Raw genomic sequence first — 72,089 nt, forward strand, 5'->3', positions numbered from 1 at the left:
CACTAGTGTGAGAATGTTACAGTTGGTGCACTTGTTGTAAGGGTACCTGCCAGGCACTCCAGCACCAGGTCACTCCAACAGCAATCAGAATGGATCCACGATCCAGCGACCTTTTCTCCAGCTTCGTGGTCTCCACATGGAAAGCTGTCCTCTGAGGTGAACCCACCTTGGGGCAGTCTGTCTGGATTGAGGGGGGGCTGGTCCCAGACACCTCTTCAGGGTATGCAGCATCCGCTGTGTCCCTCACTCTTGCTACAACACTAATGGGACAGGATCCCTATCCTAGGGCCTGTCCCTAAAGCAGCCACAAGCTCAACATATATCTCAGAGCCTATCTGGGGCCTACGGGGAATTCCTGGCCTAGTGCAGCGGTTACTTGCCCTCTGCACCTGCACCTCCTTCCCCTAACCTCTCCTGACACCGACTGCCTAGCGTGCTCCCCTGTCAGGCTCCTACTTCCCTTCCCAGGAGAATCCTAGCACCCTATTGGTTCCCTGCCGTCAGGTGGTACGTTCCTAAGGCTCATGGGACTTGTAGTCCCTGCCAAGAGCCTTCCCTGATTGGTCGTGGCTTAGCACGCGTTATCACTGCGCATGCGCGAGCTGGCTGAGGGCCTCCGCAACTCCCGCCCTCACTGCGCATGCGCAAGCCCAAGGAAAATGGCGGCGCCCTGCTAAGGGAGTTGCAGGCGACGCAATCGTCCTAGCGGCAGCCTCTCCTCCCCCGTAGTTGCACGAACGTGGAGGAGGGGCAGGGGGATAGGGAAGGGGAGAGGAACCCTTGCTACTGCTATAGTATGTAGTGATGGTGCTACAATCAGGGGTAATAGCAGAATAGAACAACAAAGAAAGAAAGAACCACCAGGAGAGCACTCGTCACCTCTGGATCACAGGGACACTAGTGGATAAATGTATGTAGTGGGTGAATAAATGATAAATTTGAAACACACTTTATTAATGAGTACATAACTCTAATGTAATAAAATAAGAGCGCTCAAGAATCAAAATGATGTGATTCAAGTAAGGCCAGTGAAACAGCGCATTAAAACGATATGGATGCAGCAAGATATGTGGCCGGTACCCTATCTAAATAGAAAAGAGGATAGTGTAAGTGCAATGACTGCGGTACTATAGCGATGCTATGTATATCCTCTTGCCCACCTGTAGAGCCTGTGTAAAAGCCACTATGTAGGATATAATCAATACACTCCTTGATCCGTGAATGTATGGGGCTAATCTTAACCTTAGTGCAATAGGCTATATAGGTAGGGACAGCATAGTAGTTGTATATATGCTTTGCCTTGCAACACCACAATGATAGGTGCAGGCTTTATTCTGCCTGTAAAAGGTTAATGCTGAGTAGGAATAAAATACTCAGCCTGGACAGGATAGCATACAGGTGGGTAGGAACCGGAGCTACTCAGACAGTGCACACGTAGTGCCTGTTGAAACATGAAACTCTTGGCTTTCAGTCTGCATCCAATCTTGTGCAGCAGCCTCAATAGTGAAGCATAATAGCATAAACCATATAGTCTCTGGTCACTGTGAGGCAGCTGTCTAGGAAGTTAAAATTGCATTATTACTGCAAGCACATAGCTGCTAATGCAGAGCTACGAAAAGCAGGTGCGTTTCAATTTCGAACACATGTCCCGCCCCTTAGACGTGATGACGTCACTTGCCGACGTACGTTTCGTTGTACACTTTCTCAAGGCTGGAGAAAGTGTACAACGAAACGTACGTCGGCAATTAACCTTTTACAGGCAGAATAAAGCCTGCACCTGTTGCCTACTGTTCCCAGATCTTAATAATGCGCTTATTTTCTTTTAATACTTTTGGCAAACGTGCAGGGTATATATGTATATATATATATATATATATATATATATATATATATATATATATATATATATATATGTGTGTGTGAAACCCCTTTATGTAATATAAGAGTGATTGACATATATCCTACGTATGTGTTTAGTAAAGGTCATAAGGTTACAATTATATGTTGTGTGGTACTATTATTTGTTCCTGCATGGGGTCATCCCAAACACTAGGGATCCCGTACAGGTGGAGGTGCTGTCCCCTAGTAGCTCAGGTGTACCCCAGGCTCTCAGTGGCGGAGGCTCAGGTCTCTGTGAGCCAACAGGTAATATCAGCACCCGTAGACTCTTCCCATAAAGGGCTAAGAGGGCTACATATATGTAGCCATGTGCAAAAGTGGTGTACATATCTCTTTCTGATGCTGGCAGTAAACCTGGTAAGTATGCAGGATTGCCAGCAACAATCATGGAGGTTTGCCCTCAAACCCTGGTGAGGTGTCATATGTCCCAAAGAAAGTGACAACATGCTTTATGTCCACCCTTAGTGACACAGAGCCTGTCTGTTTTTCTGGAGGTGATATAAGACACAGCACTGCCTAAAGTTAGTAGGTCATTTCCTGTTGTTGTTCTGATTCTGTTGAGTGAGAGGCACGTGGAGGTCTGCAACAGTGTTGCAGTGGTCTCATGCTAGCTGTGAGTCAGTGCAGAAGACAGAAAGAGCTGAGAGTCTGTGCAACACAGCAGCAGACAGAGACAAGTTGGTGAATCTCTTTGAGGGAGAGGTGGAGATAGAGGAGAAGGGACCTTCCTAATGGAGTGCAGCAAAGAGATGAGCAGCTGAGCTGCTAGCTGTGAGGGGCAGCTTGCCCATACCATCATGCAAATAAAGATGCCCTGGTTCACAACAACCCCCATGTGTGAGTGTGAAGTTACTCCACAGAGGAAGGCACCACAGAGGAGTTCCTCATCAGAGCCATCTTCCTGCGGACGCAGAGATCCTGATGAGGTGGAGGCGCTGCACTGGATGTAAGTAAGACTCGCACACACTACCTCAGCTACCTGTCTTGATTGACATCCCCCAATACCATCAAGCGGGAGACTCAGGAGTCCTGTTGCCTACAGGTGCACCACCATACGCAGACATGTAACGGGGCTGGATAGACCACAGGGGCCAATGTAAGATTGGGTGGGTCAGACCAGACACGAACAGGCGTTACAGTTGCAGGCGCTGCTGAGATACCTGTCAACAGGACAGGCTTTTGCTAGGCACACCAGGAACGGGAAGAGTGTCTGCTGCCACTTTGTGCTGCGCAGGAAGGAGCCAGGGGTAGTCATGGGAGGCCGCGGAAGACGTGGAACGCATAGACGCCCTGGGATTCTTAGGTCTGGAGCCGGGCTATAGCTGTCCGAGTCCCTTGAGGTAGTGCTAGTGATATGACGCCTAAAGGGATAAACTGGTAACTTAGAGCAGGAATCCTGGAGAGGGTCTGCGCTAGACAAGCCAACAGTAGGTAGACGCCAAAGTATTGTATGGACGAACCAGAGTACTCTAGTCCATTCCAGACCACTCACCGCAGGGAGCACAGACTGGGAGGATGGAGATACAGCAGACATAGAAAGAAAGAGCCTAGCCTGAGGTAGTGCAAACACGAGTCAGATCTACAGTAGGTACACAAGGTGGTGCACAAGGCATTTTAATTGCATCGGTGTGGCAGCTGCCCCGCAGAGAGGAGCTCCATGTGCGATAACAGAAATTATTACAGAGAAAAGAATGGCGACCGCAAGAATGGAGGATCCGCGCCGTGCGGAAGTTCCAAGATGGCCGAGTGCAGAAATTGCTGCAATTGAAGTAGAAAGGGAGGAATGGTCACTACTTCCTAGTACCGACTCAAGCTTGATAAATAAAAATATATTTTATTACAAAAAAAGGCTGGACATCATTGTAAAAGCCACTCTGACGCGTTTCATCCCTACATGAGACTTTATCAACTGCAAATGCTAAAATTGCAGAAAGTTCCACCATGGTTGTAAAGTCCGGACACGAGGTCCTCGCCTGGGCCTTGAAGATAAAAGTTAACCCCCGCCGTGTGGTGGCCGTAGAAGGCCTTCCCGCCAATATAACAGATAAGGAGGTCTGTGATCAATTGCATAAAATCCCCGAGTGGCAGTACGCCCTTATTCTAGATGTAGATGAAGACCCCCCGTCCACGTGGAGCTCGATGCTTTTTGTGGTGACATACACATGGAATATATGCCTGGCAGATGCCCCGTCCACGTTGTTTATGCCCGGGTGCCCCCCGGAGGGATACCCTTTAGTCTACTCCGACCCAGCGCCATGGCAACTTTCCCCAAGTTGGCAGCGTGCCCGTGCTGCTGCGCTCGAGGAGGAAATGTATCCCTTGATAGAAAGTGTCCCTCCTCTAGAGTCCACCAGGGGGAGAGAGCGCCTTGAGCCACAATCTGCCACTTCTGTTCACCATAAGAGAATTAATGGATGCAGCGACATACACCCTCGGCTGTATATAGTCATACGGGACCCAAAATTAGGCTCGCCCCTGGTAGTGTGCCCATGTGTAGTAGAAGACTGTAATGTGACTGATGGCTGGGCTGATGAGTTATCTACGTTACCATTAGTGATCACGACAACAGTGGTAAATGGGGAGGGATACCTGCACTGCCGCCTGAGCGGTTGTGATTGCCACGTCGGTGAATTGACCCGAGGGCCCAAGTGTGCAGGATGCGATATACAGTTCCTGAAGCCCGGGCTGCTGCAGCCTACAGAACTTCCAGAAGAGGAGGAGGAGCCTGACCTCTATATTACCATGAGTTATGCTGAGGTTCGTTCTGTTCTAATTCCAGAGGCTACAGGGGAACCATGTGTCCAAACCCCTGTTGCAGAGACAGAGAATTTTTCTCCTGGGAAGGAAATAGACTGTGAGAGGTTGCACTGTAATGGAATAGATGCATTTGTGCTAAGGTGTGACATGAGGTATGAAGAAGATGATACGTGGCAGGATGACCTAGAGCGGTGGAAGACTCGCAGCAGAAGTGCTGCACAGGATCTGATAAAGAAAGACACACTTATCCCATCTGCTACGGATCCTGATATGGGCCCGTGTGCCCTACAATGGCCAGTCCGGCCTACCACAGAGGTACCATCGGTCCCAGGCTTGGGATCAGTACCTGCTAACGACGACAAGGGCGAGTTGACTGCCCCAGGGGTGTTGGGTGTGAGCCTCCAGGTGACCGTGGAGCACGATAGCTCCTTAAGTCTGGCCACCAGGGCGAATGGCTCCACTCAGCATCGCGTCCTGGCGGAGGTGTCCTCCTTAGAAGGTAGCTGTCCAGTGGTGCGAGTGGACCTGTACCTACCTGACCATGTCCCAGATGAAGAGGAACCCATCGCAAGCCAGTGGAGTGGTGAGGAACCTCCTAGTTCCCCACAGGCGCCGGTGGTGGCAACGGCGGATGTCATTTTGGAGGAAGAGGTTCCGGTTGGGAACCCAACGCTAGAAGCAGAACCATCACTTCCGGCGGCGGATGTCGTTCTGGAGGAAGAGGTTCCGGTTGGGAACCCAACGAAAGATGGCGGCGAATCACGCGAGATCCATGACATCATTTCCGGTGGGCACCGCGGAAACGGATGGAAGATGGCCGGGTCCTCGCGGCCAAGCAGCTGTACCAGGTCGCCTGGGTCCGGGAAGAGCTGGCAGGCCCTGCGGAAGCCTGGGAATAAGGAGGCGAGTGATCCGGAGTGCCAGTCCGATGGTACCGGGCAAGGAAGCGAGAAGTTGCGGGTCGTAGCCCCGCGTATGCCGGCAGTGTTTGCCTATGGCCAACCCCCGGCCATAGTTAAAGCCCTTGCTCCTGTCACTTTTTCCTATGGGTTCCAGTCTAGCCAAGGGTTGTCTGGGGAGTCCCGAGCCACTTCTGAAGAATGGACTGGGGGAAATCTGGACTGGGCGGACTGTTTTACCTCCGATGAGGGATCGGGGAGGGAAATGGCTATGCCAAGAATGTCATCCAGCACTAATGATACTGTTGGGGTAAGGTGTAAGCCTACGAGCCTTGGGTCAAATCCTAAGCCAGGGATTGTGGGTTCCTTTGATGAGGATAGGGGATATGGCACTGATGAGGAGGAAGGATCAAGAGAAGAAGATTGGGATCCTGGCGGGTTAGACGAGAAGTGGTGTAGTCAAGAGGGGATAGTCTACATCTCCAGGAGATGCCTTGGGGAAGTGTATGGGCATGATCCTCTCAGTCCACTAGCATCCAGGCAGGAATTGTGGGCTGATTGTGGGTGTTCAGTATGGCACCCAGAGTGTTATCGCATTGTTGCTCTAAACCCAGTGGACCATGCTGTGCGCAGGCCACCTTAAGAGGGTAGAGTAGTACCAGTAATGGATACTCCAGCAGGGAGTAATCCTAGTTGTTACACATCTACGGTAGGATGTATCTGTTATTGTGTTATGAAAAGATATGTACTGTAATAATGTGTTGTTATGTTTTGCAGTGCTACCTGAAGGAAGGTTCCGCAAATTTAGATCCCAAGCGAGGCCGTTGGGGTTTCCACCAGGGGGAGAATGTAGCCATGTTCAAAAGTGGTGTACATATCTCTTTCTCATGCTGGCAGTAAACCTGGTAAGTATGCAGGATTGCCAGCAACAATCATGGAGGTTTGCCCTCAAACCCTGGTGAGGTGTCATATGTCCCAAAGGAAGTGACAACATGCTTTATGTCCACCCTTAGTGACACAGAGCCTGTCTGTTTTTCTGGAGGTGATATAAGACACAGCACTGCCTAAAGTTAGTAGGTCATTTCCTGTTGTTGTTCTTATTCTGTTGAGTGAGAGGCACATTGAGGTCTGCAACAGTGTTGCAGTGGTCTCATGCTAGCTGTGAGTCAGTGCAGCAGACAGAAAGAGCTGAGAGTCTGTGCAACACAGCAGCAGACAGAGACAAACTGGTGAATCTCTTTGAGGGAGAGGTGGAGAGCAACTCTATTAGAGGAGAAGGGACCTTCCTAATGGAGTGCAGCAAAGAGATGAGCAGCTGAGCTGCTAGCTGTGAGGGGCAGCTTGCCCATACCATCATGCAAATAAAGATGCCCTGGTTCACAACAACCCCCATGTGTGAGTGTGAAGTTACTCCACAGAGGAAGGCACCACAGAGGAGTTCCTCATCAGAGCCATCTTCCTGCGGACACAGAGATCCTGATGAGGTGGAGGTGCTGCACTGGATGTAAGTAGGACTCGCACACACTACCTCAGCTACCTGTCTTGATTGACATCCCCCAATACCATTAAGCGGGAGACTCAGGAGTCCTGTTGCCTACAGGTGCACCACCATACGCAGACATGTAACGGGGCTGGATAGACCACAGGGGCCAATGTAAGATTGGGTGGGTCAGACCAGACACGAACAGGCGTTACATATATTAGGGGTAATTTGTGGGGTTCCTTAGAGCTTGCTGGATAGCTGTGTGTCGATTATGTACTATCTTTATTGTGAGTGTAATACTTACCTGCATACTTTTATGCTCTGTTTATAAACAGTTTTACACTATGAGGCAATTTGCACTTATTTCTTTTTGTTTGTTACATGTTTCCCTGAAGACTGGAGATTCTTCTAGGAGCAGCTGCATGAGCCTTGAAGCAGTATTTAGCTACAACTTTGTTTAGTTTGGAACACTTGGCTAAAGGAATATTTCCTTGGGATATTTCCTTCAACACACTGAATAAGCTTAATATAACTTTCTTTCATATTGGATTATTTTGTGAATATTTGATTTATATTGATTTACATTGTAACTGCACAAGTTTATACAGATATTTATTACTTTGATATATAGATATATATCTATATATCAATCAATTTTTTAAATTTCAAAATTCAAATCAAGGCACTAAGGGGGGGCAACCCAGGCGGTCAAATACAGAAGTTGAGCCCCTCCGCCATGGGCCTGTCACAGATGTCTCTGTGCTCTCCCCGTTGGCCCTGACCGCAAGGAATCGGACCAAGTCTCTACAGGCATTTGTCTGAGGGACCCTTCACCGCAACCGCTGGACACTTAGCCGCCGGCCGTTTCACCAATAAGGTAAGTTAATATAAGGGGTTGTAGCAGTTAAAGTAGGGGGTTAAGCATATGGCTTTTAGTTCATGGGGTTAGTTAAGGTTTTTAGGGTAGTGGCTTATCTTGGCGGCAAAGCAGCCGGCGGAGAGATGTCAAGGCAGCGAGATGAGTGGCGACTAAACGCCGGCAGCAATTTGGCCGCAGCGAAACGGCTGCGACTAAATGTCCTAGACCGTGACCACAGGACCTGTAACACTATTGAGGAGACCTTCGTCCAGCAGTGGCTCGACAACGGGTGCTGCCTATAATGTCAAATAAGTACATTTGAAAGATAAAATGCTATTTTTGGGGCCAGATTTCCCAAATCTTACTGAATCTTATCCTTTGAAGTTGCCATCTCTAGAACACCACAAAAGTTGAAAAAGTTTTTTTTTACATTTCAATTTATTTTCATCATAAAAAAAAGTTATATATACATCTACACAGACACACAGGAGCTCAGTCAGTTGTCCTGGATGAGATGCACATGCTTAACAGCCCAGACACTTTGGCTGCACACATGCCATTGTATTCCATTGTTTGGTTTGTCGCATCTCAATAAAGTATATTTAATAAAAAAAAAAAAGGACTGTTGTTGCTATGTGGGGGAAAACGTCACGGGCACCGAAAGCTGACCGTGCCACCGACGTCACAGGCGCGGCCTCGCTTCTCTGATTGGCTGCCTGGGCGAACAACACAAAAAGAGGAAAAAAAAAAAAAAAAAGAATCTCGCGCGGCCTGGGAGCGCGAGATGTGCCACACTCTACAGACACAGAGACAGCCGCGTCGCGTCTTGCTCCGTCTTTCCCCTCCTCACAGATAACCCGCGAACGCGTTGACGTCAGAGCGGGGACAGAGTGCCAGCGTCGGCCGTTACCGGGCGGTTGTGAGCAGCGCGAGGAGGAGGGGGGACTCGCGGCCCCCGCGCACCGACCGAGTACGGCGGCGTCACCGACGTGACGTCACAAGCACGACGCCATAATACCGCCCAGCCACTGCTTGCACCCTGAGGGGGGAGGTTATAACGTGTTATATATCACACGGGGCCGGGGCGCCTCTGTGACTGCGGCGGCCGCCTGCCCGGGTCTGTCTGAGGTGAGTGCGTCACCAGGGCCTGGAGCGTACACTATGTGTGGATATATAAACCATGACATACACTTGTATGTATACATCACCCTCACATAGAACATGGCTGTGTGCCTCTATCTACACATTGATATGCTCATATGTAATATCTGTACGTGGATACAAACACAAGTCTATGTATATGGGGGAGTCTGTTTATTTTTATATCTGCGAGCAGTGCTGTGTTTGTAGAGAGAAAATGCTGGGGTCCGAAGTAATGAAGTAAATAAACTAAAATCAATATTTATGACGTGATAGGAAAGGACATTTACTTCTCTCTCCCAAGTTTATATTTCATCCCCATTACTAATAATCTCAATCACAGTATGTGGTCACTTTTTATTCCCATTTGTCGTGTCTCCTGCCCCCCCTCCCCCCCCCCGCCTTAGCGGTGTTTTTCATATACATGCTCTGCGTATATGTAGCCCAGGCTGACTGATTGGCTGAAGGTTTGAGCTGTGACCAGCAGTCTGCGGGCAGTGGGACCCTCATCTGTGTTTCATCCAACTAGAGCAGGATTCCAGTCATAAAGTACACGGGACCCCCGCAACGTCAGCGGGATGTATATCTATGTATGGCTTTGTAACACTTTACTCTTCTCACCCCCTGACCTGCAGTTCTTGACTGCTATTGTGTCTAGGACCCCATAATGCCGCAGTACTGTTTATATAGTGTTTACGTTCTGTGTGTAAATAGATGTGTGTGATATTTTTTTTAAAAATTTTATTTGGACTAATTTGTCATAGGACAAGCTTTCGCGAGTTCTCACCTCTTCTTCAGGTCTACAATACTGGTTGACAAAGCAATCTATGGCTAAAACAGAGGTTAGGAAAGCAGCAAAAGAAACAGATATGTAGATAAGGTAGGGTGAGAAAGTGATGTTTACAGACATTGGAAGGGTAATAAACGGTGAAAAGGAACAGCATGGAGGGGGAAGGGGATGCTGTGGATAAGAACATTGGCAGAGAGGCAGGCAGGATCATTACAAACAATTGTGATAGTGTGTAAGAAACCCCATATCATACATTAAGTCCTCTTGTTTTGGTGTCAGTCTTATCATTCTGAGCTTAAATGTTTTCCGTTCTTGGTGCGTTTAAACATTCCATTGAGGATTTTGATTTTTAAATCATTTATGGAATGATCTGGTTGTGAGCAAACTTCTTTTTTTTTTTTTTTGTGCTTGCCCCCCCCCCCCCCCCCTGCCATAACGCCGCGGGGGTCATGTGACGTCACGTGACCCGCAGCGTCATTTGACACGTGCTGTCATGTCACATGACCCCGCAGCGTCATTTGATGCCGCATTGCCATGGACAGGAGTAACGCCGGCAGAGTCGAGGTAAGTTTTAGAGTTGCAGAGGCCTCGCGCGATCCGGCATTTAATTTAAATGCCTTGGAAGAGTGTGGAGCCTCTGCAATCGCCCCCAGCCCCCCCCCCCCCCCCCCGAGAAATCCAGCACCTCCCGCTTTGGGTACCGCTGTTGTATATTGTCTGTGCATATTCATTCTGCGTGACGTTTTTGGCTGGTTTCCCCAATGTATTATCCTTGGTCACATTTGTTACATTGAATCATAAATACTACATTCCTGGATGTACAGTAGTATGATCCTTTAACATTTAGTGTTCCATGGTTGTGACTGGCTGTGGGATCTTGGCATATGTTTGCAGCGTTTGCAACATTTGTTGCACGGTTTTGTGCCATTATCGGTGTCTTTAAGTTCGTTATTAAGTTTTCTGTTGACTAATTTCTGTTTGAGGTTTGGTGGTTGCCGGAACGCAAGAATGGGAGGTTTGGTAAAGATTTATTTTAATGTCACATTCTCTGCCAGCATGGGTTGCAGATATTTTGATTATTTTTCTTATTCTCTCTAGTGTAGGGTTGTATGTGGCCACTAATGGTATGCGTGTGGTAGATTCTTTGTCTGTATTGTAGCAGGTGTTCTCGTGGGGCTTTTAGTGCAGATGTAATAGTTCATATAATACTTTAGTTTATAATGCAATATCGCAACTGGACTAACACGGCTATTTCTGTTTTTTTTATAGACACGCATACACATTTCCCCTAGCAAGCACTCTGATATCAAAAAAGTATACAGCAGATGTATGTGTCCAAAATAATACAAAATAATACAAAATAATTTTAATCAAACACATCTAACATAAAAACTAAAATGACACACACATGGAACCAGACCAAAATACCTCCAAAGTACAATATAAATACGCGGACAATTACAAAAAGGTACTGCAAAAAGCAGCTAGCTAGAAAATTGCACCTAAATTAAAGATAACATTGGGGACAAAGTACCCAATGGAATCACGACCGGACGGTCATATACACAAATAGTTTAAAAAAAAAAAAAAAAAAAAAAGTGCACAAATCACAGGTAGTGCAACTACTGGCTGACCATATATAAATGTAGTACAGGCAGTAAAAAAAACATGTGCATAAATGAACAACATGGTGAAAACAAAAAGACGAATGTCTAAATATAAGTATACCCTATAGCAGGGGAGCGCAAACTTTTCCAGCTGCGCTTCCCTGCCTCGGTGCTGGCGCCCCCTTCCCTACCATAGAGCTGCGTCAACTGACGCTCACGTGACCCACTGTCATTTGACGCATGTGACGTCACATGGCATGATGCCGCGTTGCCATGGCGATGCGTCAGAGCATCTAAATCAAGGTGAGTATACCGTTGCAGAGGCCTCACGCGATCCTTCGGCATCTAATTAAAATGCCTCAGGGCCTCTGCAACCACTGTGCCCCCCCCCCCCCCAGCAAAATCTCCCGCCCCTCAGTTTGCGCACTGCTGCCCTACAGGTCTATGAGTTGCAACCACATGAGTTCAAGGAGCATGTGAATGGGGGCTCACAGGGAAATGAGTATACAGATCACTTGATGTAAAACCCCAAGATGGGGAAATGGGATGTAGTGTCCTGTATAAAATGTCAATATATAACCATGATGGCTATATAGGTAGAACAATACTCAGCCAAAGGAGCATTGGGTATCCCTGGTGCAGGTGAAATCACTTCCTTGATAGGGTGTTAGGGCTGGTCCAGCACAGAAATACGTCCTTAGAAGTAAAGAATGTCCATATTCAATAGAGGTCCCCGTCTGACCCTCTCAACCCGCGTTTCGCCCCGCTGGGCTAATTTCCAGAGTGGTACCTGGTATTTTATTTATTTCACTGAATATTGGCTCTATAACCTTCCTCTACCTCATTTGGCCAACAATGATTTTCTCCTGGATTAGAATTTTCAGAGTGTGCTGGTAAGAGTTAAGATGGCATATTAATTAGGACAACAATTAGGTTGGTATATTCGGGTTAAGGTAACAGGTTAACTCTGACCAGGCCTTTTCTAACAGTCCTAATCACCCAGATGGAGTCTGGTTGATTGCCTGTGCAATTAACCAGCACGCTGCTGGATTTAGAGGCAGTTTGTCTGTAAGTTCCTGTTACAGTGATATTCCAAATAAGTAAATATGGGAAGATAAGTAAATATGGGAAGGATGTTGATCCTGTGAGTAATTTGATCAAAATACTGTAAATACAAATATAGGATGAGGTATCTGTTGTCTATATTAAGCATAAGTTAAACATGAGGGACATGGTTTTTTTTCCCCAACCTCATATACTATGTAACTATATAACCCTAAGATCTATACTGCAAAAAAAATAAATTGTTTATTTTTATCATTATTGTTCCCTGTGCTGCTTCTGTACAATGAAGTATCTTACCCGTTAGGTTTCTCAGTTGCAGCTTTTAGTTTTATTTATTTATACAAATACTCTCTATGTGTAATTCATTTTCTCTTCTTCTCCCCCACCCCCTGTAATTTGCAGTCAACATGTTCCAAACTTGAGGTGCAGATGTACTGTAGGCCAACTGGCAGTTCCTCCTCAAGCCAATTGAAACCACAAGGTGTTTTTTTTTTTTTTTAAGCAGTGCTAGTGTAAGTTTAATTTCCATTACCCCAAAGATTACCTTTCCTGTGATCTGACATGACTTTGTTATTGTATTCATAAACAATCCCCTCCAAAATAACAAAGCATACTACACCAAATTGGAAAGCTTATGTACTGACAGCAGTGCAGTTCCTAACTGCAATAAACATACGGACAAAACAATTTGGGCAGCTGTAACCTATAGGCATGTACATAAAAGAGCGAAAAAAATGACATTTTCTGTAGCTTCAAGGTGATTCGTTAGACGTGTTGTACTCTGTTTTGTCCCTCTGTCTTTTTTATGAAGATTGATAAAAGGCTTTGAAGCCCCAAAATATAACTGGTGTCTACAACATGGAAATAAAAAAAATATTCTCCAGCACTCCAAACAAACTACTAAAATGAGGATGAAGTGATAAAGAAAATTGTACGCTTCAATGTGAATATGCACACAATGGGTCATGTAAATATAGAAAAATGTGACCAAAGAAGAAATAGGGAACTTATCTCTACAATTTGCAGTTTTGTGGGGAGCCCCTGTCTACATTATGTCAAAGGAATCAATTTTCCCTTTTAGTATTTTTTTGGATGGTCACATTTACATGACCCATTATGTGTATATTCATATTGATGAGTACAATTGTGTTTATCACATTATCCTCATTTTACCAGATTGTTTTATTGAGTGCTGGAGAATAATTTTTTTTGATTTTCTTTGTGGTTAAGGACCCAGGGGGCCTTCTCTCCAAGCACCGACTTCAATTTTATTAGTCATATTTTGTTCTCCTATAGTAATTTCTCATTAGTGTTGAGTAAACTAATATTGTTGTCTACACCCTCTAAATTAACCACTTTAAAGCTACAGGGAATGGAAGATCCTTATTTTATTTTTTTTACGTCGGTCATGCAGCTTCCCATATATTGGGTTCTGCTCCCCTCCTTCCCCCCCATATATTGCTGGTATGTTACGCTCCCCTTTTTTTATGATTCTTCCCTAAAATGGTGGTCTTACACAGTGAGAATACCTTTATTTTATTCCTCATTTTCTGGTTCTCTCTACCTCATCTGCACTGATCCACAATAGAGACTGTGATCTGTGATAGGCAGAGCCATAGCTTTTGTTTGGCCTCGTCCAACCAGGGGATTTATGTAAACACTGTCTACCTTAGGTCAGAGTTTCAGTGGAAGCTTTTCTTGCTCACTGTTAATGTTGCAGACATTTTTATTGAACACGTTCAGTGTTTTTCTATTTCTTTGTTTACAGTATTTCTTTGTTTACAGTGTAATGGATTTAATTACTTAATGGTTTTGTTTAGTGACAAACCTGCCAACTATGATAACCTTCAGTACAGCACATTACAATGGTCCATTGCAAGTAATACACTGCTAAATAGGCATATGTGTGTTTTTTGTTCAAAGTTTGCTCCATGATTGTCAGGAAGAGATGGATGGCTTGAGGGATTTGAAAAGCCACACTCTTCCAATCATGTGGATCAATTTCAGTCATTAGAAACAGGCCACAGAGGTTCCTATCTTAGATTCAGTGGGTCCCTCAAGTAAAGGCCTTGTAGTTACAGCACAGGCTTCAGAAGTGTTGAACCCGGTTTCCTGACTATTGAACTAAACAAATCTTGTGTTGCTTAGTCAATTTAGCCAACTGAGTGTTTTGGGGCAAATCAGATTATCTTCCTGTGCCTTTAAGTACATGTTTAAAGAAATATTGTGATTTTGCTCTATTGGGGCAAAAAAATAAAAATAAAGTTCCCATAAAGAGTGCCACAAAATAATATAAAGAATTGACTACTTCAGTGCCACAGGGGCTTGCAACTCATGGGTTACTGGGTTTTGCAGCTGAGGTGTATGCATTGCACTTCTTTTCTCTACCACCCCCCTACCAGTCCTGCTCTCTTGAGGCTGCTTGTGTTTATATCTCCTCATAGAAACCCCAACGCACAACATGTCGGACCTGCATATATTTAAACACCTCCGCCCGATGTAAACCATATTTTCTCAGCAGTTCCTCAAATGACATCAACTTATCTTTTTCTAATCTCCCATCTCTAGAACCCCTCTGTCTCCAAGTTTCAAGGCCCTGGAAACCTGACAAAATCCCTGGATTACCGAACAGGGGTGTAAATCCTAGATGGAGTTGACATGACCTTATATTTGTTTTTTGCCAACTCCAAATTTTCAGAGTAAACCCGAGTTTTACTGCCAGCTCAAGCTGTCTCCCAAGCCCAGTCCTGGAGCTCGACCATAGCAAACTAGACGGGCCAATTGGGTATTTAAGTCCGCTTTCCAGATCCACCCAAGCATGGTCCCACCCAATGAGTGGCTATATAGTATTTTAGAATATTTGGAAATGCTAACCCCCCCCCCCCCCCCCCCCACACACACCTTCTTTAGACTCCAGCATAATTGACCTGGCTAAGTTCGGTTGTTTGTTTCCTAATAAATTGCATAACTCGTTTTTTGGATTTCATTTATATTTGTATGTGGGACAGATATTGGTAATATTTAGAAGTAATATATTAGTCTGGGGAGGATTTTCATCTTAACTGCGGTTATACGACCAATCCAGGAGATATAGTGAGATTTCCAGACCTGTAGATCCTTTCTAATCTTAGAAAGAGTTCGGGATAGTTATATTTATACAGTATAATGAGTTGTAGTCCTTAGTAAGGTATATCCCCAAATACTTGATGTTTTTTTCCCCCCCCCACCTATAGTCAAAATGTCGTTTTTAAGAACCTCAACCTCCTTTTCAGTTAATATTAAATTTGGCGCTTCCGATGTGAAAGCGGGTAAAAAAATACAGTGATTAGGGTTCAGAATTCAGTATAACAAGCGAGTCTTTATTTTTGCATATGAGTGTACACAAGGAGAAAAGCTTTGTCAAAAGCTCTCTGGCAATATAGCAAATAGCATACATTTTTATACACTGCTGAGATACATGCCCCTCAATGGGCTGGCTTATTAGGCTAAGGCCCCGCTCCCTCCGTCAGCGCGCCCGCACTGCAGACAGGCGGGGCGCTGACAGACACAGACCGCGATATGCGGTCTGTAGGGAGCGGGAGGTGGGCGGGAGTGGGAGGTTTGAGCGGGATGGGGGGCGTGGCTTAAGCGGAGGGACCCGCTACTCCCCCCCCTCCCTCCACGGGCTCAAGCTGGCACTCATACACACACGCAGACACACACACACTCAGGCACACACACACAGACAGAGGCAGGCACTCACGCACTCAGACACACACATACACACACACACAGGCACTCTCTCGCACGCACGCAGGCAGGCACTAATACACACACACACACACACACACGCAGGCACTCACGCAGGCACTCACGCACTCAGGCACACACATACACAAACACAGATAGGCACTCAGACACACAGACAGGCACTCACGCTGCTTTCCCCCCACACTCCTCCCCGCTCCCCGAAGCCTCTCCTCCCGAAGCCTCCCCTCCTCATTGGCTCACAGCCACACCATGTGACGCGTCAACGCTAGGGATCACCATTCTCTTGTATCCCGTAGCGGCTGACGCGTCACAGCGTGTAGTGAGCTGTGCAGCCATAGGGGACCGGGACCGGCTCGGGAGGATTCCCCTGCTGGTGGGGAACTCGCGTGTGGCCGCCCGTGCCGCCGGGCGCACCGGGTCCCAGGCCTTAGGTACAGATGCTTAACCAAAATTACAATGAAAAACTTATGCCCTTTAATTTCTAATACCTTTATACATGATGACCGCTACCCTATATATTTTGACTCGCCGTTGGGGGTAGTATTTCCTGGCAAACCAATTATCACATTCCTTAGTTAGGGTTGCTAATTAAAAGCAAGGAAAGCGAGAAGCAATATCTTATTTTTTTTTAATTTCAATTATCTTGGAAAATATTGATGAACACATTTTCTAAAATGGGAGTTTTGCATAGAAATAGTTCTTATCTCAACTGGCTGTTGCATTCCTACCCCTACTTACAGAGGCCGGTTTCAGAGAGAGAAAAACCTTGGGAGATTTGTTGGCTACAGAAATTTGAATCACTAAAGGCAAAAACTCGCATATCCTTCTTTCAGAATACATAACAACAAAATGGATGACAGAGACAAACAAAATGGTTGCATAGATCCTAGTGCACCCCTCTAAATGGGCCATATATCACACTTTCACATCGCTCCCTCCCTCCCCCCATTTACTTTATACCCAGATAATTCCCCAAACCTCTGGAGAATGGATTGTAAATTCAGGAGAGATGTCAATGGGTTAGATATAGTAAGGATAGTATCTGCAAATCTTTATAATTTGTAACACATCTTTTATATTAATCCCTTGTATATTTGGAGAAGCTCTGATTGTAGCCGCAAGGAGTTCGATGTCAATGCAAAAAGAGAGGAGGCACCCCAAACTAGTCCCATTCTTAATTGTTATCCGATTCCTCTTCTCCCCCTTGGAATCTTCAGAATGGCTATTGGCGTCTGATATAGGACCCGGACCCCTTGTAAACCCCCCCCACCCCCGAAAACCCAAATGTCTCCAACGTCTTATCTAGAAAATCCCTTTTTATCCTATCATATGCCAAGTTCCCAAACACAAGTCGGCGTGTATATGGCACAAAACTCTCAGAAGAGCTATTTATTTTATTCCCAAATAAAATTGGAAATATTATCTTAATCTTATTTCAGTTATTTTTTACAGTAGATAAGAAAATGATCCATTGTCAAATTCTGTGTTTCTATAAGAGACAAATACTTCAGTGTAGCGAGATACAGCAGACATACTTTTACTCCAATACAGACATATACACACATTCCCACTATTACAAACACCGGCATACTGTACATAGATATACACACACACACATACACACACGTGCACATACACACACGTGCATACACACACACACACACGTGCATACATACACACACACACACGTGCACACACACACACGTGCACACACCCCCTCGTAGACAGTAGGCATATACTTCCCTGAATTCCAAGGGAGGAGGAACTGAGATCTACAGCCACTCTTCCCCTCGCACCTCTGCCCCCCTTCCTTCTCTCTCACCCTTTGCTGACTTTGTGCATGCAACTGCTCTTACCAGCACAGGGACTGCAGGGAGAGGTGTACAGTCAACTTTTAACTGCAACTACCACACTGAGTTGGAGGGACAAAAATGCTTTTGGGAGATGAAACTACAGAATGGATTTGCATAAATGGGGAGGCATTTAAAAAAAGTATTTCCTGTTACCATGGCAGTGGGCACATTTGGGTTAACTTTGTCCTTGTATTGAGTAGGACAGGAAGTTGATCCTGTAGGTACTATAAAAAGCCCATCCCACTATCTGCAGTTCTTTCTTTCCAGACCTTCAGCTACAGGTAGTTTTTTTTGCATCATGGTCAGCTGGAGGAAGGTATGAATATATTGCATTTTAGGGTTGAATCTGCTGCAAACAAAGAGTCGCTAACCAAATTAACAGGATGAGTCCTTAGTTTTAAGAGTGATGGAAAGAGAGTGCTTATGTTAGATTTAATTATTATTATTTTTTTTGTCACCACAGTTCCCCTGAGGGGACAGCCAGAGGAAAAAAAAACTTAAGTGGCAATGTAGGTTCTGCATCAGAAAAAGAAAGCTGCAAAAAAAGATTATGTATGCATGTCTTTATTTATATAGCAAAATACAGGATTAATGCTGCACACCATGGAATGATAACTATAACTGATACTTGCTGTTATCGGTGCTCCTGATCCAGGGGAGTCCCTGTCAATGGAAAAAGTCCAAAGTCAGCAAAAAACGGAAGGTTCAGGGCTCTACGGATTTCCAATAAACTTATTATATCAAATACACAACGTTTCAACCATCAAAATGTGGTCTTTCTCAAGTGAAGATAGCATACACAAAATGTCCACAATTTATAGCCCCCAACCCAGGTGAAATTACTTAAAATCATCCGGTTACTCTCCAGTGAATGTCTCAGTCCAGGATGCACAGCGCTTGCGCGCGCACACATCCAGATCTCCGTCGCCTTCGAATGACGTCATCTGTGGGCGGTCCTGCCTTCAAGTAATTCCTGAAGACTCTACATCTGGGGATCTTGGTATCCCTTCAAATGCGCATGCGCGAGCGCTCATCATGGTCCGTCATCCTTCCCGATGACGTCATCATGTAATAACGTGATCTCCGATTGGCCCATCTGGGGATCTTGTTGGCAAGACTAACAGGATGCTAAAAACACGCTTCATAGAGCACCGTAGTAAAATCAATGCCAAGAAGGAGGATACGGCATTGATTAGACATTGCACTGATTTCCACCACACAGTGTCTTCATTGAAATTGATGGGCATAGATCAGGTTCTAAAAACATTTTCTGGTTCAGATACAGATACTGCCCTATTGCAAAGGGAAGCGTTTTGGACATTTACGCTTGATACCGTATACCCAAGGGGCCTCAATGATTACATCTCCCTTAATAGCTTCCTTAATGTAAGATGAAGAGAGGTCAAGCCTTTCTCTTCTAATCCTGGATGGTTGGGACTATGTAGGGATTTCCCTATTTAGTGATATTTATTACACTTATAATGTATTTCCTGGATTGTGATGCTGCTGTTGGTGTTGACCTTCATCCCATGATGTTTCTTGGCTCTGACATTTAATTATGAATTTGATTTGGCCTTTTTCCCGCACTTTTATCCACACTCCCTTTGTGTGTACTACTGGTGTGAGTATGTGGGCATAACTGTTTTTAAATACCGACTCTCGTGTTTTTTTTCTCTCTCCACCATGTCATACTATATGCCCACGGCCCTATCCCTACAGATTTCACGGATGGGACAAGAAGGGACCTTAATCTCATGTACTGATAACGCATTTATTTTTGCACACATCCCTATGACGACGGATGCAGGAGATTATTTCTGCGACATTGTGGGACAGAAGGGTCTATTAGGGACCACGCCAATGCAAGATGATGTCATCTGGAAGGATGCGGGACCGTGATGAGCGCTCGCGCATGCGCGATGATGGGATACCAAGATCCCCAGATGGGCCAATCGGAGATTACGTGATGACGTCATCGGGAAGGACGACGGACCATGATGAGCGCTCACGCATGCGCATATGGAGGGATACCAAGATCCCCAGATTTAGAGTCTTCAGGAATTACTGGAAGGCAGGACCGCCCACAAAGGACGTCATTCGAAGGTGACGGAGATCCGGATGTGTGTGCGCAAGCGCTGTGCACCCTGGACTGAGACATTCACTGGGGAGTAACCGGGTGATTTTTAAGTAATTTCACCTGGGTTGGAGGCTATATATTGTGGACATTTTGTGTATGCTATCTTCACTTGAGAGAGACCACATTTTGATGGTTGAAACGTTGTGTATTTGATATAATACATTTTTTGGAAATCCGTAGTGCCCTGAACCTTCCGTTTTTTATTTATATAGCGCCATTAATGTACATAGCGCTTCACAGTTCTAAAACACTTGACAATCATATAAATAACAGATAACTACAAATAACACATCATGGGAATAAGTGCATCAGACAAGGTAACATCGTGGAAGAGGAGTACTTTCTCAGAAGAACTTCCAATCTAATAGATTATGTTCTGCTTGTTAAACCTGCGTTGGAAATGAAACAAACCTTGTGCAGACTGCCTACCAGCAGCAGCAAGGGACCCGCACGAGCAGGTAACCAATTTCCTATCATGGATGAAGGATTGAGTAACTGTGTGGGTTTGCAGTACAGTGAGTGAGTAAACAGACACCGAAAAAAGTCAAGATTCTAACAGAGGCATCTAATTTCAATCTGGATTTAGCTGGTCCTCTAAAGGTGATGGGAAAGGCTCTGATAGAAACTTACTGCCACCAAGGAAGTTCAGCAAAACGTATCCCTATTCACAAAGCTAAAATTCTGGGACGTGCCTCCAAAGAACAATACAGCAATTTCTAGAATTGCGAGAGAACTAAAACGCTATCAATTTTTTTTTTTTTTTTTTACTCCATTCAAGGACGCAACGGATGGCGTTTTTAAAGAAGTCTTGGCAGCAGGGGCGGCTGCAAACCTACCTGCTGTATCAACATCATTATCAAGAGCCATGCACATATAAATCTTAAATATTTTGGAAGCATTAGAACAAGTAGTCAAGTGAACTTCAATCCTAAGGGCTCTATCAGATAAATCTGTCAGATCTATATTGCCAAAGCATTAATGGATTGGGTGAAGTTGGCAGCAATATCAATGGTTCTTTCAGTGGTGGCTTAGACACTGGGTGCTGCACTCCGCTTCAAATAACCATTTCTGCACATTATCCTTTGTGGGGAAAAATTGGGTACAATTTATATCAATGCCTCGTGAGGTAAATGTGCTTTTTTTTTTTTTAAACCTCTGGAAAGAATTGTGCATGCAATGTATTGTATATAATGTATACCCTGTTCATTTATGTAACTGTATTTGTAACCATGTATTTGTCATATTAACTATGTCCAGGACATACTTGAAAACGAGAGGTAAGTCTCAATGTATTACTTCCTGGTAAAACATTTTTTATAAATAAATAAATAATCAAGGAGATTATCCCTTGTCTCCTAATTTGGGAAGGAGACATTATGGCGATGCGAGGTCATATAGTCCGGATGACTATTTTCTCACAGACAACATCTGGGAGAGAACAAAGCAACTTTTCCTACAGCCCCAGAGGGGAGGCTGCATTCACCAGAGGAAAGTTTGCTTGAAAAGTCAAGCCATCTCCAGTTGGAGGAAGATAGAGTTCAAGCAGCCCTGAACTGGATTAACCAGTAGAAGATGGTTGGGTCTTAAAAATTATTTCCTACAGAGACCACCTTGAATTCAAAAAGTTCCCAGGAAAATACATATTCATTACATCAAGATGTCTTCAGATAAGAGAAGAAGCCAAGGAAAGGAGTCATTTTAAGAGGCCTACTGCAAGAAAATGTTATAAGAAAGGAATCTCGCCTGTGGGCTCGGTAGTTCCAGACCTAAAGGAACTGAATGCCTACCTACAAGTGAAAAGGTTAAACGATCTCGCAGACCACCATCATCCTGGCAGTAACACCTTAAGAATGGCGATGATCAATAGACCTCAAGGTCGCCTATTTGACCAGTCCAATAGTAAGAAAACAGAGGTTTCTTGTTTGCAGTAAATCACAAGCATTACCAGTACAGATCTCTTCCATTTTGGTTTAGTGACTTCGCCATGGACTTGGATCAAGATGCTAGTGTACCTAAGTGCAGAATTCAGGCAGATGAGCATAGTCCAGATAAGGGTATATTTCTATCTGCTGAGGACATTACAGAACAGATATTGGCTGTTAAAAAAACATATGTAGTCCTTTATTCAACACCAAGACTATTATGAACAAAAACGGCTACCTAATACAAACTCTCACAAACGGCGCACGTGACTTGTATATGTGACAAGGGTTAATGCACACTAGCTGATCCAATCTTCACCTGTGAAATGTACCTCAAATGAATATCTCTCAATCTGTCACAATATATTTTGAACCTGTCACCCCCAAAGTTACCAAAAATGTAATTTGCCGTCTCTTTGGTCCCTGTTTACTAAAGACAATATATACACTTAACATACAAACATCTGTTTTTAGCAAATGTGCCTGTAAATTTTAAATTACTCTCCAAAATGTGCATATTTAATCAGAGCCCAAAGATGTATACTTATTAAAGTTTAGGTTTAATATACAAAAGTAGTACAGTGCTGAGTTTACAGAAAAAGATTACAAGAAGAGTAGGGGAGTGGCAGGCTCTATCTTGCAAGGAACCGTTCCTTACCATTCATCAGGACAAAGCAATAATGAGGCCCGTTTACCATTTCCTGCATAAACTTGTATGTATCCCCATTTCATATAAACCAGGTGACTATACCCTTGGTTTGCTGAAATCCAGAAAATGAGAATAAGTACTGCACAAGCTCTCGTGAGATATTTAAAAACCTACCTCAACCATATACAGTGTCTCAAAGTCGGATTAGGCTCTTTATCCTCTCAGAGGGACCTAGGACTAGGCAGGCAGCATCCAAGGTGACCATATTCCGATGAATTATCAGGTGCATTAGGAAGGCCGATGAGCAGAAAGGTGAAAATCTAACAGTCTAAAAGCCCATTCAACAAGGGCTGTTGGCACATCATGGTTGTTTAAGGCACCAGGGTCTCCTGAATAAATTTGCATGGCAGATTGTTTAATACGCTCATGAAATATTAGAGAATAGACATTCAGGTCTCAGCTGACAAGTTTTGAATGAAAAGTTCTTCAGTCTGTAGTATCAAAAGAAATAAGTTGAAATTGATATTTACAGGGTATTTATTTCTCCCCTCTTGTATTGGTTGGGTATGTTCCTACGATGCCTACTGCCATGGAGAACAAACAGAATTTGCAAACTTGCTGTAATTTTCTCTTCCTAGGACCATATCGCACATTTGCCCTCCCTATATTTGGAGGAAAGTGTGAAGATGGGCCTCCATATGAATCTCTGCAAGGCCAAAGTTATCAACAAATGTCAACTCTAAGTTTGAAATAAATGGAATAGAACTAGAGGTTGAAAGCGGTCTGTCTAACATTGCTGGAAAGTCTTTATAGATGGTAACCTTTCAAATGAAATCAATAGGAGAATGAAGATAGGAGAGCATGCATTTTGAAGAAAGACCACTTTTTGTGTGTGTGTCTCCCGTCTCCCCGGTGCTGTTTTCAGCTCCAGTGCCCCCTAGTTTCCTGAAATACACTAACGGAAAAGGCAGCATAGGTTCAATCCTCTCTAAGGGAACCAATGCCGCTTTAAAGGTCCTGCGTCACGCGGACCAATCGGAAGCTGCAGCTTCAACATCTGTTGCTGCTTCCTATTGACCGTTGGGTTGCGGCAGATTTGAATGCAGTGAAGTGCTGGCGGCACCTTTCCCAGTAAGTATCGGTAACCGGGGCTGAAATTAACACAGTTCAGCTCCGTGCACCCCTTGTTTCCCATTCAGGTGAGATAAAGGGGATGGGGCAGAGGTGGAACTGCTCCTTTAAGTTGTCTGCTTCCACTTTTTTTAATTTATATATATATATATATATAATATATATATATATATATATATATATATATATATATATATATATATCTTGATTTCCTTCTTGCAGTGTGTATATATAATTCCATCTGTGTTTTATTTCACTTACATTTTAACCTATTAAAAATATATGCTATTGTCACTAGCTCACGGTTGGTATTGCATGTGACTGCCCCTCTAGGGCCCACAACTTATTGTAACTGTTTTGCTGTAGTGAAATCTGTCAGCTTGTGCAGCATATGGCTTTGAGGTCAGAGATCAAGACACAGCTAAAGGAAATGTCAGACGTGTAGCTCTTAGTATGAAGGCAGGTTCCTTCCCCTTTCACTTCCTGGCATTACAAGAATTGAAAGGTGGGTGTGCTTTGTGATGTGTATTGTTGCAACCAGTAATGGGATAACGGCTAAGAACAAAAATACATAGTTGGCTACCAGAGGATTGTTGAGCGCACACCGGTATGAATTTGCTGTAATACTTGTAACATAGCACTCTGCAAAATATTGCATCATTTACTTGATCATAATGTCAAAGTGCAACAAATAAAAAAAAATAAAAAGCATTCTGCTCTGAAAGAAGCCTTGCATAGCTTACTATCTAAGTGGTATGTTGGGAGACTTGAAGACAGTAGAAGGAACAAATACACTCGATGGCCAGCGCCTGGCCACGATGGTTGGTAAGTGCCTTTGTGACTGTCTGGAGTAGTAGTCGTATGTGCAGTTTGTTTTTACCAATAAAATTATGTTGCCACACTACGCTCATACATATCCTGACTTACCCGAATGAACTTTCATGCTGGCTTACTGGCAGTGAAAAGGTGAAGATCTCTTCTCTTTTGGAGCAATAGCACGGCATTAGAAATGTTTTGTAAATTCTAACCAGGCATACCAATCTACAATACATATTTTTGAGCCATTTCAGTGCCCTCTGGCATTTGAGTGAAATAACTTGAATGTAAACAAAAATGGAGACTTGTACACAAGTGGACTATATTATAGTAGGTCATATCTCTAGTCAGACAAGTGACTAAAAGAGATCAAGGATAAATATCTTGGTACACGTACAACCATACAGATTATGGTGCAGTCAATTACATTTTCTGAAGCTTTCTAATAAAAACCTCAAAGTAAACGTGGTAGGCCATGTAAACTGGTTTGTCTGTTTTTTCTTTAAACATGGTTAGTGTACTTACAGCTCTGATAATTTATTCATATGGTATAAGGTACAGCAAATGCGGGTTGGAGATTATGTAATGTTAACACCAAACATATTCCCCTCGTAATGCCAATATTACTTTGGAACTCGTGGGAGCTGTCGGGAGAGGATTTTTAAAATTGGACATGAAAACAAACCCACACCAAACATAAGAAGGAAAAATAGAAAACCGGTAATTAACATATTAAAACCAAATATTCCCCCAAAGTATGGCCAGTGATCTAAACTAGCTGATATAAAATAAATAATTAAAAATATTTGGTTCTTCAAACAATTCTGCCAATATAGATTTTAGCAGAGTATGCAAACATTTAGGAAGCATATGATATACAATTTTGTATACAAGTGTAAGTAATATATAAAAAATATATAAGTGTATATTACGGAATAGTAAATTCAACGCAGAGTTTCTGCATCATACATTAATTACACTGCTAATGTTTGGATATTGAGAAATAAATTGAAATCTCAATTTTTAACTGCTTTAAGCATAGAATTAGAGATTGTACCTGGCTTAAAAAGTGGATTTACAGGAAAATAAATTAAAAATGTTGTGATACCCTAACTCAAGCGCTACACCTATAAATGTGTGACATACACGTGAACAAAACCAACTGTGATTAACAAGAGGTAAAAGCTGCCAAAGGTTTCCCACAAAGCAAATATCTCAATTTGCATACAGGACCAAGAAAATAAACGGAGGATACCTGGCGCTTAAAGAGTCACTGTGTCCTTTTGAAAACAGTCCAGTCTTTAAAGAGTGTTTCAAAGTCCAAAACTTGAAGTGGATTGCTGTAGTTTTTCTTCACTGCTGCAGCTCTTCAATACACCTGAAATTGATACAAGGGTACACCATTGCGCAGTACTACTGATGTTGGATGTTAACCCCTTACTAACAACTTCCCCAGTGTGGACTGAATACACTTACAGGAGTGTTTCTTTCAGGATACAGTGGAGACAATCTGTGCTTTATTCCCTTTCTGTTCTTATACACCACGAATCTCCTGGGTGCTTCCTTTGTCTCTTGGGATTTCGTGATTCCCAGAATCCCCCGAACTCCACGAGCCCCCAGACAAGGATTTGAACAATAGCAAACAAAGGGGGTCACAAATTTAATTATATAAAAAACGGCTTCAACAAGCCTATAAAACGGCTGGTAAACCTGCACTAAAAACAATGGATGATTTACTCACATGTACTCACATATGTACATGCATAACAACACTTCGTAAGGATGCCGTCCGCAGCTTGTGCCTCCTGTGTTTGCTCCGGATGAGAAGGGCTCTCTCACAGCATAACTCCTCCGGTTGGTTCTGATAGTCTCTCCCCCCACCTGGCTGCGTTCCGGTTTACAGCCAAGGGTTCTGGCAGACTCCTCACCTTTCAAACACTGATGCTGCACTGCACTGCTCACACGGGATCCTGGCTCCTCCCACCCTAACGCGTTTCGTGACGTAGGCACGCCACTTTCTCAAAGGAATGAGGAGTTGTAGCTGATCTGTCTTTAAATACCCTCTAGGGATAATTAACTTTGCCAGTAATGAACTAATATGCAACACCTGTTAGTGTATGCTTGTCCGCTATTAACCAATGAGTATCTAAGGGAATTGACACCTTGGGATTCAAATACACCATAATCAGCAGACTTACAACTAAACGTGATACAACATGTTAGTACATATATACATCCTAATAAAATCTATACTTGCTAAAACGGACCAACCCTGTGTGGATAGGGCTAAGGGCATTATTGCAAAATAAAATGAAAAGGGCATATAATCTGTTTATTCTTTTAGAAATGAAGCCAGATCGAATTCTATGTTTAAACCCTTGGGGGCTAAGGTTTTTAAAGTATATATCCAAAAACTTTCTTTTTTGGATAAATAATTCAACCTATCGCCCCCCCTCCAATTAGGTTTAGGACAATCTATTCCTTTGCATATTAAACCTTTGGGATTTTGATTGTGGGCTATTCTGAAATGATTGGAGACACTATGTGTCTCCAGACCTCTTTTAATGTTATAAATGTGTTCTGCTAGTCTGCGTGTCAGTGGTCTTCCTGTTCTTCCCACATATTGGAGTCCACATGGACACTGCAGAAGATACACACAGAACCTACTTTTACAGTTGATAAATGTACCAATCTCATACGTTCTATTCGTTACTACAGAATGAAAGCTGGCACATTTCTCACTAAAGCTGCAGGCCGTGCACTTTCCACATACAAAATAGCCTTTAAAATCAGACAGCCAATTGGAAGGTTTATGCTTCAATCTATCGTTTGGACAACTTGGTGCTAACGAAGATTTTAAATCATTAGCTTTTTTATAAATGATCTGGGGTTGTGGGGGTAAAATGGATTGTAATATGGGGTCTCGCAGAAGGATTCCCCAATGTTTTTTTAAGGTTTTTGCTATTTCCGGGGCCATACTATTATATTTTGTAATAAATGGTATGAATTCTCCTTCTTTAACTTTTTTTGTTTTCTTACGATTTATGTCAACTAGTAATGCTCTATCTATCTGATTCACTTTCTCAATAGCTGATTCTACTTTATGTTTATTATAATTTCGTGCCATAAACTTGTGCTTTAGATCATTAACCTGTTCCTCATATATATGTTTTTGAGAGCAGTTTCTTTTTATTCTCAAAGCCTGTCCTTGTGGAATATTATCTACCCATCTTGGGTGATGATGACTGGACTTTATAATAAACATAAAGTAGAATCAGCTATTGAGAAAGTGAATCAGATAGATAGAGCATTACTAGTTGACATAAATCGTAAGAAAACAAAAAAAGTTAAAGAAGGAGAATTCATACCATTTATTACAAAATATAATAGTATGGCCCCGGAAATAGCAAAAACCTTAAAAAAACATTGGGGAATCCTTCTGCGAGACCCCATATTACAATCCATTTTACCCCCACAACCCCAGATCATTTATAAAAAAGCTAATGATTTAAAATCTTCGTTAGCACCAAGTTGTCCAAACGATAGATTGAAGCATAAACCTTCCAATTGGCTGTCTGATTTTAAAGGCTATTTTGTATGTGGAAAGTGTACGGCCTGCAGCTTTAGTGAGAAATGTGCCAGCTTTCATTCTGTAGTAACGAATAGAACGTATGAGATTGGTACATTTATCAACTGTAAAAGTAGGTTCTGTGTGTATCTTCTGCAGTGTCCATGTGGACTCCAATATGTGGGAAGAACAGGAAGACCACTGACACGCAGACTAGCAGAACACATTTATAACATTAAAAGAGGTCTGGAGACACATAGTGTCTCCAATCATTTCAGAATAGCCCACAATCAAAATCCCAAAGGTTTAATATGCAAAGGAATAGATTGTCCTAAACCTAATTGGAGGGGGGGCGATAGGTTGAATTATTTATCCAAAAAAGAAAGTTTTTGGATATATACTTTAAAAACCTTAGCCCCCAAGGGTTTAAACATAGAATTCGATCTGGCTTCATTTCTAAAAGAATAAACAGATTATATGCCCTTTTCATTTTATTTTGCAATAATGCCCTTAGCCCTATCCACACAGGGTTGGTCCGTTTTAGCAAGTATAGATTTTATTAGGATGTATATATGTACTAACATGTTGTATCACGTTTAGTTGTAAGTCTGCTGATTATGGTGTATTTGAATCCCAAGGTGTCAATTCCCTTAGATACTCATTGGTTAATAGCGGACAAGCATACACTAACAGGTGTTGCATATTAGTTCATTACTGGCAAAGTTAATTATTCCTAGAGGGTATTTAAAGACAGATCAGCTACAACTCCTCATTCCTTTGAGAAAGTGGCGTGCCTACGTCACGAAACGCGTTAGGGTGGCAGGAGCCAGGATCCCGTGTGAGCAGTGCAGTGCAGCATCAGTGTTTGAAAGGTGAGGAGTCTGCCAGAACCCTTGGCTGTAAACCGGAACGCAGCCAGGTGGGGGGAGAGACTCTATCAGAACCAACCGGAGGAGTTATGCTGTGAGAGAGCCCTTCTCATCCGGAGCAAACACAGGAGGCACAAGCTGCGGACGGCATCCTTACGAAGTGTTGTTATGCATGTACATATGTGAGTACATGTGAGTAAATCATCCATTGTTTTTAGTGCAGGTTTACCAGCCGTTTTATAGGCTTGTTGAAGCCATTTTTTATATAATTAAATTTGTGACCCCCTTTGTTTGCTATTGTTCAAATCCTTGTCTGGGGGCTCGTGGAGTTCGGGGGATTCTGGGAATCACGAAATCCCAAGAGACAAAGGAAGCACCCAGGAGATTCGTGGTGTATAAGAACAGAAAGGGAATAAAGCACAGATTGTCTCCACTGTATCCTGAAAGAAACACTCCTGTAAGTGTATTCAGTCCACACTGGGGAAGTTGTTAGTAAGGGGTTAACATCCAACATCAGTAGTACTGCGCAATGGTGTACCCTTGTATCAATTTCAGGTGTATTGAAGAGCTGCAGCAGTGAAGAAAAACTACAGCAATCCACTTCAAGTTTTGGACTTTGAAACACTCTTTAAAGACTGGACTGTTTTCAAAAGGACACAGTGACTCTTTAAGCGCCAGGTATCCTCCGTTTATTTTCTTGGATTTACAGGAGTTTTTAAACTGTAATATAAAAGCCTACAGCTCAGGCATAACCTCCCAGAGAAGTACACTCTGGGCTCTGCAATTACAACTGAGCTTCCAGAGAGATGAAACCACCATCCCCACCTACACTGAGTCCGACAGGCAAGTGGGAAGGGAGAGATTATTCCAATTGAAAGTCTATCATACAAAACCCAGAAAGGATGTACTTTATAAAGGATAGGCCTCATCAGGCATATCCCTTACAGACCACTATTGAAATGATTTCCTTGACAAAAAACAGTAAACGTAAGCCTGGCTATCACCGGCAAACTGTCCAACAGATTAGGCGAGTGAAAGTTTGAATTGGCGCCTGGCCTAGCTGAATTTATGTCTTCCTTTTAAAAAGATTATCGGCGACCTTCTGAAAAAAGAGCAGGTGGCAGTTGAGGTGTTTGGGACGCTTTTGTCATCCGAAAAAGCACAAAGCAGGTAATGCCCCCTTTAGAGAATCAAACCCCTCACTCGGCAAGACTGTTTCACTGAGACTGATCTCATTCGTACTTCTATTGAATGTATGAAACCGTGAATTTCTCATTTTTTTTTACATGTAATGGCTGTAGTGTCTCTCTGTGGTCAGACGTCCACCGTCCGGAGGTTTTGTATAACATACATTTGGTTCTGCCAAGCTACTATATATTGACAGGGTTTGATGGCGCTAGAGCAGCAAGCAGGGGTGTTTTTAAAGCAACAATAAATGCCATAGGTTGTAGTATAACAAATAGTTACACTGGAGAGGTGATGGGTACTCTGTGTAGGGTGCTCAAGGTTAAGTATTTAAGTGTTGGGATCCACAGAAAAAGAAGGGTGCAAAAGTAAAGATCATTTGGATTGGCATAGGCTATAACATTTCAGTGCTTTTTCTGTGTGTAGAGAAGTTAAAATATCACAATATAGATCTGAAAGAGTACATATTTATGTATTACTTGCGATATCACGCTCAAGTGGATCCCTAACTAATCTGTAGATTGAGCAAGGATTCAATAAACCCCCCTCAGGAGCAAGTCTGCAAGCAGCTATTTTAGCCAGCTGCCTCACTGAAGACCCCCAGATGAACTGTTCTGGATCTAAAGTAAATATGAAATACGCATTAAACCTAATTTTAAAAAAAATATATATATATATTTTTTTTTAATGCTATTACAATTATAATGTAATCGTTTCTTTTATAACCTTTTTGTTGAATTTTGAGTAAACATTACATTAAAATCCTTGGCATGAAACGTCATGTTTTTAAACAATGTGCTTACAGTCAACACCCCCATCATGTAGTATGATTAGATATTCTCATTTTAGTTGTTACAATCTTACCGTTTTATCTTTCATGGACTAAATGTATACTTTCCATAACGTGTAAAAAAAAATATTCTAAATCGCTTATTTCATACAATCTTGGTTTATTTCCATGATACATTTTTTAGTACAACTATATTATAACATTTTCCTTCCATAACCTTATTCATACTCTGTATTAGTCTCCTGACAGCATTATATTACACAGTCTTCTGACACTTCAGTCTGCTGCTTTTCAGTGAGTGGGATGAGGTGATTAATATTCCTTAATGGAGGATGGCTGCTATATGCCCAAACTCTGTCAATCAGGAACGTGACTCGTTTTTGATCCCTCTCACCTCAGCCCTTACAGCAGTGGTTGCTATACCATGGTCCCTGTACACTGACATGGGTCGCCATAGCGATTCAGAATTATTCCAGGCAGCGTACTCCTGCGCTGTCTGTATTTTGTGTCATTGGTAATGGCTGGTTTTTACATGTTTGGGTGTCTTAATCTTGGTGTTTTTTTTGTCTCATTGCAGCATTTCAATTTTTGTACCAAAGAAATGGTGATGGAGAAGCCAAGCCCCCTGCTTGTAGGGCGGGAGTTTGTGAGACAGTACTACACTCTACTAAATAAAGCTCCAGACTTTTTGCACAGGTATTCTTTCTTTTATTTTGTTTAAACGTTTTTTTAAATTATTAAAGTTGCTCTCTTGTTGTGTAGTCTTGGATCAGTGCTTCCTTATGCTTATTCACAAACTGGCTTAGGGATGCTTTGCTGTAGCCAACATTATGTATGTATGTATGTATGTATGTATGTATTGTAAATGGGGAGAAACCTAGCAGCACATAGTGTTATGGTAAAAAGCAATGCAATGAGGAGTGCCCAGTTGGAAATGTTTAGGCCTAAAAATGTAAACAAAAACACAAGCTGGGGCCATGTATGTGTCTTTGAGAAATTGTGGAAGTTTGATCACTGAGGTATATAGGTCCAAATGTAATTTGTCTATACAGGTAGACCTCGCTATCCAACGTTTCACTTTACAACGAATGGCATATCCAACGCTTTACAATGCAACCCTGTGGGCTGTTTTTAGACGCCGAAATGCGTTATCCAGCGCCTGAATGTGTTATCCAACGCTCACCGCCACTGATTAACATGGGACTCACTTTACAACTGCTTCACTATCCAACGCTGCTTCCAGAACAGATTCTGTTGGAAAACCAAGGACCGCCTATATAATATATTCTATGTAAAGAGATTATTGCTGTATTCCAAATACAGCGGACCAACGGCTTAAAAATGCCTTGGCTTCCATTAGTTGTAAGCTATTGGAGCTCTTATGGTTCTGTACTGGTTTTGTCTGTTTCTTTATCCTCAACAGGCCAGGTCCCTAAACGCAAGAATTAAATTAAAAACGGAGGCATGTTAACATATTTTCTTGTTTTATTGGCTCTTTACAATGTATTCTGAATTTCGCTCTGGTCAGACACTCCAGATGCATCTATTTTATGTGGATAATCCAAACTTTTAAACTAAAACAATGTGTAGTTTTATTTAAAAGAAAAAAAAAATCAGCATAACAGCCTCTCTATTTAGCAAACTTCTGTTACAATGTCACAAGACCTGAGGTCACCTAGTATAAACAGTGTAAAATAATACATTTGTCTTAGGAAAATAAATCTAAAAATAAATGATACTCTGGTTACATTTGAGATGATTGAATATTAGATTTAATTAAGTATATTTAGTTTTTACTTGTAGTAAATATAAACAAGCCTGTCGGGTGCCCAGGGTTGCAGCTGTGGCCTGGGCCCTAGCTGAATAGTTGGAGATGGAAAGGTTTGCCTGCGGGACGAAATTCTGAGCGGAGTGGAGGACAAGCAATTTGAAGCAAAGTCAGGTCATTGAGGACAGCCGATAAAAGCCAGGGAACACTTGGCCGATCCCCTTCTCAATGGGCATAGGATACCTGTCCCAGCTGCTTTTCTTCCGTTCTCCGCCGCCTTTGTCTGTGGGATTATGAACATTCTTCCACACATCACAAGTCTGAATACTTTGTGTCCAATCTCAATGCATATTATTAATCGGTGAAACATACTTTTTGTTTTTCTTTCTCCTCATACATGGCAGTCCACAAAATGCAAATTGAATGAGTCAGGCTCTTATCTACTGTCAACTTCTGTGACCATGCGATACTGGCAAGGCTAGGTTTTCCATCCCTGTCCATGACATCTTTGTGTGGTCATATTTTATTTTCATAGAAGCAGAATAATTTCCCCATGCTTGTTTATTCCTTAGCATGTACATATTAGCATTGTTCAGTGTGCAATAAACATTTATTTCAGGTTTTACGGAAGGAATTCTTCTTATGTGCACGGTGGACTGGATGGTACTGGGAAGCCCCAAGAAGCGGTTTATGGCCAGGCAGTACGTATAAAATGACTGCATTTATTTCTTTAGCTCAAAATGTGCAATATCTCTTAGCCGACAAAACGCATTTTATAAACCACTTGATACACATGGCTTCCTTAAATAAATGTAATCCTGCTCTGAATATTGGGAAACCCTTTTAAGCTTTAGCCCACCCTGTCTCTTAAAGCCAGTAAAGAGGGTGGGGTGGGGTGGGGTAAGTGTCACTGCCACTGGATCATTTTGGTCTTAAGAGGGCTTGCATCTTGAAATATTCTAAGTGTTTTGTGAACTTTTTTCTTTTTTTGTTTCAATATTGCACATGTCTATTGTATCAGCATATTTGTGGTCTAATATTTTTATTTTTTTTGGTAACTTTAAGGAAATTCACAAAAAGGTGATGTCCCTGCAGTTCAGTGAATGTCGCACTAAGATTCGACACGTGGATGCACATGCTACTTTGAGTGATGGGGTCGTTGTACAGGTCATGGGTGAACTTTCAAATAATGGGCAACCAATGAGAAAGTTCATGCAAACCTTTGTTCTGGCTCCAGAAGTAAGTATTTAATCAATGGACACTTATTTGATCAATTGGTTATGGATTACTAATGTCCTGTTTGCAGCACAATTTTAAAGCAGACATCTATGTTGTCAGATTAGCCAAGGCATGCCTTTTTTTGTTTTTTTTTTCCCCACACAGCTACTTTTCAAATCATCCTGTTGTCCAATTTTATGGCATCTTATGTTTTTGTTTTTTAATTGGACAATTTTTTGTTCGTCATTAGAATGAAAGTGTAGAACCTGAAGGTCCATGCATGCTGAAACCGTAAGAGTGTGTAACACACACACACACACACACCCACCACCCCCCCCCCCTGTATATGTGAAGCATGTGACAATGTATAATTCTACATTCTTACCTAAGCTGGCAATAGTTTGGTGTTCCTGTTGTACATCTGCAAAAATCCTGATTTGTGTGTCTAATATAATGGCTGCTTCAGTCAGTGGCTCAGCAGCTACAATGTTTTCTTATATTACTAAGGTAACATTATCTATTGTTGCAGTTTACAGCTCAAACTGCTGGCAAATGTTGCAAAGATCTTGCACTGGTGGGTATGTGGGTTAAAACCTTGTGTAGAAATCAAAGGATGCTTTAAAATTAATAAAAAAATGGCATTGAGTTGAATACAAAATAAAAACCTATATTTAAAGCTGCAGTTCAAGCAATATCCTATTTTTTTTTAAAATAAATCAGTTCTATATTATGAGCAAATACTTGTAGCATTTAAAAAAATGTTTTTAATGTATTATAATGTAAAAAGCATTTTTTTTGTTCCTATAGCAACCATTTACAAAGTCACATCCCCATCTTCTTCTGAACCAGGCTCTAGCACACACCCTTTTATTTTTATATATATTTTTTTAGCCCTGCCCCCTCTCTTGCAGTGAACCAATTGTATCTAGTGCCTGCCTGGTCACATTGAGTACTCTTCTGGTGCACTGATGGCAATTTAGTGAACCCCCGAGCCGAATCTTCGCCGATCGATCACAGGGGAACGGATTGATGAGCAATTTAGTTAATTACTTGTCAGTGTGTAGATTGTATTGATGCACATATTGGATGGGAATTTTTTTTTTAAATGGCAGCTTGGACTGCTGCTTTAATACTACAGAACTGATTAAAAAAAAAAATAAACACTTGTTTTGCTGCTATGTAGTTAATGCTGTTTTATTGCAAGTAAAATATCAACTTGCTTCTAAAAGTGTGTGTACGATGTCATGACCTTGATGCAGTCATTTACTGTCATTGGTTCTTTCTGTCTTTGTAGGGATCTGTTCCAAACAAATTTTATGTTCATAATGACATCTTCCGCTATGAGGATGAGGTTTTTGGTGATTCAGAAGCAGAAATGGATGAAGGTAAGGAAAGAGGTCAACAATGCCGATAAACTTGATTCACAAACGGCACCTGTCTGTGGCTTTTCTTTCTGTACATAAGAAACCGCAAAGCACATGATGTAAGTCATGGTTGTCCTTGTATTTTTTTTCTTTTTTTTGTCTTGTGTCAAAAAGAGTGAGAGCTGGTCAGCTGGTCTGCTGGTCTTTTTATGTTTGGCTGCTGTGGTTAGGATGGTATTGCTACATTTATTATCACACAAAGTGAAATGTGAACTGTATTATTATTAATTTTTTTTTAAGAATCTGATGAGGAAGTAGAAGAAGAGCAAGAAGAAAGACAACCATCTCCTGAACCAGTGCAAGAGAATACAAACAATGCTTACTATGACTCCCACTCTGTGCCGTAAGTATGCCAACTACTGTAATACTCTGCTGCTAAGGATGCATGATAGAGAGACCTGTGAGTGGTTTAAAAAGTGTTGCCTTCATTCACTGACTGCTGGATCTTCTTGTTTTTTTGTTTGTCTATTTACTGTTGTTTTTAAGAGTTGATGCTGGTGCTTAAGTCTGTGGCAACACTACAAAAAAAAATTAAACAATCTGTTCACTAAAGGGCTGCGACACTAAACGTTGTACATACAATAACACTAAAACTAACTCGGCTTAATAAAGAGCACAAACTATAAACTTGAATATGCTTATCAAACATGTCTGATCCAGTGTGGAATTTTATTAGGAACACAAGGTTTTTTTTGTTTTGTTCCGCCCCCCATTGTGTTTTTTTTTTATTTAACAATCTTTCCTCCAAGTCCTCATGGTAGCCACTACAAAAAGGGTTAACGCTTCTACATACGCATTGATGTTTAGGGAGAAAAAACTGCCTTGAGACACCGGATATCAGCCATATTTTGGTGCGTTTTGCGTCCACCTCAGTCTTAATTTAATTTTTTCAAGATCGAACAAAGATGCCAAAAATAAAACCAAAAACTATCTCCCAGATTAATTTGTCTTTTTTGCCACCTATGTAGCAAAGGGTGGAATCTTTATTTACCAAAATGAACGCTATGCCCCATGGCAGGAAAACAAATATTCCAGCAAATTCCTGTAATCAAGGGCTATTTTTCAAGGGGATCACTAATTTCTCAGATGTAACTTCAAAGCCAGCTATTAACAGTCCAGTCTGCATTCCATCAAATAAGTTTGGCCTACCAATCAAGTGTAAGAACAGCAGAAACCACTCAACTAGTTGCTACGGCTGGTATTTTGGTTGCATAGAAGTGGTAGCAGACGCAAAAATGTGAGATCCTATTGCCTGAAACATGATGGATGTTTTCTGGATACAGGACAGAGTTTTCTGAATATGTTTGGCTTAGACTTTCTCCATACTGGACAATTGAGACCAAATATTTGTCTTCGTTTCTTTGTACGGGTGGCCGTTTTTCTTGATTGTGTGAGAATGTCCTAATATGGACACTGTACAGCAGGTATTAAAGATTATTTGCAGGTGACGCAACTGACGAAAATAACAAGTTTGCAATATACTCTTAAAGGTAGAGATCAAGGAGAGTTTTGTCTTGATGCCATCACCATTCTATGGTCCTTCCCTATAATCCTATATATACATTTTTTTTTAAAGCCAATTCCTATGATTCAAATGGTCTTGAAGAAAAGTAATTAGTGACACGGGAGAAGCGATTCTGTTTGCACCAGCTTGATCAAGGAGATATTGATACACAGGCCTGGTCAGAATGGCAAGCGGAGATTAGTGGATGTTGCCCTTTAGTCGCAGACCTGCTTAAACAAGCCCCCTTATTACAAGCTAGGAAGAATTTGACCTGTTTGTTGTATTTCGAAAAGCTTTATGATACGGTTTAAGAACAAGTATGTGAAATATTCATATTTAATTTCCAGTCACAGATCAATAATAACACGCTTTATTAAAGGGACTCAAATGAAGACCCAGGATCGTCAATCCACTTCCCTTATAGGATCTTAATTTGGTGATTAATCAAATAAAAATATCACTTGTGAGCGTATTCACATTCACCTGCAATTGTGATTAATCAACATTGTTTTCAGGAAGTCCAACCAACTTCATTCTATTTTCAGGCAAAAGGAAAACCTAATCGATTTTAGATCAAGGTTTGTATTCTTCTTGCCTATCATTGAACAGAGAAGAGACTTGCCCTTAGAAATGAAAGCCCATTCGACCAGGTTCCGGCATTATCATGGGCAGAATTGGCCCAAGCCTCTCCGGAAGAAATTTGCAGAGCTGAAAACTGGTCCTCTATTTCTTTATGGTCCACACTTTTTCTAAACTACCAACTTTGTACCAAATTTGCCTGCATGAGCAGATACCAAGTTTATTTATTTTTATTTATAAAATGTTTTTTTTTTACCAGGAAGTAATAGTTAGGATTTGTTCCTATAAAATACACCTAGTTTGGCATAGGTTTTGGATGTCAGGGTATCACTGTGCAACCCAAATGATAAAGTTTGGTAGAAAGGCAGTAATTTAATCTAGCCACCTTATCCAAATTGTTTGTTCAAAGGGTTTGTTCATATTTATTTGTAAGCTTCTCAATAATGACCTTATGTCCTCATTTCCAGTGAGGGAATCCTACTGGGAAACCAGAAGTCTGTTTTCCCCCTCTTCAACGCAGAAGTAGGAGCTGAAAATAGGTGTCTTCTACCTTAGTCTAAGTGCACAGCTTGGTGTCTCTTTCCAATATTCTTTATTCAACGACAGATGGAAAGAAAGCCATCTATACAAGTCATGCACAGGCATTTCTTAGTTACCATCGTGACTGTAGTTCTACGAGTATATCAGTTCAAGTTCTTTAGTAGTTCTAAGTGCAAGACACACAGGATGAAACTCTTCTACCTTCTTGTAACCAATGTGGCCTCTTTCTTCCGGCCAGAGCAATTAATATTACTAGGCAGTAAGAAAATATTTTCATCTTTAACTGTTATCTCTTGTCTTAGACTTCCATGATAGAACAATGTCTCCCTATAAATTTATCTCCAGACATCCTTGTGTTTGTCTACTCATATCATCAATCGCTATTCTGACAAACTCCCTAATATTAATTTGAACAAAACCCTTGTTTTTATAGATACCAGAGGGCCTCACTATACCTCATTCCTGTCTCTAAATAACAAGTTGTGACTCATTACTTCTACTCATTCTATGGCCTCTATTATGAATGACCTTACTACTTCTGGATAACCAGCAAACTTCATTTCTTTGCCTTTTCTCTAATTCTGTTAACTATTTAGGTGCTAGCATCTAGCATATTCAGTTAGTGTGAATAGACCATATGGCTTATCTGTTAAGCTCGAAATCCTCCCATCTTCAGGAGAATTAACCCTTTAAGCATTGGCAACAATGGAGGTCCAGAGGAATAGGAAATATCGGTAATAATGTCTCTATTTCCCATGGTCTTTGTTTGAGGTAAATGGACATTTGGCTGTCTCCTTTCATCTCAAGTCCTAGGATTACGACCCCTCATTGAATTTTATTTAGCTTTTATTAATAGAATGGGAAAGACAGGAAGTTGTTTTTTTGGATTCTTCCATTGCTATTTTTATTTATATTATATTCCTTTTTCAGCAATGGAGTAGAAGAAACTTTGGAAGAGACCATTAATGAGCCCGAACCTGAGCCAGAACCAGAATTAAAGAGTGAAGAGTTGAAACCAGACACAGAAGAAAAGAACCTGGAAGAACTTGAGGCAAAGTCACCGACTCCACCACCTGCAGAGCCAATCACTCCACCACAAGAACCACCAAAGGTTAAACACTTTGAGAATACTTTAAACATGCTTTGTATTATTGACAGTTTCTAGGGAAGCTTGTTCTACCCCAGCCACATCCCAATCAATAGATTAAAAAAAAAAACAAATAAAAAAAATTACGTATTTCCTTTCTACAATAACAGTTATTTGTTATTGCATGTTGTTGCTAGTTGTGTAGATATCAATAACATTTTTGGCAAGGTGCACTTCAATATTTCTCTTCAATTTTTCTTCTATATAATCACGCAGATTGGGGAAATGTTTTTGTCCGCTTCCACATTTCTCCTTATCATTGCAGTAGAGTGGAGCCCACCTTCCTTTTGATGGAAAACGTTTAAAAATGGTTGACGGTTGTTTTTTTTTTTTTTTTTTAAATCAAGTCTATAGCATGATGAGCTGTGCCATGGGTACATCCTCATCAAATGAATTGCATTGAACTTGATCATATATTTTCTTTCTAACCCACTATCCAAAATATTGGGACCCTTAAGGCAACAGGTCTGCAGGTTTCTTGGCTCATAAGTGTTCCAAGAATTGAGTGTTTAGAAGTCATATCAACTTCTTTCCCTCCCACCCTTCCCTCCCAACTCATGGACATCAATATATAAAATAAAAATGATTCCTCATGTTTGGGTGTCACTGATGTACTAATAGTAGATACTGATGGAGTGTAAATCTTAAAGTGCAGTTTAATAAGTGTTGGCATGTATAATTTTCTGTAGGCTTTCTCATGGGCGTCAGTGACCAGTAAAAACCTGCCTCCCAGTGGTACTGTCCCATCATCAGGAATTCCACCCCATGTAATTAAAGCTCCAGCCTCACAGGTAATCAAATCTGTGAATGCATATATAATTACAAATATTGTAATTTAATTGGGCACACTGAAAGCTTTTTTTTTTTTTTTGTCCATAGTCATTGAAGAGTCTTTTTGTAACACCTTTTTTTTAAGGGCTTAAATGGCAAATGGCTGTCACAGAATGTACGGACTATTTGTACAATAGTAATTTAGTTTTTGTTCACTGATGTAATGAAGTCCTTTGTGTTTTATATGCTGGGGAGGAAAGGTAGATCTCCATTTTTATAGCTTACCGAGTTTGTTGAGTAAAAACAATCTACTGTTTTTGTGTATTTGTCACACAACAATAACAATCTGTGTTGCATTTGCATGTTTTATTATCCTCTTGTTATAGCAAAGAGTTGAAAGTAAGCTAGAATCTCAATCTCAGTCACCTCGTGTGAGGGACCAACGTCCTCGGGAACGTCCAAGTTTTCAACCAAGAGGACCACGACCAGGTGATATGACTGAAGTTTACAGTCTTAATGAATTTTAGGGGAAATCTATGTGTAGTTTACTGAGGTAAAGATGTTTCAGCATTTCTGAGACTTGGTTTCACTGTTGCACTTGATCTTTACATTTAAGACCTAAAGGGACATAAAGGCACATTCATTAATTGGGTTAACACTGGAATGGGTGCAATAACCCATGAAGTCGGTTGAAGAATGTGCTCCATATTGTGTACATCCACAACCCATCTTTTATATCTGGACAAATCGTGTCTGCAGGTTTTTAAGCAGACCTCAATTCATAGATTTTTTACATGAGCATGTTCATGATCACATGAGTCTTGAGCGCTTGCACACAACTGTGTGCATCTGGTTTTGATTTTGATTTTTTTTTTTTCATTGCTACCATTATAGTAATTATTATATGTGGTAAAAGAACTCGCCATTATATACAAATTTGTAGCTATTAAAAGCAATAATATTTTCACAAACACTTGGTGTAGCTTTTGTTTGTATTATTAAGTAGGTTTCAGTACTGAGTATGTTTATTTTTATTTTTTTGCCGCCATGGTGATTAATGTATAACTGTTTACAAACCCTATTCTTCTTCAATTGTGCCAATATTAGGTCGAGGTGACACCGAACAAGGGGAGTCCGATAACCGCCGCATGTTCCGCTATCCTGACAGTCATCAGCTCTTTGTTGGCAATTTACCACATGATATTGATGAAAGTGAACTGAAAGAGTTCTTTATGGGTGAGTATATAGTTAAACAATTTGTTTCTAAAAATAGTTTAGCTTCTACCACATTTTGCAAGTTTTATCCTTGCTTATTCTACTCCAGGGTCAACCTTGTGTAATTAGTTGCAGTTCTAGAAATGTTTTGATAACCATGGAAATTACATTGTTAATAAGGTGGGGTTTCTCTTAACCCTTTGGGTGCTCCAGGACGTAGTCACTACTTCAACGGGACTGGCTGCCCCCAAGGGGCCCCAAGGCCTAGTGCCCCGGGAGGTATTTTTTATTTTTTTTAAAAGCTTGGATTGTATCCTGCGTTTTTTTTGTAGTGCAGGATGCTATCTGACAGGATAATCCCGTCTCTGTTTCGTCCAAGATGTCCGTGGTCACATGACCACTATTGAAAGGGGTCACGGGCCGATGCTGTGCCTGAGGGGCCATGGCACTCTGTCACCACGACTGCTCCTTTCAGTGGCGTAGCTAGACATGTGCAGGCCCCTGGGCAAAAAAAAAATTTGGGTCCCCATTATGAGTGAAAATATTCCATAGATTCAGGAGTTTCCATCAGGCACATCTGACACACAAATACATACAGATACCTTCCCCCTGATGTCATGGAGAGCAGGTGCGGGCAGAGTTATGCAGCTCTTTCTCGGTTCCGCCCCCAGCCTCTGCTGTCTACTCTCTCCCACCCTGTCTGCGGCATTGAGCGGGCCCCACAAGAGCGTGGGCCCCTGCCTCCAGCACTCAAATGGTTATAGGAACTGTACATTCAAGACTGATGTTTTTTTCTATGTAATTCAAACACGATCCTGGATATTCACAATGTAGTTTGCAAGAAGTGTTTGTTTTTCATGGAAACATTGCACCTGGTGCCATTTTTTTTTTTTTTTTTATAAAGACTTAGTCTATGGACCTCAATCAAGGGCGAAGGTCTAAACTGTGGACCTCTTCGTAATGTTAGTAAACATAATTTATCTGAACAGCTTACAATGTTGGTTTTGTCATAAATGTCCTGGTGAAGTTGGTACAATGTTTTTTGCAGGTTATGGAAATGTGATGGAACTCCGGATTAATACTAAAGGAGTCGGGGGGAAACTGCCCAACTTTGGCTTTGTTGTTTTTGATGACTCTGAACCTGTTCAGCGGATTTTACTTGCAAAAGTACGTATAATATTAAATTAGAAGCTAAGGGAGATGACTGTTACAAAATGCTCCTAGATCAGGAGTGAGAAGTGGCACAGTTGATACTTAAATGTTATCGTTTATTTGTAAGTTAATTACATATTTCACAAGACAAACAAGCAGAAATAGATACAAAAGGTACTGAGGGCCCTGCTCGTGAGAACTTCGTCTAATTGGGAATATAGGGCAATATTGAATCATAATATAAAGTGGCTGCTCGTTGTGGGATGGAGTGTGCCTCAGGATAGAGTGGGATCAGCTGTGCAGCTGGACCATATTCAGGTTTGGGGGTTGTGGATGTTAAGGGGTGTAAGCGTGGAGTTTGGTCCAACCGCACTGCAGGTCTCTATACCTCGTTTTACCCACCTATGCAAGGTAAAATTATTCCTTCTCCCATTTCACGATTTCATAGGTGGCTTTATGAATGCCTTTGGAACATTATGATTACCATTTGGTAATTAAAAGTTCATAGATTTTGGGCTTGAAAATTAAAACAATAAATACAAAAATGATCCGAGGTAACTTCACTATCTCAGCCATCCCACTGGGATCTCGTGAAGAGAAAATCCCTATTCGCTGACATACTGCTCACTCGAGACCACTCATCTCTTCCCAATTTGTGTACATTCTATCCTGTTTTTGTGATTTTGTCTGGTTTTAATATCAATAGTACGAAATCAACTGCTCTAAACATAAACCTTCCTATGGAAACTATTAAACCAGTATACCTAATCTTTGTCTTCACTTGTCAAATTAAGTTCGCTTCCTTACTTAATAATTTACTAGACCAGATCATTTCACACACTCCTATGAAGTCAACTATCCTGTCCTAGTTAAAAGTTTATTTTTTTTGAGTACTGGAAGCTCATGCAATGGAAAAAGTCACTTTGTGAAAATGACGATGCTACCTGGAATACTATACCTTTTTCATACTCTGCACATTTCATTATCATTCTGCAGTCTAGCGTCTCATCTTTTATATGGTCCAGGAAGGACCAGGGTCAAGAGATTAATCCTTATCAAATCAGCTTGGCTGGGAGGTCTGTCGCTTGCTTGTCTTATAACCAACTATAATGTTTCACAATTGAGCGAACATATTTATTGACATTTAAAACAGAGATCCAAGGGATGGGTTGACTATAGGGAGGGTAATTGAACACAATAGATTTATTTTTTATTTTTTTGTGTTCTGGCTCTCCAGAGTACATAGACCATCACATCTTCAGAACTATCCTGTAATTAAGTATTCCCTTCGCTTATGGGAAGCCTCAAAACTTGCCATAAATTAATATCTTTGAACTCCTTTTTATTCAATATTCCGAAGTTTGAGCCGGGCTAATCCGAGAAAACAAATTGCTATTGTGGGGGGAGTTAAGGGAGTAGGGGAATTTTCTATGGCTAGAGACATATGATCACATTTATTTCATTAAGAACTTTTAGGTATATGCAAATCAAACTTTTCTTATTTTTGTTTCCAACCACCCCTCTTATCCACATATTACGAAAGCCTTTGTAGAAATCCATTGCTGGGCAAAGGACTAATTTCTATATTGTATTAACAAATTATTTCCCAAGAAGCCACCATAAAAGTTAAACGGTCAATGGGAGGAGGTGCTACATGACTCTCTAAGTAGCTGAAGAGGATACTTGGGGATCGACTTCCAGAAGTTTAATCTGAATCACCATTAAAAAGTGCTTATAAAGGCCCAGTTCCACAGAAGGGTGCGAAGCTTTAGCACACCTTTGCTCTCATTCATATAAATGGGAGTAAGAGCATGCTAAAGCGTTGCATCCTTTTTGGTGGATCTTGGCAAACATATAACCATGGTACAGAACTCTATTTGATTAACATTAATGTCATCCGTTATCCTAATTTTTAGGTTTTTGCCAAATATTGTTGCATTACTGTAAGGGGGACTGTTATTAAGATTTGCCCTTTATGGTTGCAGATGTTTACTTGAACATATTTTGTGGCTTGTGACTCCAGAGCCCTGTTTGTCGCTTTTAACAAAAAATCTGCCCCAAATGTTTCCAGGAACACAAAGAAATTTGTAACACATTTTATGGCTAATAGATGTAGATTTGTGCCAAAGACCTGCTCCAGCTACCTGACAAGGTAGAGAATGGAATCCATCAAGTAATGCAGTTGGCAAAGTGATCCTGCTGCTTTTCAGATGGTTCTGCTGATTTTAACAAAACTGGCAACCTTGGAGAAAGTACGTTTTGGGCATGTGTCCTTCATCAGGGGTCCACGTTAGAGGTTACTCTCACTGTTTAAGAGTCCCTAGTGGCCAATCAAAATCCTACTATACTTTATTTGTTTGAGATTGTTTTTAAATGTTTGTTTTCATGTACTCATACACTTTATGTAATCTCCCTGTTGCTTTACCTATAAATTGTTTTATTAGTGCATTATCTTTCATAGTAAATCTAAATTTTTACTCTGCAACTATCACGTTTTTATATTCATTAGAGCAATGTGGCACAGACTGAGCGATATCTGCTTTTCAGTTTGGTAACTTGTGTTAAGAGCTTATAGGTATAACAAGTAAGCTCCTTAAAGCTTTACCAAAAGCGTTTTTACTCCAGTGTAAAACATGAGTATTGAAATGTGCAAAACAAACCCAGAGACACACATTTTATGAAAAGGTAGAGAATGGGGTGCAGGTCTGATATTGTAGGGTCTTAAACTATATGAATATCATAACATTCAAAATAAACACGTGTACACCGCCACACCTCTAATGCAAGCTAACTTGTTAAAGTACTGTGTTGAGCTTGACCAGGTGCACAATTCAATGTTTTTTGCTGTCATTTTCATTTAGTGAAGTTTGTAGAAGTAAGATAACTTTTTATTGACATTTGGCTTATATGTGTCCTAAGATTGTTTGTTTTTATTGTATTTTTTTCGTTCTATTTAGCCAGTAATGTTTCGTGGAGAAGTGCGACTGAATGTGGAAGAGAAGAAAACCAGGGCTGCCCGGGAGAGGGAGATTCGTAGCGGAGACGACCGCAGGGATACACGTCGCAATGACAGAGGCCCCGGAGGGACCCGTGGGATCATTGGTGGAGGGATGATGCGTGACCGGGATGGGAGAGGTCCACCACCCCGAGGTGGAATGGCACAAAAGCCTGGCACCGGAAGAGGAGCACCACCACCACCAATGGAAGGCCGTTTCACCGGCCCGCGTCGTTGAAATAAGTCACTATTAACACAGTCAAGCCTACAGTGGTACATTATTCGTCGTGTTTGCATTCTTGTTAATTTTTTTAGCTTTGGAATGTGACACAGCCTTTTTGTTTTTCTCCCCCATAATTTCTTTGATGTGAAAAGCATCTTTTTGTTGCCCGTTTCAATTGAGGTGAACTTTCCTTTCCCCAGTTTCTCAACAGGATTTACACTGTTAATTTATACATCTCGACTTTGGAGATTTAAGGACTGAGAGGACCATTAGCACTGCAAGTAAGCAACACATGGACATTAAAAGGACATGTCCTAGTAAAATTCTTCTGTTGAAACCCCTCTGCTGCACATGTTGCAAGTATTATGGTTTCTGCACTGGAAACAAAAGTAGTGCAACGTGTGCCTTCTTCCCCTAATTCTTTTCTAAGTACTTTTTGGCACAAAAGGAACCAGTGGTTATGCACTCATCAAAATGTGCTGTGTCCTCTTAACACAGTTAAAAGAATCCAGAAAATAGTTCACATGATGTTTGCTTGCCGTGAACAACATGGTGTACACATGCAAACTTTAACAGTAGATACTCCAGATGTAATATGTCTTGGTTCTGAACTTAATAACATGATCCAATACTTCAAATGGTATGATCAGAACTAGGCAAAGTTTTGTATATCAAGATTTTTGCACTTGCCCCTGTGAGATCTGGAGATGGCTGGCTGCTCAACCTACTCCGCCCCTTTTAACCTCCTTTTTTCAGCTTTGTACAGTAAAAAAAAAAATCGTACTCAATTGTATTTTAGTTCTCTGGTAATGTAATAAGCATGATGGTGCCTTCTATTAATACATCATTCCAGTATTGCTGGTGATTTTGTACAGTGAATTAATTACTGTGCTGCAAAGCCAAACAGCTTCAATACATTCAAGAATCATTGAAAAGCCTGCCTAACCAAACTGCAGTATCTTTACATCGGTAGAAGTTATTAGAGTTTCTGTGTTTGCTATGGTTCACCTTTAGCTACCAATGGAATTTATTTCCCAATAGTGGGGGGGAGATGCAGTATGTTGGAAGGAGTAATGGTCATGTCTGCGTTCAAAGCCCTAAATGTAACTCCCAAAAGTGCATCCAAAGTGGATAATATTTACATGGTGCCCTGCAAATGTCCCGTTGCACATTTCTGTTAACCTTTTTTGAAGTTTTGTTGAACTTGGATTCAAAGGATATACTACAGTGCTCCAAGAAGTGAACAGCCACTTTAGGTGTCTGCACTTTACAATATCATACAGGGTCCTCTTAGCTGGGTTTTCCTTTTTGCACAATTATTGGAAAACAAACCAGAAATCACACATGGCTCCAAGGTTAGGAGGACATTTTTGTTTCCCCCTTTAATTCACACAGGTAAATATTCAAATGCCATCAGAAATACACCATTTTGGGACTGTCGCCTGCCTATATCCTCACATTCCAGTAAACTGCAAATGTAGCAGAAGACACTGACCAGCCTGGTGCAGTAAGTTTCAGTGAAGCTCAAAAGGAAAAAGTGTGAACATTTAAAGCTGCTTCTGGAAGTACGGGGAGACCTCATTCCGCTAAAATCTAATAGCAAAAATGCACATGGAGTAACATGCTGCTTTTGACTTATGCAACTGTTTGCTGAGCCTCTTCTGAAACTAATGATTGTGCACAAAAAAAAATTTTTTTTCGTTTTTTTTTTTCTTCTTCTCTAGTCCACAAGGCAAAATTTAATTTTTGCATATGTCAGATTTCTGTTTTCCCCTTTTGTTACTTGAGGTCTTCTGTGTTTGATGGCAAGTCTTGCACTATTTCATACATTTCTGGGACACAGATTTCTCATGGTTATAATTTTATATATACATACATATATATTTTGTGTTATAAAAGTTTTACATTTGCAATCTGTTACCTGGAAGTATTGTACTTGAATTCCCTAGTGTACAGCAAACTTTGGACTGGTTTTTATAGTCATTCCAATTTAGCTATGGAAATGTTTGCCAGCAGTTCTGTTCTTTTTATGTTTGTTTCTGCTGTTAAACCCTGCCATCATCTGAACTGTGTAATGGAAAATGGCAATGGGACTAAGCAAAAGTGTAATATACCATTATATACCAGAGGAGTGTCGGAGCCATTAAGCTTTCAAGTCTGCTTCATGTTTGAATACCCTGAATAAACATTAAACATCTGAGATGTTTACTTGGTGATTGTTCACCTACTTTACTGTGGACATTTAAGTTTTATTGTCTTAATTTTTCAGTAAATGTACCGCATACAACATAGTGGCAGTTTCCCCTTCATGATAGTTTAGGCGTTTGATTTGTTTATGGCAGTAACCTGTCATAACAGTTATATTTCAACACAATTGGCGTACCATATTTAATTACCTAGGTATAGAAGACAATGGTGAATGGTTTACCATCTTTATTTTGCTGTAATGTGTGAAGCATTATATGCCAGTAGAAGCTAGTAACTTGTTGCAGATGGAGAGTATTTTTACTTCCGTTTCCATATTTTGAATGTGTTCAAACTAAACATACGATAATAAACTACTGATGTCTACAGCACTGCCAATCTTCCTAGTTCTTTCTATAATCTTTGTCTGTTTGCTTCTCAATACATCCAAGCCAGCTGTATGTAGAATGTCATTCTCTGTTTATTTGTTGCAAAAACACTATATGAACCTCCCCATAATCATAATTAACCAACTTAGGTGATCAAACTAAAAGGGAATAACACATTTTGTGAGGGGGGGGGTCTATAGAACAGAGTTTTTTTTTTTTTTTACCATGCACTACATTTTTTACCTTTCTCTTTGCCGATTCTGTAGTTGGAAATATGTTGGCAAGTTTCTTATTCGAATGTAAGAATTGTAACCGGTACCACCTATGCTCATAAACAGCAATCAGTGTTTTTTTTTTTTTTTTTTTTTTTAATTGGAAAAACTTGAGAGAAATCCCTGTAGTGGCAACAGTAACTCCCGATTGCCAAGTTGGTTAGTGAGTTAACACTTAATTTTTAGTGCCAAAATTAAAATACAGCGCTGTGTTGGTGTGAAAAGATGGCAGGCACGATCTGCTAGATAAATCTAGATTAAAGCAGCAATCTAAGATGAAGGTGTTTTTTTTATTTTTTTATTTTTTATTTTTCTATTCTCCCCCCACCCCCCATCCTTTTTAATATGTGCATCAATACAATCCACACACTACGTAATTAGCGAAGTTGCCTATCGATACGTTCTCCTGTGATCGATCGGCAAAGATTCAGCTGGTGGGTTCATGAAATGACCAGAGTAGTATTGACTCAGTATCTGTGACTGTAAATGATTGCTATAGAAACAAAAAAGCTTTTTACATTAAAAATGTAATTCAATGTATTGTAGAGGTTTTTTTTTTTTAAATGCTACAAGTATTTTCTCATAGTACAAAACTGGTTTATTAAAATAACGATTAAAAAAAACGCACATGTACGATATTGCTTGGTCTGCAACTTTAACCCCTATGGTTTACTCTAAACCTCTGCCTAACACACTTGCAGCCACATATTAGCAGTACTCTGCTATAGGGAATCGGCAAACACAGGGTTAATCTAGATTTAGCTAGCAGATCCATTCTGCCATCTTTTCACAATCACTAACCAACCTGGCAATTGGGAGTTGTTATTACAGGGATTCCTTAAGTTTAAGGGATCATATCCCTTTTGAACACCTCCCATTTATACCCTTATATTGTACATTGGCTGAGCAAGGCTTTCTGTGTTTTGTTTTCCTTATTAAATATATACATCAATTAAAGTGCTAGATATCTGTTGCTTGGGACTGGAAGTTGAGGTTTGTATTTGGTGTGAAATTTATTTATTTTTCTTGGTGAAACCGCATCAGACAGGCTTTAAATTACAAATGAACTACTCTTTACCGTGACACTGCCTCTGTAGGAGGTGTTCTATTCTACAAGCATATGTCTCAATTTTTTCCTTACCAGGAATAGTGTAGGTGGGATGTACTTGGCTTACATTAAACAAATTATCAATGCAGTTATTTTCACCATGATCATTAAAAATGTATCATATTTTATTTAGTTCTTTTTTCAGTGGGTGTTGTGAAATTGTCATTTTTACCTCCACTTTGCCATTTTGACGATCCACTTTAAGATTACATCAAATATATGCAGACAAGGCTACGTTTGCCTGAATGATGTGAGGGCTGGCTCTGTTTAATACTCAGACATCACAAAAATAAAAAAATTAGTGGTTCTATGATGTTTCTGGTTACGATGTTCTCAAACTAATTTAAACATGCCTTTCATTTGTCACCATTTATATGAGGGCAAGTGGCACACCTCAATTGTATGTAGTAGTGTGCATGTAATATAAACCAGGTTAGAACATTCACACAAGGCTAGGGTGAAAAAGCTACAGCACATGAGTAAATGCAAAGCCAAACCTTTTGGCGTCCACACAATCGATTTTTTCCCCCCCCTTCTTTCCCCCATGGCTGTGGACAGCAACGGGTTCAGCTTCACCCTCTAGCTCATATAGTATGGAAAACATTCCACCTGTAGGGGAGCCTCCTATCTAACCACACTTCCGTCACAGGTCTTTTTACTAACTGGTTAGGGTTTTTTGGATTTAGCAGTTGAACGATTGGTAAAAATATTTACACCTGGGTTGAAGGATGGACAATAGAGTTGTCATAAATTGAACTTTTTCAGGTTGAGCTAAAGTAAGTGGAGTATCTCCAATATTGGTACTGGTATCCCTGCTTTTTAACTTTTTTTTAAAGTAATGACCTTGAGGTTGGCAGAGCGCAGTGTCTCCATCTTTGCTGATGACATTAAGATTGTGTAAGGTCGTAAAATCAGAGCATGATGTAATTTCTCTCCAGAAGGATTAGAAGAAATTGTAAACATCAGGCAGATTAGGTTTAATAAAGATACATGTGAGGTTATGCATTTGGGAAACCAGAATAAACAGGTGACTTCAAAATCAAGGATTGACCTAATTTTGTGAGTGCTTGTAGATGGACTTAGTTAGCAATCATGGCCAATGTCAGGCAGTTGCAGCAAAGGCATGTGATCGTATCTTGCATTAAATGGGGGGGAGGGGGTGGGGGGATGGAAGGGAAGTATAATGGTCACTGTATAAAGCATTGGTAAAACCACACCTCGAATATGGAGTATAGTTTTGGGCACCACTCCATAAAAATACATTATGGAACTAGAACAAGTGAAGAGAATTGCCACCAAATCAACAAAATGAATGGAAATATTACATGCATGGCAAGCTAAATTAAACTTTTTTTTTACATTTGAAAAGATGTCTAAGGGGATATGATAACTACTGTATATACAAATATTTGGGATCAATACAAGAGGCTTTGAAAAGAACTATTCATCCCAAGAGCAGTACACGACACTGGATCATCTTTAAGGTTGGAGGAAAGGAGATTTCACAAGCAACAAAGGAAAGGGTTCTTTAAAGTAAGGGCAGTTAAAATGTGGAATTCATTACCCATGGAGACTGTGATGGCAGATACAATAGATTTGTTCAAAAAAAGGTTGGACATCTTTTTGGAAAGGAAAGGTATACAGGGATATACCAAATAAGTAAACATTGATCCACGGAGAAATAATTATTGGAGTCAGGCAGGATTTTATTTTCCCTGAGCATCTGTGACAGTGGGCATCAATGGGTTCAGTCTCAACTAACTGGGATAGGACAAATTAAAAACTTACACCTGTTGTAGGCCTTAGATATAGACGACACTTCACAGGTAGCCTTTTTTTCCACTATCAAGCTTGAGGTTAGGAGTTTTAGTTGTTTTTTGGTAGTACTTTGTAGTGCTTACCTGACAGCAGTCCAGCTAAGGAGAGTTCTTGCCTCTCTTTCCTTCGCAACCCTTTAGGGTTTTGCTTGTCAGGGGGGCTCCGCTGTGGGCCAAGCTGGAAAGTCTGTTCTGACTAGCTATGCTGAACCGACCAGAAGGGAGGAAAGGACTGCCTTGCAATTGTTGGCACTGATTCCCTGGGAGACCATGAGGGCCTCAACGCTCACGTAAGCCTTGCCTACTCCTCCGTATTCAGTGATGCATGCAGACAGACGCATGCACATGAGAATGGGCGGTGTGGTTCTCCAATTACAGAATTGCAGGGAACCTCGAAAAGAAGCCAGATCAGCCGTTTTCAGTGTTCTCTGCCTTCAAAAAGACAGATTTACACGTGGCACTGGTGAAATACCTGCAAGAGGATCTATCTGTTCTAGTACAGTAACTGGACACTGTCTCATCCAAGATTTCTGGTGGTAATGTAAGCCCAAGGGAATTTAGAATAGTTTGAACATTTTTAAAGACCTTAAAAAGAATGGCAGATGTTCATATAAAATATGTCCCAATGCTCTAGGTTCGCAATTGGCGGAAGCAACTGCCAGAGCTGTGGAGCCTGCCACAATAGGAAAAAGCCACTAAAAAGACACAATATTTTCTAGCATGAGACAAAAATCCAGCATTGGAGTATAAGAAGATTTGTTAGGCCTCGTCCCTACTGATTGCGGCTGCGTGTGCTACGGCATGCGTGGCGCAAACATGACCTTCTATGGGGTCGGCCCCAGTCACTAACTGCACGCGCGCGCGCGCAGAAAGCACGATGAATGGCCACCTTTCCCTAAAGACAAGATTTTTGGCACGATGGCCATGTCACGGCAGCGGTTCAGCCAATGAGGGCGAATCAGCCGTGTGTAGTAATGGCCACGCCTCCCTGGGGTCCGTAGCCTAGATCTTGTCTTTGTTCCCCTGTTTTTCTCTACTTGCCAAGACGCAGGTCCCATCGTGACTCCTAGACCACAGATCGTGGCTGAAACGGCGCGTGCACGCAGTTACTGAGGCCGTAGCCTAGGCATATCTTAAAGAGACCGCAGAGGAACCCACAGAAAACATGTTTTTCTCTTGGATGAAAGAGACGGTAACTCCGGGCATTGAGGTGGCCTCTCCGTTCAGCAGTAGAGAGCTCGCTCCTATACCAGTCAAGACAGACCAGTAGATTCTTCCTCATAAAATTTAAATCCTCAGATGAATACCTGGAAGCAGAGGAATGCTCTACTTTTTATGTAGATCTGTAGAGCCTTTTAATCAAAGCTATCCGTGAAGTCATAGGCCTCGTCCCCAGTGATCGCGACCATGCGCATGACGGCGTGTGCGAACAAAGAGACAGCCCTCTATGGGTCGGCCCCAGTCAGTGGGCGCGCACATATGCACGATGGCGCAACCACATTTCCAAAAGACAAGAAATGTGTCTTTTGGCATGGCCGCAGAGCGATGGCTACGTCAAAGCAGCGGTTCAGCCAATAATGGCGAACCAACTGTGTGACGTCACAGCCATGCCCCCACCCCCTTCGCGAGCAATCAGAAGTCCACTGATCGCTGCAGAAACAGATGGACGCTCCGACGCGCGCGTGGACTGGGGCCGTAGCCTTAGAGATTTGAAGACTCGATTCCACCTACAGAAAGAATAAGCTGTTCTGGGGAACACAGAGGAAACTTAGAATATTCCTTGTACATGATATCGTCAAAGAGTTAATTAAATCAGAGGTCTCAACCAGACATGTCAATTTCGAAGATATTCTCAAAAATGTATCTGTTTGAAAAAATGGATGTACAATTCTGGAATCATCCGCCAAAGGTGGATGCGGCTATTTCTAGGATCACCAGAAAGACTACTACTTCTTTCAGAGATCCTATGGATAGAAGAATAGAAAATGCTCTCTGGGAATCCTTCATAGCGGCAGGAGCATCAATATCCAAAGCAATTAAATTGTGTATCTCCAATGTAGAGGAAGCTCTTGAAAAAGCAGTTAAAGGATCTTCCATTATTAGTGCGCTTTCTGAAATTAAGCTAGCCACAGAATTAATTGCAGAAGAATCATTTGATTCAGTCAGACTTGCTGCTAGGTCTCAATGGCATTGTCAGTAGGGACCAGAAGAGCTTTCTGGCTTAGACCATGGAGTGCAGATTCTGCATCCAAGAATAACCCAAAGATAATCAGTGTCCTATCTTCCACTATACAAGTAGTCAGGTGGATCAGATGGCACATGAGGGGTATTCCAATCCAATTTCCTATGTCAGTGGGACAAAGTAAGAAGAGATCTGCATCAAAGCATCCGTCTATCAAATCGGGTAAAAAAATTCACTGAAATGGTTGGAACAAGAAGAAATTTTAAGACGCAGGCAAACTCTGTTAGACCAAGATTGAAATGTGCAACCCATAGATGCAAGTGGTTCATGATGGGGGCTCAACTCGGTCCTCGGCATAGGGAAAACTGCCAGTCAAAGCAAGATGTTCCAGCAAACATTTTAGCGATAAGAGCAGTAATGCAAGCAATACTGTTCTTTTCGCAAGAAATAGAAAGCAAAAGCTTAAAGATCCAGTCAGACAACATAATTACTGTAACGTACTTAAAAGAGCAAGGAGCTCCTTGTTATTAGAAGAAATTGGGCCTATCTTGAAGTGGGCAGAAAAACAGCTACATTGCCTCACAACAATATATATTCCAGAAAGTTTTAGTACAAAGGCAGACTTTCTAAGTCGACGAACAGTCTTGCTAGGAGAATGGTCTCTAACAGGTGACATTGTCACGTACGGCACACCTGTGAGCACGTGACCTGCATACGGGACAAGGATTAATACACAGCTCTTCAGCTGGCTACTTTTCACCTTCGCAAAGGCTCCTCAAATGAGCAATATCTGGTTCCCGTTCTTTTGCTGACTCTGCTGTGCTTTCCGTAGCCTGCTTGCTTGGGCTTTTTATCTGTTTTACCTGTTTCATTGATCCAAAGATGCACGCACGCTGATGGAACCTGCGTTGTTGATCTACATGCTGGTGCAGTGAGTATTCAATTCACTACAAGTGACTTTGTCTTCCTAATATGTTTTTGGACGTTACATCTTATAAGTGGGGTTTTCATACAAATGATTGTAGCAAGGAAGGAGCAATTTGGGCTGTTCGTCATTCATTCAGGACTTATTACATTTACCCATTGCTCCCAGATATCCTTCCCCCTCATTTGTTACCAGTGCTGTTATCCTCAGTTATATGGAAAACAACATTTCTTTATGAAGGGGCACTGTGTTGCAGACCTTTTATTATGATACTCTAAAAAAACATCTGAATTGTTAAACAATAAAAAAGTTCCTTGTAATATCATATATATGGACTTGCATCTTTATGTCTCTAATGATGATGGTGTTGTTTTGAGCTGGGAAGCACTAGTGAGATTGCTAATCTTAATATATATAATTGCTATAATACTTAGACAGAAGCCATCTTCGTGTTTGCGGCTGTGCTCTTCACATACGGTACACGTCTATTTTTGCAGGAGAAACTGTTTGTTTTAGGTACCTCTTATCCATGTGTGGTGTATGATTTTGAATTGTCTTATTGCAACAATGCCAAATACGTACCTGTTAGTATTCATAATAGATGACGTCACATGATATCCTTACAACTAACTGGTGACCTGTGCGTCACCTCTCTCTGTTATGCACAAGTGATTATTCAAGAATGTTCTAGTTTTCTTTGAGGCTGACAGTCCGGGATCTGGCTACCATCTATAGCCTTCTAAACTATACACATTTAACTTTTAGTGGGCCATCAGTTATAGCCCCCCCCCCCCCACCTCCCAATTAATCCGTCTTTGTAGATCAGCACAGACCAAGGAAGGGGTCTTGACCTGTCATAAACACAATTTATTGTATTTTTAACATAATCCCTGGAGCAGCAGACTGATAAAAATACTTAATCCCGATGTGTCCACTCAGCTCTCATCACCAGCAGTCGCTCTTTTCTTCCTCACTCCGCTTCCGCCACCGTCCCCACCGAGGAAACCGCATCTGGATTTCCATGGACGTTACATTGTTATACACGATATTTGAGCATCCTCTTGGGATAGTAGTAATGAGGTCGTGAATCTCACTATATCAGGGTCTCTCTCTCTCTCTTCAGTCACTTGCTCCAAATTCAATCATGCATGCGCTAGCTCACTAAGAAAGGCTCTGACACAAAGTTCAGCTTCAATCTCAGTACATGCGTTATCCCGGGGGTTACACAGGAACTGCTTTATTGAGTACACAACATAGTTTATATAGCTCATAGCGGGGAGGGGCATGGGAGGGGTTAAATCATATGTATCTTTATTCCAGGACACGCTGTCTTCCTTGATTGGTTAAGTCATATGTATCTTTATTCCGGGACACGCTGTCTTCCTTGATTGGTTAAGTCATACATTCTCCCGGGCTCATGCAGCCCTCGTGCATAGCTGCGTCATCAGTTCATGGTTTAATCATCTGGTCATGTGTTTACCAGGATATCTGAGACAAAGTTCGGGCGTATAACATAACAAAAGAAGAAATATATATTCACACACATTTCTACCTTCACAATCCCCCCTTGAATAGATATTTCTGACTTGCCTAAGGGAGTAAGGCTGTCTTGCGATGGGGAAAAAGGAATGGGATACTTCACTCGATTACTGGCACAGGATATCTCTAATAGACTCCTGTACCTTCCATCGAGACTTAACACACCGCAAGAGTCCCTTCCCTTCCGTATAGCCTTAATAGTCTACAGCAATGAATTACAAATAAAATGAGGAGTCCTAGAAGGACTGTGGGTAGGCATATCTTTGTGAATTTTGGAGCTAAGCAGAATTTCCAATTCACTTCCGGTGTTTATCATCATGTCGACACCACCAACTTTGAGCATCAGTTTGCGATAGAGAGGAATAAGGCAACAGAGAATAAGAATACCAAATATAAAAATACATAAAATAACTAGGCCGATCGTGGTAAGAATCGATTTCCATCCTCCCGCCCAATCTGCTATCCAATTGGCCCAACTGGTATCTACTCCTGCATTCCTCTTTACCTCTAAAGCTAGGTCCTTAATTTGATTGAGTGCCTTGACTGTTTTACCGTCAATTGCCGAATTTTCAGGGATATAAGTACAACATTCTTCACCAAACATGGAACATACACCACCCTTTTCTGCTAAAATCATATCGATAGCCATCCTATTCTGGAGGGTCATCCGGGTGTTGGGCCCTAGTTCTTCAATAATACCCTGAAACGCATCCCTACTAAAATTTATAAACCTCTGCTGATTGTAATACAAATAGTTAATCCAGTCAACATTTTTATTAATTTGTACTTGTGGGATGATTGATATAAATCCAGCGGAAATTTGGTCTAGGGCCTTGAATTCATCAGGGACCCCCCTTGGAACTCCTATGGCATCTCTATATACCATCCCATCGTTCTGTAAATCTGTCTTTATATCTCTTTTGTATCGTGAAAAAGACAGAGGCCTCCTAGATAGATATTGTTCCTCAGGTTCCCAGGGAAGTATTCTGAAAGGCATTATTAGTTTTACTAAAGTACACTGCCCCTGCCATTGGGGGGGCAAGATGTTACGAAGTATACCGTTTCCACACAACCAATATACATCTAACATATGAAGGGTGTGGTTCTGGAGTTTGTCGGAGTCCAATGAGGAGTTTGTAACACAAAAACCTGGAGCAAACCTTCCTAGTTTTACGCCAGTACTGCGTTTACCATTGAAACAGGTATAGTTTCCATTGTGGATGAATACTTCTCTTGGGGGTTTGACACTGGTCTTAACGGACACTAGATGGCCTAATTCTGGACATTTGGAAACGCTACCATTACTTAACAGAGATATTAGACATAAAGTTTCATTGCCTGGGAGGACAAGAGGGACTGTGGTCAGATGGGTGTTGGCGGCAGCGCAAGCTATACAACTAACATTCTGACCTGAACTCTTCACCGTATACTTTACCCACTCTAACCACATATTTTTCCTTACATCACGTTGGGCGCCAAATAATGAGGTCGTGAATCTCACTATATCAGGGTCTCTCTCTCTCTCTTCAGTCACTTGCTCCAAATTCAATCATGCATGCGCTAGCTCACTAAGAAAGGCTCTGACACAAAGTTCAGCTTCAATCTCAGTACATGCGTTATCCCGGGGGTTACACAGGAACTGCTTTATTGAGTACACAACATAGTTTATATAGCTCATAGCGGGGAGGGGCATGGGAGGGGTTAAATCATATGTATCTTTATTCCAGGACACGCTGTCTTCCTTGATTGGTTAAGTCATATGTATCTTTATTCCGGGACACGCTGTCTTCCTTGATTGGTTAAGTCATACATTCTCCCGGGCTCATGCAGCCCTCGTGCATAGCTGCGTCATCAGTTCATGGTTTAATCATCTGGTCATGTGTTTACCAGGATATCTGAGACAAAGTTCGGGCGTATAACATAACAAAAGAAGAAATATATATTCACACACATTTCTACCTTCACAGTAGCTGTACAACACTTTTTGGAAATTTCTGATCTGTCATTTTCACAAACCACTTTTATTTGAGATTCTATTCACTTTTTATTAACACACAATTATTTTTTGTTTGATGGTGTTCACTTTCTCCAAACACATGGAATGACTATGGGTACCAGCTTTGCCCCATCCTATGCAAATCTTTTCTTGGGCTGGTGGGAGTCATTCCACGTGTTTGGAGATAGGAACCCATATAGGGATCACATTATTTTTTATTGACGATTTATTGATGATCTTATATTTATTTGGAGGGTTATGTCACCACATTTTTATTATTTATAGATTTACTTAATAAAAATGATTATCACTTAAATTTCACTTACACTTATAATTACCATAATTTACGGTATCTAGATCTTCAATTTTATATTGATCTTTCATTTAATATACACACGGATATTTTCCGAAAGGAGAATTTAAGGAATACCTATCTGAGAGTGGACAGCTGCCACCCTAGCAACATTATCAAAGGGATTTCTAAGGGTCAATTTATGAGGATAAAAAGAAACTGTTCCCAAGAGGATGACGTCCAAAGACAATCTAAAGATCTATATTATAGGTTTCTGGCCAGGGGTTACAGATCGGATGATCTATTGGAGACATGGGAAGAAGTGAATAAAATTGATAGAGATCAATTATTAAAGAGAAAATCTAAGAAGGCCTCAAACTTTGAGAGTCCACTGTTCATTGCCCAATTCAGTCAGCAAGCCAAATAGATCAGATCAATTCTGAAAAAAACATTGGGACATCCTGCGCTTGGATCCTGTCCTTGGCAAGGATTACTACCTAGCCCCAATATGGTCTCTAGAAAGGCTAAAACCATCTCGAATTCTCTGTCACCCAGTTTATTCTCAACACACACCTGTGGACCTAATCAATTGACTATGGGGTTGTACAGATGTGGTTCCTGTAAAGTTTGTAACTTGATGACACTGTCCAAAACATTTAAATCTATGGTTACTAAGGAAACATTTCATATTCAAAGTTTTATCAATTGTAAAACAACATTTGTAATCTACCTTCTCAACTGCGGTTGCGGGAAGCAATATGTGGGACAGACCATGAGGTGTTTAAAAATACATGTCATGGAACATGTTAGACTTCTAAAGCACAAGGATATCATTCACCTTGTCCCAAAACACTGCTCCCACTGCCCTAGCGGGGATAGTAGACATTTGAAATTTTGTGGAATTGAGTTTATCTCCCCTCATGCTAGAGGAGGCAATCATATCAAGAGGCTTGACCAGAGGGAGGCTTATTTGTTCTTCGTTTTGAGAACCCAGGTCCCTACCGGTCTCAACACGGATTGGTACCTGGGACACTTCTTGTGATCCGGTGACCCTCCCTCTGGTCTTGCATTCCCACTCCATGAATTATTCATTTGTGTATTTATGGCTCTGAGCTATTGCAAAATTAATATTATAGGTCCCTCCACAACATTTCGATGGGGTTTAGGTTCGGACTTTGACTAGGACATTCTAAAACGTGGCATTTCTTCTTCTACAGCCATTCTTTTGTAGATCTGCTTGTATGTTTAGGATCATTGTCTTGCTGCATGACCCACTTTCGTTTCAGCTTCAGCTCAAGGACGGATGGGCTGACATTCTGCTCTAGAAACTTCTGATACAATGCAGAATTCATGCTTGTGTTACTGATGGCAAGCCATCCAGGTCCTGAGGCAGTATAGCATCCCCAAACCATCACACCCCCACCACCATTCTTGACGGTTGGGATGTGGTTCTTCTGTTCAAACACAGTTTTGTTTTGGTTTTCGCCAAACATAATGTTTCTCATTGAGCCCAAAAAGTTCTACCTTTGACTTGTCCAAAGAACATTGTTCTAGAAGTCTTGTGGATCATCTATGTACTCTTTGGTGAACTTCAGACAGACCGCAGTTCTCTTTAGAGAGCAGTGGTTTCCTCCTGGCTATCATTCCATGAACACAATTATTGTATTCTTTTTCTGATAGTTGAGTCATGAACACTCACATTAGCCAAGGCGAAAGTAACCTGCAGATCCCTTAATGTTCCTCTGTAGGGTTTTTTGTGACTTCCTGGATGATTTGCCGGTGTGTTCTTGGAGAGAATTTGGTAGGATGACCGCTCCTGGGTAGAGTGACAGTGGTCTTGAACTTTCTCCATTTGTCTGACAGTGGATTGGTGAAGCCCCAAATCCATCGAAATGTTTTTTTTAACCCTATCTAGACTGATGAGCATCAATAACTGCTTTTCTGAGGTTCCGCAGAGATTTCTTTTAAATGTGGTATGACGTGTTTCCACACACTCATATGACTCACAAAGTTTGATCTTTATATATATATATATATATATATATATATATATATATATATATAATTATCTCATTAACTTTAGCTGAGAACAACAGGGTTTCAATCACTTTTGCACATACCCTGACTCTTAATTATTCATTGTTTATCTAATTCATACATAATTTTGTTTCAAAAGACATGAAGGCTGTGGCAAAAGGCTCCCTTTGTGTAGCGCTGCCGTTTGCCCAGGCTCTTCGCGACACAGTCTTCTAGGGTTTGATTTGTAGAAAAGGAGGACAAACACGTGTATACAGACACAAGAGGCACTCAGCCCTCAACCTTCAGTGGTTTATTTCTCCATTAGTGACACTAAACATTTTAAACACCGTCACTTTAAGAACAAACAAAATCATAAAAATAACGTTCTATCTACTATCTACTCCTGTCAGGGGTCTAACTCACATGCATATCCCTATCTGCAATGTTGGCTGGGTAAGCCAGTTACCAACTTTAAATAACACACAGATATAATATTGAATCCTTAACTGTCAGATGGGGACAGCGTCTCAATAGATTCTCAGATGCTGCAACACGTGAGGGGGCTGTCTACCCCGAACTGGATCCTGGGGAGCAGCGTTCTCCCAGCCTCCAGGCTCTAAGAGAGATTGAAGCAGCCAACCTAACTGCAATATATACCTCTTCCTCAATTAGGAGAGCAGGTGAGTGAAAACCAGAACCACTGTAAACTCTGGCCTGTAGTTTCCACCCCACAGTCTCAACAGATGTGAAACTGGAATGGATAATTTTTTCCCTTTTTTCCACTTTCTGCCTTAAATCGGACAGATAGCTGCCTAATATTCTGGGACTATGTCACAGGGCCTACTCTAGTAGAATAGAACCAAAACATGTCCAAGCGCATCTATATGTGTAATACAAATATAATAATATAAATCAAAGGTAAAAATCTTGTGAATCAACTTAGTGAATAATATATTGAATCACAGCTAAATATCTGTGATTACCAAATAATATACATAGTGTATTATATAATGTGTGTGTACCAGTGAATATGCAAACAAACCACAAATATAAAGTGTATTGTTTAAAAAACTCCTTTTAGGAACGGAGGGTCTGCTGCTGTACTATAAAGGCCTCAGCCTCTCGTCAGAGCAAGACCAGCTAGATAGACAAAGAAGAAAGTGCAAGACCCTCATAGTATAGTGAATAAAATAAATGGTATTATAAAAAAGTAATATATTCACGTACAGAATGTACAGAGTAAATAGGCATGTAGGTATAATGACCAGTATAAAACAAGCGCTTCCACAATTGCTGTATACACTATTCAGGGACTCGGCAGCCTCCTTCACAGGATATAATTTGCCAGAGATGTTCACCTCCACACTTTTCTAAAATAACAGGATAGCCAAGGTAAGTAATGGATATCCACCGTAAGCCGTATTCTCTGTCAGTGATATTGTTACTGACACTGCTCCTCTCCGCAACTGATCAAATACACCGTCAGGGTGTTGCTTCTTCAGAGGGAGAAAGGGGGGATCACACACACCAGTAAGTTGTCAAATCACCTCACACAAGGTAGGTTTGATAACCAACTCATCAAGGTTTTTGAGCAGTTATTGCAACATTTTGCTAGGTAGCTACCCTATTTCCTCTATTGTAAGACGCCATCAATTCTAAGACGCACCCTTGATTTAATAAAAAAAATGGGGGAAAAAAAATCTCACTATTAAATGTGCAGAATTTTTTGTTTATTTTTTTAACTAGCAGGGTCACATGACACTTCAATAACTAATGGGGAGAGAGAGGCAGACACAGAATGGGGAGCGACAGGGAGAATGGGTGAGAGAATGGGAGGGAAGGGGGAGAGAATGGGAGGGATGGGGGGGAGAGAGAATGGGAGGGATGGGGGGGGGGAGAGAGAATGGGAGGGATTTGGGGAGGAGAGAGAATGGGAGGGATTTGGGGAGGAGAGATAATGGGAGGGATGGGGGGAGGAGAGAGAATGGGAGGGATGGGGGGAGGAGAGAGAATGGGAGGGATGGGGGTGGAGAGAGAATGGGAGGGATGGGGGGTGGAGAGAGAATGGGAGGGATGGGGGGAGGAAAGAGAATGGGAGAGAGAATGGGAGGGATGGGGGGAGGAGAGAGAATGGGAGAGAGAATGGGAGGGATGGGGGGAGGAGAGAGAATGGGAGGGATGGGGGGGAGAGAGAATGGGAGGCATGGGGGGAGAGAGAATGGGAGGGATGGGGGGAGAGAGAATGGGAGGGATGGGGGGGAGAGAGAATGGGAGGGATGGGGAGGGAGAGAGAATGGGAGGGATGGGGAGGGAGAGAGAATGGGGGGGATGGGGAGGGAGAGAGAATGGGAGGGATGGGGAGGGAGAGAGAATGGGAGGGATGGGGAGGGAGAGAGAATGGGAGGGATGGGGAGGGAGAGAGAATGGGAGGGATGAGGGAGAGAGAATGGGAGGGATGGGGGGAGAGAGAATGGGAGGGATGGGGGGGAGAGAGAATGGGAGGGATGGGGCGGGAGAGAGAATGGGAGGGATGGGGGGGGAGAGAGAATGGGAGGGATGGGGCGGGAGAGAGAATGGGAGGGATGGGGGGGAGAGAGAATGGGAGGGATGGGGGGGAGAGAATGGGAGGGATGGGGGGCAGAGAGAATGGGAGGGATGGGGGGGAGAGAATGGGAGGGATGGGGGGAGAGAATGGGAGGGATGGGGGGGAGAGAGAATGGGAGGGATGGGGGGGGAGAGAGAATGGGAGGGATGGGGGGGAGAGAGAATGGGGGGGAGAGAGAATGGGGGGGGGGAGAGAATGGGAGGGATGGGGGGGAGAGAGAATGGGAGGGATGGGGGGGAGAGAGAATGGGAGGGATGGGGGAGAGAGAATGGGAGGGATGGGGGGGAGAGAGAATGGGAGGGATGGGGGGGAGAGAGAATGGGGGGGGAGAGAGAATGGGAGGGATGGGGGGGAGAGAGAATGGGAGGGATGGGGGGGAGAGAGAATGGGAGGGATGGGGGGAGAGAGAATGGGAGGGATGGGGGGAGAGAGAATGGGAGGGATGGGGGGAGAGAGAATGGGAGGGATGGGAGGAAAGAGAATGGGGGGGAAGAGAATGGGGGGGGGGAGAGAATGGGGGAGGGGGAAAGAGAATGGGAGGGGGGAGGAGAACACACAGACCAGAGAGGGAGAGAGAGAGACAGATATGGCAGGGGCAGTGGCAGTGTGGGGGGGGGGGGGGGATTTTGGCTATTTACATTTAGTGGCCCCTTTTTATGATGTTACCAAGTACCTTTGTATTCATGTACTCATTGCTTTCCTTAAAGTGAAAAGAACATGTTCTAACTTCTAACTTGCTTTTGATAGCAGAGAGACAGACACAGACACAGAGACACAGAGACACATACACACACAGACAGAGAGAGACACAGAGAGTGACATACAGACAGAGAGAGAGGCATATGGAGACACACACACACACACACACACACACACAGTGACAAACACATACACACACACACACACACACAGACACACACACACACACACACACACACACACACACACACACACACACACACACACACACACACACACACACACACACACACACACACACACACACACACACAGAGACAAACACATACAGAAACACATCCAGAGACACACAGAGAGACACAGCTACCTCTGCACTTCCTGCATTTCACACGGGGATTCAGGGCAATGTTGATTTGCTCTGGCAGGCATTTCCGATCTCTGTGCACCTCATGGGAAGGGGGGGGGAGGGGGGGATGGGGGGGGAGGGGGGGGGATGATCGCAGACATGTGCTTTTCATGCACATTGTGAATATCCCAGCCGGCATCTGCAGCAGCGCCCCCTAGCTGATTTTTTTTTCAATACATCGATTCTAGAACGCAGAGCTGTTTTAGCAATGTGAAAATAGGAAAAAAAGTGCGTCCTAGAATCGAGGAAATACGGTATTCAGAAAGCCTCGATGAGTTGCCAAATTTGTACGGGGACTGCATTTTCCTGAGCGTTCTGGCTCCTGGCCAAACTCCAGAAGGATGATTACTACTGCACACCATATATTACAAAAATCTTTTATATTTACCGGTGCTCTTGCGTGAAAAGAAGTCCTGCTGGAAATCCAAGTCATGCACTGGTATACACTGGTATAAGAATAAAACAAGGCACTGCGGATGTTTTCTAAATGCTATTTAATGAGCCAAAAACTTAGCGACGTTTCGACGAATGTGGTCTTTTTCAAGTGGCCACTCAACACTTGAAAAAGACCACATTGGTCGAAACGTTGCAATTTTTTTGGCTCATTAAATAGCATTTAGAAAACATCCGCAGTGCCTTGTGTTATTCCTGTCCAAACTCATCGAGTGGGAGCTGCCAAACAGCTCCAACTCGCATTTTTTATCAAATCACGCTATTCTAGTAGCTCCGATTAGATAATCGGAGCTCTGAAATAGCGAGTTTATCACGATCTCATCTCGCTACCCCAAGGGTGGAGAGAAAGGATTTGAGAGTGGGACTTGTGGGAACCCTGGGTGGGAGCTGGTTTCATGTAGCTGGTTGTGACAGGTTCAATGCCAGGACCATCCTTCCTCTAATTATAGAGGTAAATAAGGATTTTAATCAGTTAGTGTTTAGGACCTGCGATATTATGGTCATGCCTTGAAAGTGGCTCACAGGCTTACACGCTTTGGCCAAAGGGTTAACTAAATGACCCCTTTTTCAAGAGATATATATGTATTTCACTGTGTATTTTTGTCACGTTGGCTGTTGCTCTGGACTTCTTTGTTTCTTGTTTTATACAATTAGCCACGCCCAGTAGCACTCCTTTTGACACATACATATAAAACAAAGATGCACAAAACAAGATACAATACCAACTGGGGACCTGGGAGTAGACTCTAGCCTCGCTAGGTGCAGGGGCCTGCTTCAAGAAGGGTTGCCCTGTCTGCTTCTCATCCAGGATATCAGAGTGCTGATCACACAGCAGCCACTCTGACATGTATCTCCAGCTGGTTACAGTCAAACTCCTTCACAGAATGTCTCTCATATAGTCTTTCAGATAGTCTCTAATGCTCTAATCAGCAGCGCCTCTTATATAGACCTCTGTGGCTATCCTTTACATGGGACAGGGGCTGCTGGCCAATCAGATCACGGATTAAGTTGGTGCCACAAAAGCCAGAGGAGGGGAGTGCTAAGGCACTCAAGACCTCCCACTGGGTAGGAGCTTCAGAGTCTGGGCAGTGCAATGCCCTTACTCCCAGATCTGATCAGCAGCTTTTCACCTCTCCCCAGGAGTCCCGACACCTAGCTGTCCCAAGATTGGTTTTAATCCTATTATTTATATGGGAAGCTTCAACTAAGTGGATTGCTGAGTCTTTCTCCATAGGTGGCCAAGTTACATGGATTTAGGGGTAGCTAGCTGGGCTTCATCCTAGTTTTGTGATGCAAGCTACCCCTACCGTCACAGTTATCCAGCCAGCATAAAGTAAATAAAACTTCTACTTACCCCTGCCAGGATGAAGGCCATCCTCGTCTTCCTCCCCGACCATGTCGTCCATGGGCAGCAACATAACAATAAAAATAAAAACTAATGGCCCCTAACCCTTAATCACCTTAGCGGTTAGTAAACGCTATAGTAATTAAGGGATTAACCCCCCTACCCAGCTACCCACCCAGGCGGCCTAGCCACCCTCCCAAGGGAAACTACCCCCACCCTCTACCCATTGATTGGTACAGTGGTACATCATGGCCATATAATATGGGCATGATTAGCCACTATAGCAGTCAATGGACAACATAAAAAAACAACAGAACCAAAAAGACACAACAATGTAAAAAATCAAGCACCAAAACAACACAACAATTATAGAAATCAAACACCTAAACAACACAACAATTAAAGAAATCGAACACCTAAACAACTCAAAAATTAAATAAAAACAAGCCCTACAACTACATAATAATTAACTAAAAACAATCAACAAAAATAAGCCAGAATTAAAAAGCAATCACACAAAACAAACAAGAATAAATACAATTCAACAAAAATACACAAGAATTAAACAAAACAATCAACAGAAATACATATCAAAGAAATAAAAACAAACATTTGCCAAAAAATGCATTGCTTCTCATGGTATACTGCACCGACACACTTTATTCGAGCAAATACCCAGTATGTACCTGGCAGATACCTGGAATGCGCCGCTCCTCACCTCTGACAAGCCCCGTTGCGTTTGCCTTCCCAGCCTGGGTTCATGCCTGGCTGACGGGCGGCTGATCTGTTAAATGATAATGATTAGGATTTAATAGGCTGCAATGCTTCGCGTGTCTACCAGATGGCATAAATTCATGAATTGTAATGCAGTATATATATATATACTGTGCAGTATTGCAGCCAGCAGGAATAAAATGCTTCAATCCCTGCCTGGAAAATAACCCAATGCACTCGGGCAGAAAACAGTCACAAACCTCAATACACCCGGGTATACCCGAATTCGTGGGACTAGCCGAGCTCGAATAAAGTGTGTCGCCAGTGTATCTATAGCCCTATAGGGTCTTAGATAAATACATTGGCAGTCAATGGGCAAGCAAAAAAATACAAATTAAAAAATACAATCAAAATACCTGAAAAAAAATGACATTCAATCATAGTATTTCTTACCTTTAGATGTCTTCACCCTCCAATTCCCGATGTTTCTCGATCCACGACGCAATGATCCTCAGCTTCAGGTAAATTATTTTCTTCTTATCTTCTTTCCTCAATCTTCTTTCTTTGAAATCCATAGGGCGAATGTTGTCTCGTCTTCTTAAGCTAAAATGAGACGGGACAGGCCTTATATAAGGCTTGTGATGTCACATTTTAGTGTCAGATAGTACAGCTCCAATCCGATTGGATGCTGTACCCGTGACAGGCTTCAATTGTTTTAAGTATGTTGCGTCATCTTCAAGGGAGGTACGTCACATCCTTATAACAAAATGGCTGCCATCACATGGTACTACAACCAATCGGATTGTCCACGTTCCATTTTTTAAAAAGGATGTGACATCAGGATGCTGTCACATCCTTTTAAAAAAATGGCTGCCATCACATGGTGCTGGAACCAATCAGATTGTGTGATATACCACGTGGTACACTAACAATCTGATTGGTTCCATTTTCCTGCCTCACGGTTTGAGATGGTTTCAGATTCTTTCTGAATACCGTGATAACACAAATGACAAACCATACATTGGGGTTCACAAACTTTTTCTCGCCACTGTACATATACTGTACAGTTGTGTGAAAAAGAAAGTACACCCTCTTTGAATTCTATGGTTTTACATATCAGGGCATAATAACAATCATCTATTTCTTAGCAGGTCTAAAAATTAGGTAAATACAACCTCAGATGAACAACGACACATGACATATTACACCGTGTCATGATTTATTAACAAAAATAAAGCCAAAATGGAGAAACCATGTGTGAAAAACTAAGTACACCCTTACTGCTTCCATAGGAATTAAGATGCTAAGTAGCAGACAGGTGCTGCTAATCAAATGCCCTTGATTAATTGATCATCAGCAAGTGTGACCACCTCTATAAAAGCCGAAGTTTAACAGTTTGCTGGTCTGGAGCATTCAGGTTTGTGTTAACACAATGCCAAGGAGGAAAGACATCAGCAATGATCTTAGAGAAGCAATTGTTGCTGCCCATCAATCTGGGAAGGGTTATAAGGCCATTTCCAAACAATTTAAAGTCCATCATTCTACAGTGAGAAAGATTATTCAAAAGGGGAAAACATTCAAGACAGTTGCCAATCTTCCCAGGAGTGGACGTCCCAGCAAATTCACCCCAAAGTCCGACCGTGCAATGCTCAGAGAAATTGCAAATAAAAAACCAAGAGTTACATCTCAGACTCTACAGGCGTCAGTTAGCATGTTAAATGTTAAAGTTCATGACAGTACAATTAGAAAAAGAATGAACAAGTATGGTTTGTTTGGAAGGGTTGCCAGGAGAAAGCCTCTTCTCTCTAAAAAGAACATGGCAGCATGGCTTAGGTTTGCAAAGTTGCATCTGAACAAACCACAAGACTTCTGGAACAATGTCCTTTGGACAGACGAGACCAAAGTGGTGATGTTTGGCCATAATGCACAGCGCCACGTTTGTCGAAAACCAAACACAGCATACAGTATCAGCACAAACACCTCATACCAACTGTCAAGCACGGTGGTGGAGGGGTGATAATTTGGGCTTGTTTTTGCAGCCACAGGACCTGGGAACCTTGCAGTCATTGAGTTGACCATGAACTCCTCTGTATACCAAAGTATTCTAGAGTCAAATGTGACTCTACCATCAGAATTCTAGGTATCAAAAATCTAATGATGAGTCTCGTTTCCAGGGTTAAAGCGATTCCTACCATTATGAGAATAAAACTCAAAATAAAAAGTCACATGAAGTGAAAAAAATAGTTAATCCAAAATCCCCCCCTAGGCTTGATTTTTTAGAGAGCCTGAGGAGCAGATTCATTCCCCCTATAGAGAAACCAGAGAAAACAACGAAATTTAAAAGTATAGCCCCGAGCCCAGACAAAATGAAGAAAAGAGTATTGCCAGGAGAGGGACAAGAGGAGGAGCCAAAGTGCAAAAAAAGAGAACAAAACAGAAGAGGGTCCCAGTAGTACGTGGTATCTTCAATCTGTCCTCTACTATACTGACAGAGGATCAAAAAAGAGTATTAAGTAGAGGCCTAACCTTCTCTAAATCTAGTGGACCGGATGGGTTCCAGTTGTATAAGGACTTGCATAAGTTCACGAGAAATGTTACTTTAAAGAGACACTTTATTAAAATGGATAAAGAAAACAATACTCCCCTTGAAGAAGCATGTCAGTCTACGCGAAACGGTCGTCGGGACGTGATGACGTCATAGGTGACGTCATCTGAAGTGGCAGCGTCTGCGTGTAGAGACAGCAGCAGAGAGATTCCAGCCAGGCTTGTATTCATGAAGGATACATTTTGAATTTGATTTTGAATGCGATACTAAGTCTATTTATCCTTGCCCGTGGTGGGGGCGTCCTACTCTTTTGGGTGGCTATGAAGCATATATACTATACCAGCGGCATGAAAGCATAGAATTTAAGATACATTATCTCATACTTCCTCTCCTTTGGAGCGGAGCCCCTTGCACACGTTGTACTATATGATAGACTGTGTGGCAGTTTGCCTACTATTCCTGAGCTGGAATATAAACCTGGTAACAGAGGTTTACGCATTTTATCTCTGATACCACTTAGCCTGTAATTATACCCATCGTGAATTTTCACTGCATAGGCTTAAAGGGCTACTGACCTGCTTGTCTTGGAATATTTACATTCTGTAATAAGACGTCTGTGGATAGCAATTAACCCTATATATTACATTGATACCAATTGATTTATTGCTTACCTTACCACTTCACAACGGGGTTTTTTAATGTTTGAATGTTTTATATGTGTTTTTAACCTTACTATTTGAAATTATTTGAATAAAACTTTATTATTTTTCTTAGCTTTTTCCGGTCATGATGGGCCTAATTCTTTCCTATCAACGGTATTTAAACCGATAGACCACTGTGAGTCTTACTACTGCACCCCAACATTGAGTGCTCGATATATGAGGGAGTCTTTTTTGATCCTCTTGGGATCAACTCTGTAATAGAAAGAAAACAATACTAAGGCACCAGAGGTGAGCACTGTGACCATATTGGAAAATGTGGAAGATGACCTAGTGTGTAAGCATACACCATTTAAACCCAGGTCTAAGTTTTATCCAGCCCAATCCAAGGGCCATCATGTGGAAAAAAAATTTAATATGGTCAACAGTGATTTCCTTGAATTAACCAAAACATTCAAGTCTAAAAGCATAAAACACAATGTGAGTTTTAATGAAAATTTGGCTTTGAGATGCTTGAAGGATAACTCCAGTTTAATTATAAGACAAGCTGATAAAGGAGGCGGTGTAGTCCTCCAGGACCGTAAAGATTACGAGGCTGAGGCTCACCGCCTCCTTGGGGATTCAGCTTTCTATAGAAAGATCGCTAAAGATCCCACAGTTGAATATACAGCTCTCCTTAAACTTTTATTGGTTGAAGCCTTGGACAATTTGGTACTTTCAAAACTTGAATTTGATTTTTTATATTTAGAATGTCCCAGAGTACCCATTTTTTATCATTTGCCCAAGATTCATAAGTCATTGAATAACCCACCTGGTCGCCCCATTATCTCGGGAAATTCAATCGCTTACATCAAATCTCTCACAATATGTTGACTTTTTTCTGCAGAACTATGTAGTTAAATTGCCCTCATATTTGAAGGATACATCATCAATGCTCCAGATGTTTTCTGGATTCAAATGGAAAAAGTCTTTTAGATGGCTTACCTGTGATGTACATGCACTTTATACACACATTCCGCACGACAAGGGTTTGTTGGCAGTAAGGTCCTTTCTGGAGGGTGGTGAAAAAGGTGAACAAAGTATAGGTGCGCAACTACAATACTATAAGTGACGTGATAGGTGTGATGTATAATAAATGGGTGACCTTAATTATAAATTGAAATGTAGGGAGCGTCTGCAGCTGTGACACCAGGGATGGCTCTGGTCCCCCCTATAAGCACACAAAAATACAAAAAACACAGCGCACGACGCTCATAGTGCATTAAATGATAATTTTAGTAACCAAGTAAGAAGGTAAGTAATGTGCGTACATTTAAACAAAATTAAACAAGCATTTCAGGGTTATTGTTACCCAAACACCAACGGACGCTCGTGATGGTCTCGTGGCTCTCTCCTTCTCACTCCAAAACAGTCTCGGTGTAGGGCCTGGGTAGTCTCCACTCCAGTCACTGGTGTGCCAGCCCCATGCCTCAGGGTAGGTCTTAAGCAGTCTCAAGTCTTTCAGTAAGCAGCAGTCCCGATTAATGTGCGCAATGCCCGCTACTGCACAGATCCAGCTGGCAATCGAGCAGCAGAGCGCACGCTGTTTGGCGTCCTGCTCAAACACTTCCTGGTCTATGACGTCATGCGATCGCGAGAGTTCGCCGCGAGTCTGCAAATCACCGGACCGGTTCTCTGGGAGTGCTGTCTTGTGGGTGGCTCGCAAAGGTCTTACAGTTCTTTAGTCCAACGCGTTTCGAGACCACATGGGTCTCTTCATCAGGGAATGGAAAAAGTCTTTTAGATGGCTTACCTGTGATGTACAGGCACTTTATACACACATTCCGCACGACAAGGGTTTGTTGGCAGTAAGGTCCTTTCTGGAGGGTGATTGTTTATTACATCCCCTCAATGTAGAATTCATATTAAAAGCAATTGAATTCATACTTACGCACAATTACTTTTTGTTTCTCTCCCAGTTTTTCTTGCAGGTTTGCGGAACTGCAATGGGGACAAGGTTTGCCCCCAGCTTCGCAAACCTGTATATGGGAAACTGGGAGAAACATAGGATATGGGCCAACAATCCCTTTAGCCGGAATGTCGTTATATGGCGGCGCTTCATCGATGACATTCTGTGCATGTGGGATGGTAGCGAACAAGATCTGGAAAAATTCGTCAGTTATCTAAATGATAATGACATGAATTAAATTTTTAGCCATATTTCTGATGTAAGCTCTATTAACTTTCTTGATCTAA

The 72,089-nt window shown here is 41.8% G+C and overlaps 1 protein-coding gene across 6 annotated transcripts; it reads left to right on the forward strand.

Moving 5' to 3' along the window:
- Positions 1–7,036: 7,036 nt before the first annotated feature.
- On the forward strand, positions 7,037–48,278 carry G3BP2 (G3BP stress granule assembly factor 2). 6 transcript variants are annotated; one of them, XM_075565254.1, is made up of 14 exons: positions 8,655–9,025; positions 30,282–30,364; positions 31,747–31,865; positions 33,557–33,638; positions 34,003–34,176; positions 35,450–35,540; positions 35,820–35,922; positions 37,629–37,661; positions 39,133–39,313; positions 40,039–40,140; positions 40,507–40,609; positions 41,228–41,356; positions 42,384–42,502; positions 45,445–48,278. In XM_075565254.1, the coding sequence occupies exons 3-14, from the start codon at positions 31,771–31,773 to the stop codon at positions 45,718–45,720; spliced, it is 1,488 nt and encodes a 495-aa protein (XP_075421369.1). In that variant the 5' UTR covers positions 8,655–9,025; positions 30,282–30,364; positions 31,747–31,770; the 3' UTR covers positions 45,721–48,278. The 6 variants fall into 6 exon arrangements, with proteins under 6 accessions (XP_075421378.1, XP_075421395.1, XP_075421369.1 ...); XM_075565263.1 differs by lacking the exons at positions 8,655–9,025; positions 30,282–30,364 and adding an exon at positions 7,037–7,059; XM_075565245.1 differs by lacking the exon at positions 30,282–30,364.
- The last annotated feature ends 23,811 nt before the right edge of the window (positions 48,279–72,089 follow it).

This window comes from Ascaphus truei, chromosome 1, assembly GCF_040206685.1.
Source record: "Ascaphus truei isolate aAscTru1 chromosome 1, aAscTru1.hap1, whole genome shotgun sequence".
Lineage (NCBI taxonomy): Eukaryota > Metazoa > Chordata > Amphibia > Anura > Ascaphidae > Ascaphus > Ascaphus truei.

Excerpts from the sequence above, each read along its gene's own strand:
- G3BP2 (XM_075565263.1), top strand. The coding sequence starts at position 31,771 with ATGGTGATGGAGAAGCCAAGCCCCCTGCTTGTAGGGCGGGAGTTTGTG. Across the intron at positions 33,639-34,002 it reads AAGCGGTTTATGGCCAGGCA|GAAATTCACAAAAAGGTGAT; the intron begins GTACGTATAAAA and ends GGTAACTTTAAG. Across the intron at positions 41,357-42,383 it reads ACTGAAAGAGTTCTTTATGG|GTTATGGAAATGTGATGGAA; the intron begins GTGAGTATATAG and ends TGTTTTTTGCAG.